Here is a 72,089-nt window from a genome sequence, read left to right as displayed (position 1 = left end):
GTATATTAAAAAAATGAAAATATTTATTTTAAGGGGCCATTTGAATCACTTTTCAATTTTTTAAATGCAAGTTTCTTTTATCACACTTCATGTGGACAAGAAACATTCCTAAGACATCGTCAATTTGTAATATATGGACAAAATGAAGAGTATACAAGCACAAAGTCAATAACACAGTACAAATCAGGATCGAGCAGAGCAAATAGGGACATCTAAAACATCAGAGGTGGGATAACGTATCAAAGTGGAGTGAACATCCCCTGCTGACCAGTCACAACAACCGTGTGCTCTAAGTCAGCTCTAAGTCATGACCGGAAAATAACTTTAAAATCCTTCTTAAATTCACTGTAAATAATTCTGTAACAATCAGTATCAAGAACGTCAATCAGCAATTGACTTCATGATGAATTATATTTCCTTACAAGGTCATTGTATCGATCATGGAACTTGCGAAACGGTTACTAAAGGGTGCTAAGGCACAGATTTGATGTTAAGAATTTCTCAAATTCCCTGTATAATTTCATATCTTATATGATGCTATAGAACTACTTATACGAAAGGATAATAAAACTCATTTTTTTCCCTAGAAGTTATCATAATATCAAAATTCTAGACGCCTTTGATTCACACATCCTTGCACCTTCATAATTTGTAACTATCCTTAATACTTAAAAATGTATCAATTTTGTTGTGTATTAATGAAAAAATATTAAAACTATTATCCAGAAAATTCAGAGCAGAGTGTGCAGGAAAAAAACACATCAGTTTTGTTAGTCTGTGCAGAGTGTAGAGTTAAGCAATTGAAAACACCAAGTAAAACGTAAACATTAACAACAACAGAGCTCGTGCCCTGTTTACCAAAACTGTGTACGTCTTAGGGGTGTACTCAATTTGTTAAACTCCATGAACAACATTGACCAAGCGCTGATACTGCTATTGAATGGGTTTGATTTCGCACATTTCAACTCTGAATTTAATTTATTACCTTATATTCTCGCCTATAAGTCAATAGTATGAAGTTTGTCCAAAAATCTGTGATTGATATATAAACGAGTAATAAGAAGTTATCAATATTCTAGACGGCAAGGTAGTTTTCCTAAACGTTTCCGATAAATACCGTTGGCAATGTTATGGACAGATTACATTATAGTTTATGCCTTCTAAGAATATACATAATACTTCAAACATCCTGTTATTGTAGTACACTTACTTTGCACTATGCTAACATATTTTGACATTTATTTTCATCTGTTAATCTTAACTGAGTGTAATTTGTGTAATTTTAACTATACTGTGATGTTGCAAATACATGGACTCGGCAATATGTCAATTTATTTTAATTTTTGGAATAAAAGAAAAATGTGGAGTATTTACGCATTTTATTCATATCCGACACTTCTGCTTCATACTTGGATATTTTACTTAAAAAAAAGACACTGATGGTAATCTAACAACCAAGCTATATGATAAACGCGATGACTTTAACTTTTCTATCGTTAACTTCCCTTACTTATGCAGCAATATACCGTCATCTCCTACATACGGAGTATATATATCTCAGTTGATTCGATACGCAAGAGCGTGCTCTACGTATGAACAATTTCTTAAACGAGGAAATTTTTGACAAGCTAGTTGACAAGAATATCAACAGTCGTTAAAAGTCATCATTTCGTAAATTCTATGCTCGATACAATGACCTTGTCAGCAAATACAATTTATCATTGAGTCAAATGCTGACTGACGTTTTTCATACCAATTGTTATTTATACACTGAATTGACGACTTTATTTCCTGATCATGACAACGAGCACACGGCGGTAGTGACCGGTCGGCAGGGGATGCTCACTCCTCCATGGCACCTGATCCCACCTCTGATGTTTGGAAGGTCCGTGTTTGCTCTGCTCTTATTTTGTATATTGTTTAATGGACGTTGAGATTGAATACTGTTCGTTATCTCCATATCCTTCTATAAAAACAGTACATGGATCGACAGAAAGAAAGTTATTTGGATAAACAGAAATCTTTACCAGGTATTGTCTGCAAGCCCAATCGCCATGCTTGATTGAATTGTTTACCTCGAAGCAATAGATGACTGACACGCCGAGAAGCTAAACTTTGAAGGTGTTAATGATAAGTTTAGAGCAACAAGTATCAAATTAAAAATCCAATGACCTTCGACATTACGTAATTGCGCGTTCCGCTTACATGTAGGAATGTGAAAGCATTGAGCACACACAAGAAATAATATTTTGAAATCCGTTAGCGCACAACAAACTTAAGCGTTCAGAAGCTCTTGCTCCAATGGCGCTTAAATTAGGCTCCATATATTCTCGTTTTACAGTATCTAAAAAAAAAAAAATAATTATAAAGTACCTCAAAACTGATACCGTAAAGCCGTTTTTTTGGCGGGACTCAAATTTGGCGATTTTAGGCTGTTAAGGTATATAATTAATTTTGGTGGATAATATTTTGGTGAATTCAAATTTGTTACCATTAAGTCGCAGGTTAAGAATGCGCTCTTGTTACGATTGCACGCGTCCTCCCAAACTTGCCAAAGTGTCGGGAAATCCTCGGAAATAATAATGTAAAGAACATTTTTAAAGAAATGAAATATTTGAATTAAATTGAAAACGAAAGTAGGACACGAACTTATTTTTTCCGTAGTTAAATCCGTTTATATATACATATTGCTGACAATGCTTCCAAGCGCTGTTTGTGTTTACGTAAACAAACCATCCCATGCGCAATTACTTTCACACATAGGTATTAATTGATACCAGTTATTTAATTATAACAAGTGCATGTAGTTTTAAACATTAATTGTTGAAAAAACTTCATTGGTCATAAGTGTGCCGTTTAAACGACAGATGATTTGAACCCATTGTTTAGCAAGCATGACACCTTTATAACTTGAGGGTCGATTGGAGTAAAAGTTTTGGCAGTGATGAAATCCAAATTAAAAAAAGATAAATTTATATAATATAATATAATCTTTATTGCATATTACACCCATATGGGTCAAGCAATACAAAAAAGAAACAAAATCAATGAGAACAATGAATTATATATACAATATCCATATAGAAATTTATTCCCTAAATGTTACACCGATGTGGACCTTTTAGTTCTCAATTCTAGTGATTTATAGAACTAAATATTTTTGTTTAATCAGAATAATGTCAGTATGGATAATTATATCTTTATTTATAACTATTCGTTGACTTTGGTGATAGCTCTACCGGTGATTTGCCGTGACCATTCAAAAATGGGGAATTTACAAACACAAGGTGTGTTGTTGTATTTCAACTGTAGTTTTCTTTACATGGGTAAGGATATCAACAGCAAAATAACAGGTAAGGATTTTATGTGGGATTGATTGATTGAATACTGTTTAACATCCCTCTCCAGAATATTTGACTGATATGGAGACGTCACCATTGCCGGGGAAGGGCTACAAAATTAGGCCTATGCTCGGCACTTACGGCCTTTGAGCAGGGAGGGATCTTTATCGTGCCACACCCGCTGTGACACGGGGCCTCGGTTTATTCGGTCTCATACGAAGGACCGCCCATTTAGTCGCCTTTTACGACATGCAAGGGGGTATTGAGGATTTATTCTAACCCGGATCCCAACGGGGTTTTTATGTAGAAAAAAAGATGAGTTATACAAAAAATTATATTGGATTGAAAAGAAGCATTGATTCAGTCAATTGATGGACAAAATAAAAGAAACTGTATGTTCGTTATTTAAAATATTGTCGGGCTATTAAATTTTAATATCCCCTTCATTTATTTTTATGGAACGCCATCGCTCCCTTGTAGCAGAACACTGTGCATCCAATAAGTCAATTTATCATTACGTGATATGAACATATTTTAACATTATGTCAACTTCTTATGACATAATGTACAAATATCTTAACATCATGTTAATTCTGTTAAATGAAGTTCAAACATTCTTTATAACTTGAAGTAAGAAGTTCATTATGTGAAGAAAAAATTACTCTAATATTGTGTTGACATTTTAATATTACATAAAATGAATGTTTCTTTACATCATTGCACTCTTTGAATATGTGAGGTCAAAACTGCATTACATCAAGTATTATTCTTACATTTGTTCAATAATTAAACTTATCATTACATGTACTTGTCAAAGTACATTCCTCTTTGTGAGTTTATTTATTTACTAGTATTATATCAAAGCATTATTACTTGATATTAATGTATATTTTACGCCGAGAGCATCTTTATGTGAAATAGAAAATAAAAATAGATGTAATTAAATATGGCGGAAGATGCCCAGTCTCTTTTCCTTGATGAGAAGATTCTTGGTGATCAAGAGCAGGATTCTTCATGTGCCGTTTAAATTCCTTTCCGCCAAAGTTAAAATACATGCGCCATAGTTCCACCCCAGTTAAAATATTAACACCGCAGTACGATCCTCGTTGTCTTTACGATAAATATATAAATTTTGTTAATCAAATAGACCCTCCAAGCCTCAAAATTATGAACTGTGTTCTATTTATAATGCTAAACTGTTATAATTTACTCTGATCAACTAATTACGGCCTATTGTTTGGCTTGCGCAATCAGTTATGTTCTAGACCTCGATGAACATTTGAAGCCTTTTTTCACATTTCACGATAATTACAAAGGAACTTTTAAATATCAATTACAATGTAGTTCATTCTTTAAAAGTTCTACAGTTAACCACGTCTTTAACATTTCACTTGCACAAGACATTGCACATATACAAGGGTTATCCGGTAAATGTCTCGCGTGAATAATCATTATCACTGCGTTCTGAAATTTTCACTACTTTTTTGTACATATTTTCTAAAAACACAGCAAATTTCAAATATATGCATAAATAAACGAATTATGAGATTTTATGTTATGTATCGCATCGCCTTACGGCGCACGGATGATAAAGTCAAAGTGTCTAAAACAGCGTCACGTTTCATCTTTGCTCTAAATTTAAGTTGGATACGTCCAACTTAAATTTCAGAATTTCATGGATGCACATACTTTAGTCTCCATAAACAATTGAGGAACCAATCTGGCACAAATGTGCGATCTTTTGAGGATTTATTAGTAAGTTACCGACAATATTCCCAACATTGTTCAACTTGTACACAATCTTATATTGACGTTCAACAGTGACAGCGTCTTTTGCTATTACACTTAAGCAGTGTTTCCGTATGTTTCGTACTACCTCGGGACTCGATCAAGAAAGACGTTACTAAGAAAACTCCTATTTCATTTCTATACTAAAGATCTGGTAATTTTGGGGGAATTTTATTCTTCTGTATTCATGTAAAGTTTCTTACGGCATTATAACATCATCTAAATCAAAACGAACTGCTCTCCGGTGCGCCGTAACGTCATCAAACGTCACCATTTGTCGTGTGTTGTGTTACCTGTTTCCTATTTCGAGTGCTCAGGAAACTGCCAAAAATTGACTAAATGCCTTGAAATTTTTAAAAAGACAACAAAATACATTAAGAAATCGAATAAGGATAATTTTTACCCTAATCTTATATATTTAAATCGTTTATTTTGAACAACACTCACGTATTTTCTAATAAAACCTTCGTTTTTTGACTGTGCGCCGTAGGAACTTACCCTGTGTACATTCAAGCATAAGAAAATCTTTATTTTTGTCTATATTTTATCCGAAAAAATTATAATGCACTTAAATATGATAAATAAATATTCACTGAAAATTTCAGTTTGCTGCGTCCATTAATTTTTGAGAAAAACGCTTTGTCCACGATTTTACCGGACAATCCTTGTACTAGTATGTCTTATGTGACCTACTAGAATTTCCTCTGACATCTAATGTTCAATGTAGGTGTATATCTACCTTTTGTGAACAGTTTCCTTTTTCAATTAAGATTCAGTTAGCATTTAAATATTAAGGACGCTCTAAACACTGCACAATAAAGAGCTTTATTTATTGGGTAGTTTTATGCAGTTAGAGTGATCTGCCCTTATGTAAGATTACAGAAATCGTTATTTACCGTTAATTATATAATGTATAATTGATTAAAATATTTTTAGCTTTATATAAGACCAAGAGTAAGACATTTAATTAATTATTTTCATCAATTTTCCCACTGTAAGTTAACAACACTGATTTCTGCTCACAAATAGTCCATTGTCTTTGAAGATTTTTCTTGTGCAAATAAGGCTCGTACCCTATGTTCTAAATGAATGAAAAAGCCTCAATATGCATATCTTTATACGATATATTTTTCTCAGAGTCCAAAAAACAGTTTCTGTTGGTGTTTAGAGCTTCCTTGATAAGTATTCGTATTTGGGAGGGGGCTTTTTTTACAGTATGCACTGTATTTTGTGAAAATATTTACTTTTTTAAACTATGTAAAAATCTATATTAAGTTATCATTAAATCATTTATCTAGCTTATCAATCATTTGCCAAATAATTTATGCTATGAAGTATTTGAACTCAACTTTGATTCATGGTTATTGTATTTTTTCTATTTATTTCGAGACTCTTTCGCGAATTTGGTCGCAAGATGACCAAAAAATTAAAAATTCACATATTTCTTGCGCCACAGTTTAATTTGCACTGATGGAGAACTCTGAAGAGCAACCAAATCTTCCTGAACTCAGAGCAGTAAGTGCGTTAATGCATTTTAACTCTAGTAACACCAGCTCAAGCCATTTGATAGACTTAGATTTAGTGCAAGGAAGCAACGACGGTGAATGTCAATTGCACAGACCTGAACTCAGTTCACCTGGCTCACAGTGTAACTATCAAAGTTTCGACGAATGTTTTGAGAATTTACCTAGGCACTTATACTTAGTAGATATTACTTGACATATCTCAACAATCGGAACAGGTTATCATGAACCATAGATCATATTTGGTAGACACAATGATAATGCAACAGAATGTGCAGTCATCTCAGCCCGGTGCTTACACGTTAGTAGCAAGACGCATAACCAGTAGTTCTAAAAGGATAACCATTTATGCATCTGATTGTTATGTTCTGTATATACACATGCAAGGTGAATTAGAAAAAACATTCAGTCAAAAAATGAAAAATCAATTCAATGCTTGAACAAATCAGTATCCGACTTGAATTTACAGAACTCCTTACTCAAGGCTTGTTTTGAAAAGCTTCGAGCCGAATGCAATTCTCATGTATTCTCCCTCATCTCTGCAGTCAATGATGAACATTGCGTATCGATATGCCTGTCTATGGCTTTTTAAATACAATGCTTCTAAGTCAAGCATCCTGCATCCGTGCTAAAGACTAAAGACATCCTGAAGAAAAAGACATTAACTTGGGGGACTATAAAATACAATACGGAATCGTCTACGAACATAAAGGAATACCATCCGTTCTTCATGGTTGTGAACTGTGAAACCGTACGGTAAACCAAGAAATAAGACGCCTCAATACACTGCAACACGGAATATGCAAACAAGTTTTGAACCTTCTTAAACTTACCAGATCAGATATTTGTGAACAACTCATGGGTCTTCTACCAATCACTGCAGAAATTGACACCAGAAAACTTCTTTTCTTTGGAAGACTATGTACACTAGATCTCAACTATCAATTTCAAAAAAAAGATCTTTAGATCACGCCTTTTCTCCTTCATCTATCAACTAACTAGAACTCGGGACCAAATGGGATTCATCCCGGATGTATTTTTCCTCACATGGCTCTCTTCTGGATTGTTCACATCAAAATTTTCATGGAAATCTATAATAGTTTGATCAGCTGTTTACAAAAACCACACCATCCAACGCACCGATCGAACTGAGTTGTACCAAGATTTTCTCAGATTCAATGCTTTATTTTGTATATCAAAACCTTTCAACATGTCGAAAATTGCAGATTCTGTCAACGAAGCTTTATCATATCTTATCTATGTTGGTATCTCTCTCAGAATTGTTTAACGTTCACCTTGAAGCTGAATTACGTGGTCTTCCTGAAGAAGAATTATTCAACATTCTCTTGGAAGACCACCGCTCACAATCAGCAGTAAAAACTAAATTGCGTACACATCGTCTTCTCCTATGCACTTTACAACAGGTAATGCAACCTCAGATTTGTAAATGAATACCCCCTGTCTTGGTTTCCTCTACACAAAATAGTGTATTATTTGTGTTATAGTTTCTTCTTTTTTCAGTTCTGTGTAATTTTGGTCCACGATGTATTTTTTGGTTTGATTTTTTTTCTTTCTTTTTTGTTACTAACAATATGTATTCCTTTTTTCTTCATCTCACGTTGTGATTGACTTGTAATTTATATGTAATTGTCATGTTAAAAATCTCTGTAATGGAGGAAATAAAAGATGAATGAATGATTGAGTTTCCATCAACCTTTGTATAATATCCTGTGTTTTGATTCCACATTGTAAAGAACATCTTCTAGATTTTGTTTTACATATCAAATATTTGCCTGAACAGGAATAAGGAACGGTTTGATACATTTAACTCACTTTAATTATATGAAAAAAATTGATGAGTATACTAAGTACACATTCAGCAATCTAAAGATTCCATAGAATAATTAGTTGAGGTAATACTTGTAAAAAATTTAATATACCTGTGGTGGCATTTTGAGACTAGGAAGATTCAGTACCAAATACATGCACTAAACATTTACTTCTCGAAATATCTATCAGGTCTTTTCAAGCCAACAAAATAGCCAAAATAGAAGACGATGCGTTCAGAAATTAAAAAAACTGGAGCAACTGTAAATTTTTTCTTTAAGGTTCATTGATACTATGATAAGAGAGATAACTTAATGACAAAAATGTAAGTTTTTTTGTTTTTAAGTATTTTGGGAATATCAGTCCTCCAGACTATAATATCCCGAGCATTGATTCATGCACTTGATTGAAAAAGGGAAACTGTAGGTTTACTATTCAAGTACTTTTGGGATATCAATAGTCAATGACTCTTCGAAGTTTGTAAAACGAGAATATACATTGAATAATCTAAGTATTAAAGGTGTTATTAGGTTAATGTATGATAAGTAGTTCAGATTGACAGATAATATGTGTACAGTCCACTAAACGTGTTTTCAATATCGGTCCTCAGTACCCCCTTGCTTGTCGTAAAAGGCGACTAAATGGGGCGGTCCTTCGGATGAGACTGAATAAACAGAGGCCCCGTGTCACAGCAGGTGAGGCACGATAAAGATCCCTTGTAGCAACGCACTTTGAAAATTCGCGTTTGAATAGTTAAAATGTCAAGTAATTAGGTCCATGTCGAAATATTTTTGACTTATACCAAATATCTTGTGTACTTTTAAAAGTCATGCTCTCAATTTAAAGAAAGCAGCTGTACTTTTCAAGTTAAGGAACATGAGTATTTTTCCTTTTTTTATTTTTGAAAAGATAGTTAAGATTTATTTTGTGTATGCCCTTGCAAAAGAACGATTTAATGAAACACCTCGATGTAATCAATATAACTAACCTGAACATAAAATAACGACAAAATTATTTAAATACATACTCTCGATAATTAATGATTAATCGCACTAATCAAAGGATATATTTGGTATTGAAGCCTATTTACAATCTGAAAATAACATTCTGTTTTATAATCAAACGAATTTTTCATTGTTAAAAAATTTCTCAATCTGCCTCTCACAGCACACGAAATACGTCATTTTTACCAAAATAGCGTCATGATTGACAAGTTCATTCAGATTAGTGATTTGTTTAAATCAGCTGTATTGGATTTAAATAGCAACTTTTTAAAATGAATTGATAAGTTTAATTGTTGTTTAATATGCTAATACGGTTTAAATCTGCGCATTATTTTTTTTAAGTTATATTTTTGTTTGACGTCATAGTAGACTTTTCCCGTATAAATTAGGTCCTGCCCCTTATTTCAGCCTTAACAATGCTGCACACTGAGTGACCCATCAAATCAAAACAAGTTGTCTTTCCTTGGTTAAAATCTCGAGATAGCTTGTCAGATTCGTTTTCCGGTGTAAAGACGAATAATGACCCTCATTGAATAATGACCGGGGGGTCATTTTTCAATGACAAAAAATAACTCCCCACCCGTAGAAAAATATCATTTTTTTGTAGAAAAAGAGTCCTAGGGGTCATTATTTTATATGTTTGTCCTATAAAAATGGACCCCCATTGAAAAATGACCCTCTTCAAAGTGATACAATATTTATAACAGGTGAAAGGGAAAATATGCTGCATATTATAATTGTTCTTCCTTCGAGTAATTCATGCATTTTTCGAATATATTTTATCTTTGTTCTTCTAAGCAAGTAGGGGGTAATAAAGTTTCTCATTTCTCTTTGCCGAAATATTGACAAATCAGTTTTAAGTAATTAACAATCAATCAATCAATCTTCATTTCTCTGATAAAGGAGTAAACCTAAAAAATCAAAGATAGTACATGTAAGTGGACCAAACGCACGCTGGAGATGTTTATGAATATAATTTTTTTCTTTACTGATTCCATTGATACGTTGTTTCAGAAAAAAAATATATGTTGGGAAAACGTGGAAATTTGTAGCAGATGAATTGATATCGGTTCCTACAAATAAGCAATTTGTTCGAATTAATAAGGTTTCATTCGGACGAGTGAGTAAAAATAGAAATAGATGACAAGACGCCTCGATGCTGTATATTTTTTATATGTTCCATCCTATACAGGCAGACTATCACTATATGATTAAAGATATTCTACATCTTTGCAAATACGTATTCTTTTTATCCCCCCCCCCAAAAGAAAATTACGTTAAATCAAAAAATAAATAAATAAATAAATGAAAAGTGAAAAACTCTATACCTTTCAATAATACTGAAAGAGGCTCTAGATAAAATATTGAAATGAAGTTAAGCCTTCACAAAGGTACTATCATATCATAATACACTTTGCCATGATTAAAGCATACTTTAAATGTTGGTCGGGGTAAACTTGAAATTATTGTGACAAAGTAACAGTTGAAAATTAGAAGAATAGTAGATTATTTTAAGCTTAGTTTTAGTCCCTCCGTATAGAAAAATAAAGGTAGGGTCCTATATCAACCCTTCGACCTTCCGGCTGATATGGGGCCATTCCGGCTGATATGACATATGGTATGGATTTTAGTATGTAATATTCTCTATTTATAATACTGCTGATTTTTTTTCTGTCAGTAAGATAATTTCCACCATCGAAAAACAATGTTAACCTAACCCTTTAGGCTCGATAAACCTTCTACTCCTTATGATTGACCTTAAAATAAAGCCATAATTGTATAATGTTATGAAATCAACATATCATCAATTTATTCCCAATTAGCTCAGATGAGCATTTTGGCCAATATGCTTCTTTACTTAATTTTTTTGCCCCCTGAAAAATAAAGCTTTAATCCACAGGGAGTCATTTTACTACGGGGGTCATTTTTCTTCACGTGGGTTCTGTACATTTTTAGGGTGATGACACTTTTTCTACGGGAAAAAGGGTCATTTTTCGACGTCGAATAATGACCGGGGGTCAATTTCCGCCGTAGAATATTGACCGGGGGTCATTTTTTGCTGTCGAAAAATGACCCCCGGTCATTATTCGATGGGGGTCATTATTCGTCTTTACACCGGCAATATGTATTATTCTGCGGATACTTCTGAAAATCTAAGTGAGATCAGGGGAATTTTAGACTTCCCATTGGCGTTATAATACACATAATAATTCGCCTGATCTTCTTTATAAATTTCAATTGTCAAGCTTTTTTGGAAGGAAAGATATTCCTTATCAACAAATGAGAGGCTCAGTTTAGTACATCTGCACATTTATTATATATTATTATATTAAGTCTGCAAATTATGGAATTTGTAATTTTTTCAGCAAACTACTTTCTCCGACCAGTTCTAAAAATAACAAGTGGGGTGTATACGTACCCAATTAAGCTGAGGTTTTAAATGATAACAAACCTGTGTTGGCATTGTGCGACTTGTAGGAGTTTATCACGTGATCGATTCTTTTCATAATTATAATTTTCTATTTAAAACTTATTTCTTTAATTTATAGGGTGAGAAATACTAACCCAGTGTATAATGTGTAAATTCCATGTATCATCATTTTAAAGCTAGTAAGAAATATCCACGTGAAAACTCCCACATATTTTTGGAGAATGTAGGAATATTTATTATGCAGGAAAGAAAATTGCTTTTTTACATTTACTCATCTCCTTTGTTTTTAAAAAGTTTTTGATTATAATTTTCATTTTAAAAAAAAGGAGAAAAATTCTTATGAATTTTTAGGATGACAAATACATGCACTGAACATTCACTCTACACAATATCTTTCAGGTATTTATACGACAACAGTAAAACCGTGATAGAGGACGGTGCTTTCAGAGATTTGACAAATTTGACGGATCTGTAAGTTTGTTCTTTAAAAAAAAATTTGAATGAAGGATATGGAGATAACAAATAGTATTCAATACCAAAGTCCATAAAACAATACAAAATAGGAGCAAATCAAACACGGACCTCCGAAACATCAGAGGTGGGATCAGGTGCCATGGAGGAGTGAGCATCCCTTGCTCTGCTTGTCATGATCAGGTAATAACGGAAAAATCCGTCGTTAATTCTTTGTAGGAATAATGGACTAACAATTAGTATGAAAACCGTCAGTCAGCATTTGACTCAATGGTAAATTGTATTTGCTGACAAGGTCATTGTATCGACCATAGAACTTACGAAAAGATATGACTTTAAACGAGTCTGCTGATATTTATCATATAGCTTGGTTGTTCGATTACCATTAGTGTCTTTTTTCAAATAAAATAACCAAGTATGAAACAGATATCAATGTTCCAAACTATAATATCTCGAATATTGATTCATTCAATTGATTGACAAAATAATAGATAGTGTGTGTTTCTTATTTAAAATATTTTTGACATATTAAATTTTAATATCCCCTTCATTCATTTTAATGGAACGCAATCACTGCCTTGTAGCAGAACACTATGCATCCAGTATGTCAATTTATCATCACGTGATATGAACAAATTTAAACATTATTTCAACTTGTTACATGTATGAGATGATGTACATATACCTTAACATCATGTCAATTCAGCATTACATGAAGTTAAATCATTCTTTATAATTTGAGGTCAAAAGTTCATCATGTGATGTAAAAATACAGTGGCATTATCTCAAATCTATAACATATCTCTATTTAATGTGAACAAATATTTATTTTATAAGTACTCATTATGTACAAACGCTTAGTATGTTTTCAGTTAATTATTCTCTTCAAGGTCGTTGTTTAAGGAGGAGTCAATCTAGTATATAATGAATGTTGTCGACCGTGTTTTCACGACTGGGAGGGTGGGGTCTGTTTAACGGGCATCAGGGGGAGTGGATCCAATTCCATGCCTCCCCAACTTGATGTTAAGGGGTAGTCCAATTTTGGTTACAAAAGATGGGAGGCTGGATTTTCTATAAACATTCCACGGGAACATAATCCAAAATTTATATGTTTTTATTCAAGGAATAATTAGGTCTTGTATATTACATGTATATGTATGGATTTTTATTCCATGTTTAAAATTCATGTAATATTGAAAAGCACAAAATGAGGATTAAGCATCAACTAATAAAGGAGTATAATATGTCCAATAATTGCTAAGCTTACACCAATATTATAGTAAACGTTCTTTAACATGCTTATTGTCAGTCCATTATTTATACACTGAATTGACGACCGATTTTTCTGTTATTTCCCGATCATGACAAGGAGCACAAGGCGGGTGTGACCGGTCGGCAGCTCAATTTTCCATGGCACCTGATGCCACCTCCGATAATTTAAAGCTCCTTGTTTGCTTTGCAAATATTTTGTATTGTTTTATGGACCTTATGTTTCATAATGATATATTTTATTTACTTCACCCAATAAAGAGTCGAAATCGTCTAAAATTTGCTGACAAGAGACTAAGCATTTAGGCACAATGTAAAGATACAATGACATAATGTAATAATGATTTTCCAAACAGTAAGGAAAATTCACATCGTGTAATAGATTCCCGCCGTAATGTAGGATATTGATGACATAATGTAGTTAAGATTTGACCATCTGTGACAATTTTTTGACGTCATGTAATGAAATTCTGACATCAAATCGTAGCTATTTTGATATTTAATTAAAGATAAATGTGAGGGGAATGTGTTTTTTCATGGGCGAAGAAAATCTTAACGTCTCCCGAACATTCATGTAATAAATTGTTTATTATACCGAATCAAACATAATGGAGGAAATATGAAGATAGATTCAATGACTTATATAGACATTTGATTAGAATCAGCTCTAAGTTATGCCACTAGCTGCGCTACATCGAAAACAAGATGTGTAATGTAATGCAAACATTATATATTGGTACCCAAAGTACCCTAACTGGAAATACAATTGTGACAAATACAAATATGAAGACCCTATCGACATCTGTCCCAAGTTATTTCCATGTAAAAGTTTTTTCATAAGCCCAAAAACTTTTAAGATAAAGGTCAGAAGGTCAAGGTTATTGGTATTTCATGAAAGGTCTTGTCACAAAGAATACGTATGTGAAGTATGGAAGTCCTAGCCTTAACCGTTAAAAATTATGTCCAAGGTTTAAAAGAATTTAAAAGTAGGTCAAACTCTAAGATCGAGGTCAGAGGGTCAAGGTTATTGGTATTTCATGAAAGGTCTTGTCACAAAGATTACATATGTGAAGTATGTAAGCTCTAGCCCTCAAATTAAAAAATTATTGCTAAGGTTAATGTTTTTTTCATAAGTCCGTAAATCCGTTAAACCAAGGTCAAAAGGTCAAGGTTATTGGTATCCCATAAAATGTCTTGCCACAAAGAATACATAAGTATAATTTGGAAGCTTTAGCTCTCAACATTCAAAAGTTGTGGTCCAGTGAAAGGTCATGCCACAGAGAATACATATATAAAGTATGAAATCCCTAATCCTAACCGCTCAGAAGTTATGGCCAAGGTTAATAAAATTTACAAGTAGGTCAAACTCTTAGGTTAAAGGGTCAGATGTCTTGCTATCAAATGAAACGTGTTGTCAAAAGGATTAAATAAGTAATGTTTAAAAGTCCTAACCCTTTAAAAGTTATGGTCAAGGTTTGCTTTGTAAAGGTAGGTCAAACTCCAAGATCAAGGTCAAAGGTCTTGGTATCAAGTGAAGGGTATTTATTTTAACAATGATTATAAATTTGAAGTATGAAAAACCTAACCATTTCCGTTCAAAAGTTATGGTCAAGGTTAGAGTTTTATTCACAAGTACGTAAATCTCCAAGTTTAAGGTCAAAAGGTCAAGGTTGTTGGTATCCAATGAAAATATTTTTTACAAAAAATACAAATATGAAGTATAAATGTCCTTGAATCTAATGTTCAAAAAATATAGCCAAAGTAAAAGTTTGGAATTTTTGTCTAAAAGTGGATCAAACTCTAAGGTCAAGGTCAAAAGGTCATATTTGGTGGTATCCAAAGAAAGGTCTCATCACAAGGAATACGCATGTGAAAAATGTCAGTCATAGCTCCCCTAAATCAAAAGTTATGGGTAAGGTTAAACAAACGGACACAACATAACTATATACCCCCCGAAACTTCGTTTACGGGGGCATAAAAATCCATGTAATTTACACACAAGCAACATTCAAATCCTACCCACTATTCTAAATATTTCTATTTTACAGGTTTGAATCGACACAATCAACCAATGATAAAAGCATAATGACTCAGTGGTAATCATATGAATCGTTGCATTGTGACGTCACGATGGTGGAACACGACGTTGTCTTGCAGTGCGAATACAATGTTCTCGTGACTGACTCCACCAATTAAATTTTTTTTTACAGATGATTATTTATATCAGGTATAATATTAACAAATTTAATGCATGAGTATTTGGGAGACATGACAAGTCCTGGCCCATGAAAAAAAAAATCATTTTTTCACACTGGGAATTTTTCATGGTAATAAAATTTCGATCAATGTATAAAGTTACATGCATTGGATCAAAATTTTCATGTATGATAGCATTGCTTTTTTCGCTATAAAATGGAAATATAAGAATTTACTGTCTTGTTAGTAGAGTATGCCAGGGCATCAATGAAGGTTGAAAACGTGGGGTAATGTGCATCTGCATAAAGGGAGAAGCCCTTTATGCATTAATTATCCAACGTTTCCAACTATCGTGGATGTGATATACTCTATTAACTAGAGGACAATGCGTTCAGTGATTTGACTAACATAAGTAGCCTGCAAGTTCATTATTAAATTTGTTTGTAATAATTGTGTAATAACATGTGTAATAACATGTGTAATAATATGTGTAATAACATGTGTGATGAAATGTGTAATTATATATGAAAATTTACAAAATATGTCATAAACAAGAAAACAAAATTGTTTACGTCATGGCGTCAATGTAGTGCAAATTTGGAATCAACATTCACCTTCCTCCATAAATCGTTTTTATAAGAAACTTTTTACAGTTTTTGTGGCACGCAGAGAAGTTTTATAGCCACAGAGTCTGACACATCTGTTTCATACTTGGATATTTTACTTGAAAAAGACATTAATAGTAATTAAACAAGCAAACAATATGATTAACGGACTGACTTTAACTTTTCTATCGTCAACTTCCCTTACTTATGCAGCAATATATCTTCATCACCTGCATACACCTGCATACAGAGTATAATATCTCAGTTGATTCGATACGCAAGAGCATGCTCTACGTATGAAAAAATTCTTAAACGAGCAAGCTGATGAATCAAGAATATCAGCAGACTCGTTAAAAGTAAGCATTTCCTAAGATCTTTTGTCTATACAATGACCTTGTCAGCAAATACAATTTATCATTGAGTCAAATGCTGACTGACGTTTTTCCTACTTATTGTTAGTCTATTATTTATAAACCAAATTGACAAAGGATTTTTCCGTTATTACCTGATCATGACAATGAGCACACGGCGAGTGTGACCGGTCAGCAGGGGATGCTTACTCCTCCATGGCACCTGATCCCATCTCTGATTTTTCGGAGGTACGTGTTTTTTCTCTGCTCCTATTTTGTATTGTTTTATGGACTTTGATATTGAATACTGTTCGTTAATTACATGTTTTTCCATATCCTTCTTTCAACAATGCATTCTTAACTTAAACTTAATACAACATTCTCACCATTGAACTACAAGTAGCATAAATTTTGTGATTAATTTTGTCGTTTAATATTTGCTTTGTCAAACGTGTTGAAATAGTGTATATTTGCTCCGCAAGACTCTCGTATATATTAAATTTTAACTATGTGAAGCTAACATCAAATAACACTATCTAGCTACAAGTATCCTTTGCGTAGTTCCGGTTAGAATCCTTGTTAGAGCCTTGTTGCATTCATTTTTGTTTTGACGTAGATTGCAGCATCAACATGGCAATCAAATCAAAAATATGGGTTTAATAGGAGTGTTTATTGTTTCTCTAAAATAAAAAAAATCATTGAAAATAGACACCCGATTTACAAGAAATCCTGCAAAGAACTATTTTCATTAACATTATTAATCAAGGGAAATAATTAAACAATTGGGGTTTAAAAGCCTATGTTGTACTTTAAATAGGTCACGGGTATTTAATGGTAAAAAAGATAGTTCTTCCATATACTTTTTTCAAAATTTCTTTGATGAGTTAAAACTATGCGTTTCTTTATTTGTTGAGTACTAGTATATAAAGTATTGTTCACCATTTATTTTCTTTTAAAGGTTGAATAGTATTCATGAATTCTAATGCATGTTTGTTTTTATCCAGGAGAATATATGATAATCCTTTTCACTGCGATTGCGAGTTAAAAGGCTTGGTCGATTTCCTAAAATCTCCACTTTTCACTTAATCAACCATCTATATTTTTTAGCATTGACATGATAATAAAAGCAAGTTTTAAAAATTCTGAAAACAAAATAAAAACAAAAGGAAATCCTACAATTTTTATTAAAACAGATTTCCAAAGTAAATGAAGTGTATATTAGAACTTGATTGCTGCAATCAATCACATTTTCCCCTTTTTTAAAAAATGCACTTGACAGTTATCAGCATTGCTTTGGAAATTATGCCAAAGATTATTCAAAGATAGATGGTATAGCGTTAAAAAGAAAATATCTTAAAATATTCTTGCCTGCGAGCAATGATGATAAGATTTTATTCCGTGTAGTGATTTATTCATTCTTTTGGTCTGATTGATGAAAATTATTTGAGAATCCCTTATCTCTCGATTTATTAACGTATGAAAATTTCAGCAAAAAAACTTCTAGAAATCAGTTAAGTAATACTTCAACCCCAGGTTCACACTGACGTGTGAGATTTGTAAGAAATAAAACAAACAATTGATTAGATACAAGCCAGTCTGTGTTTTTTTCAGGATATTGTATAATATGTGAATTTAAATGTTAATGTTGGCAAATTCTTCTATAAGTCATTGGATGCATTGAAGACGGTTTTAGATTTTTTCCTCACCTATCGATATTCTGCGTCTCTTGGAGAGTCAGTAAAAGCTGAAATGATTAAAGGCTGGGATCGAGTCTACATGATAAGTATATATTTTTTGTCTTAAGCTTTTTTCATCTTTAAAATAGATTTATTGCTTTAAAGGTCCGTGTAACTCTTAACAATTCAAATTTCTAAAATAATTTTGAGTCTTAGAATGTTAACATATTAGTTCAAATATCTAAATTTCAAAAACCTCAAACTGATTTGGTGTATTAAAATTTGATATTTTAAATTCAAAAACCTAACTTTTCAAGTTTCTATAAAGGTTTTAGAATTTTTATATTTTAGATTTTTACCTTAACTTTTCAATATTCAAATTTCCAAATACGATTTTTGTATTTTAAACTTTTGACTTTTTATCAGTTTGCTCAGAAAGTTTGAGCTTAGCAATCTAAAACTCAGTAACATTTTTCGTATTTTAATTATTTAAAATTCACTACAGTCTTTTAAAATTTCAACTTTCAAAACGTTTTGGGTTGTTTTTTTTTTTTCAAAAATAGCAAATTTCCTATCCCGATTTGAATTTTGAATATAAGTTTATTATTCTAACTATCTAAAAGCTCTTTTGCTTCAACAAAAGACTTTTTGAAATAGTTTCAAAATTCAAAACATTTTTGGAATTTGATATTTTGGATATTTGAAGTAAACATCTAAAAACTCAAAATATAAAAAGTGTCTTGTTTATTTAAAAGTTGAGTGTTTGAATCAAAATTTCTTAATTTCTAAAAACTCTAAAACGTTTGAAAGTTGGAAGTAAATTTTAAGTAATCAAAAGACGAAAAATGTTATTAAGTTATAGATTGTTAAGTGTAAACTTCCTGAAGAAACGGCAGATTAAAAACTCAAAAGTTTAAAATACAACATTTGTTTTTGGAAATTTGAATTTTGAATATTTACTTATTTAGGGTAAAAATCTAAGATATCAAAATTCTAAAGCCTGTTTGGAAATTTGAAAATTTAGATTTTTTAACATTAATAAAATTTCAATATACCAAATCAGTTTGAGTTTTTGAAAGTTAATTAGAAATTTGAATTAATACATTAAATATTCTTAAACTCAAATTCATTTTAGAAATTTGAATTGTTAAGAGACTGTGTTATACCGACCCTTTGACTTTTTTATTTTTCATTGTTTGACTATCTATTTTTGTCCGTGAAATTATTTTAAATAATCCATGCTAAACAGTTACAACATGATGAGAGTTTTATGTATATCTGAACTTATTATTACTCTAATTATATCGGACTGACAGTGTTCGTTTCATTTCATTATCATAAGTATTTTGAATTATTAACGATAAAATTATGATATCTTTCTTAATATACATGTAATATGTTATCTTGAACTAGTGCATGATCGGTTTGGAATGAATGAAAGGAAAACAAGCCTCTCCCGTTTCGTATATCACTAAGACACTCACATACATACCGTCATAACACCGTATACTTTTGATTAACTAACTGATGCCATGCTGTTATAAAAAAAGAAAAGATTGACATGTTACCCAATTCATGTGATTAAAAAAATTTTGAAAAGGAAGAAAGAAAATTAGAGAGTAAATCGAAGGTCTTTACAATGTTTGGATCTGTATTTCTCTGTTTTTCTATCCGAATAGAGAGCTTTACAGTTCACTTTTCGTTTTTAATGTGTAATAAAATAATTCATTAAAAAAAACCCCTTGTCATTAATATTAAGAAGGATATGGAGATAACGAACAGTATTCAATCTCAAAGTCCATAAAACAATACAAAATAAGAGCAGCGCAAACACGGACCCCGAAAATCAGAGGTGGGATCAGGTGCCATGGAGAAGTGAGCATCCCCTGCCGACCAGTCACACCCTCCGTGTGCTCCAATACAAAATACAACATCGAGTAGTATTTTTTCTATAACTAATTAACATATGTTATTTCTTTTTTTCAGGGAGAACATAATCACAAAATGTTCCTTTTCTCGTGGGCGTTTGTATTTGTCGTTTTTATCGAAAACGCCCCTATTTATTCTTCTCTTACTAACGCAAAATTATCAACAACTTTGTACTCGTCGAGTAAATATGCAAATACTGTTACCGACATGCTTCAAATGATGGACCTTTTGCAGAACCAAATGGAGAAACAAAACGAAACGTTTGAAAATCAAGATAATATGATTAAAAATTTAATAAAAATCACGAATCGGTCCCCTTTGTCAAGTACTCTTAGAAAGGAAATTCCTCTTATCGTTGCTCTTGCAATTCAACTCAGTAACAAGTTAGGCGCCGTTCAAACCCTTTCATCGTCAATGACTAAACAGGAAAATAAGATAAATTATCTGGATACAAAATTCAATGAAAAAATTGAAACAATAGATCAGAAATGCTCAAATTCTCTTCAGAAAACAGTCGATCAGGTAGCATCGAATATCAAGTCTATTTCTGCAATTGAGATATCTTGAAAAACACTCTCTGTACAAGATCAGAACAATGAAAAAAAGATTGAGATTGTGTCAAGCGACTTAAACATAACAAAGAGCGAAATAACTTCTCTACAGAGCGACTTAAATATGACAAAGAGCGAAGTAACTTCTCTACAAAGTGACTTAAACATGACAAAGAGCGAAGTAACATCTCTAAAAAGTGACTTAAACATGACAAAGAGTGAAGTAACATTTCTAAAAAGTGAATTAAACACAACAAATAGCGAAGTAACATTTCTAAAAAGTGAATTAAACACAGCAAATACCGAAATAACATTTCTAAAAAATGACTTAAACATGAAAAAGAGCGAATTAATATCTCTACAAAGTGACTTAAACATGACAAAGAGCAAAGTAACATCTCTACAAAGTGACTTAAAAATGACAAAGAGCGAAGTTATATCTCTACGAAGTGACTTAAACATGATAAAGAGCGAAGTAACATCTCTACAAAGTGACTTAAGTATAACAAAGAGCGAACTCACTTCTTTACAAAGCAAAGTTTCTCAGGAACAGCTGCGTACATCAGATGCATTGGCTTCACTTTTAAATAAGAATTTTTCGATGTCAAGAAACTTGACCGAAATGTTATCTAAACTGAGTAGTAAAATGACAACTCTGGATTCACGCGTTCATGATCTAGAAGAAATGAATTCTACAATTAAACAGTCTTTGAACACACTTGCAACTAAAGAACGTTACATCCAGAGACAACTCGTAACTTTGTCAAATTACTTAAACATAACACAGACCGAACTATCATCTCTGCAAAACACAGTTTCTCAAGATCAACTTCGTATATCAGATGAATTGGTTTCACTATTAAGCAACTATTCTTCAAATGTAAGGAATGTTTCTGAGATGTTATTACTATTAAAAAGTCATGTAACAATTCTGAATTCATATGTGTATGATTTGCAAGAAGACGTGAACTCTACAATTAACCTTCTTTGGAAACACTAGCAACAATAGAAAAAAACAACGAAAAAAAAGTTCGAGACTTTGTCGAATGAATTAAAGACAACACAAAGCAAACTAATTTTTCTACAAACCACAATTTCCAAGGATCAACTGCATACATCAAATCAATTTGCTTCACCAACGAAGTCGGAATCTACAGTTCTAAGGAACCTTTAGGAAATATTATCACAACTGAACAGCAATACAACAAGTTTGGATTTACGCATTCACAATTTGGAAGTGGAAGTTATTTCCAGTAAGTCAATCATTTATTTTTCTAATGATTTATACTTTGAATCAAATGACAATTTTGATATAATTAGTATTGTCACATCTAATTTTGACTGGATAAATAAATATTCTGCTAAACAAAATAAAACATATCAATTTGCATTCTATTTTAAATATTACAATATTATGCGAATGATAACATTGAATTTTCCTTGTTTTCAATTTAATGAAAAGTTTTGGTCTGCGCTGTCTCATAAGTTTAATTCACTTTTTCATTTAAAAAAGGATGAAACAACACGCTTCCAACGATCACATACTTGAGTTTGAAGTAGTAAAATTTTGTGTACATTTAATAAACCTGATTTTCCTGATTTTAAAACGATCACCTATCATCGTGCATTTCAAAAAAGATTCATAAACTTTTTAGGTGTAAGACTTGTTGATGGGAGTTACACTGGTGAAGGGCGTGTAGAGGTCAAGTATTATGACGTCTGGGGAACTGTCTGTGATGATGGTTTTACTGACACTCAAGTTGTTTGTCGCCAGCTGGGATACACATTATTCTTTCGGGCTAATTATTAATTATTAGGAAAGTTTTAACACATCTACCAGTCTAAAGTCTGAAATTATGATAATCTCTTAATACTTCAGGAAATAATATTTAAAAATACTTGCATCGAATATTATTTAGAAGTAAACTGTACATGTAATAGTGCAATAAATTTAAAACATTTCATTAAACATAATGATATGTGTACAAAAATTTAAGATATTTTACTAAGATTTTTATCATCATTCAATAACAGTTCTACGTTTGGTAAATTTATCAATTATTAAATTATTCTATAGGAATGGTGCGATTCAAAAGCAGAGCGCTCCATATGGACAAGGGTCGAGTTCAATAGTTTTAGATGATGTCTCTTGTAGAGGAATAGAAAAGTCCATAGCAACTTGTCAGCATAAAGGATTTACAAAGAACAACTGTAGCCATGGTGAAGATGTCGGCGTTATGTGCTGTATGTGTTCTATTTACTCGTATATTTTCAAGTTGATAATAATAATATTAATTTCCAAGTAAGGTGGAGAACTCACGAATGAGAAATATATCAAGCGGTATATTGTTTTAATTATCCTTTTAAATGTCGCCCAACTTGGCTACTCTGATCGTCATGAAGTTACTTTGGTTGAAAAGTGAAGGCTTAAAGAGGTGAAAGAATTTTGAGAAAAATCTTGAGGGGGCTTGTTGATACACCTGTCGTAATGGGTACATGTAATTATAATCTAATCAAAGAGAATATATTTTTCAAATCTGTCGTTTTTTGATGGCCCAGCCCACGAGCAAATCTTTTGTGATTTACCAAACTTACTTAAAATAAAATCTGCTTTCTGTTTGGTAGTCCTATACCAGGAGCAAATAAAAAAAAAACGTGCTCCAAATTTTGAGTGCACTAATTAATGTACATTTAACAGTAATGACTTGACAGCTACCTTTATGAATTCCATTTATTTAAATTATAAGAAAAATTAAGCAGATTAGATGGGAGATTTAAAGCTCGAGTACTCTGCTTTTTTTGTATTTCCTTCCTTGACTGTTTAACGATGGATGAAGTGACCATTCATTTTGACATGTTGTTTCACGGTATCTCATATATACCTATATTCATGCATTTATTTTGATTCACACTTTAAAATGTCTATTCCCATGTCAAAATTTTGCCCACCACTACGCTATTGTAATTTTTTCTTGACATTTATGTGCTGTTTTTTGATATTGACAACTTATAAATAAATTAGAGTTTCATGTCGTTTGATCCATTTTTACTCAAGTTATCGTCCCTAATCTTTAAAGATTTTAAATGACAGTAAAATCTCATATTTTTACCGGTATTTGTTTACTTTTTGTTGTTTTGAACATTGCATGAAGACACCTACAAATTCATGTCTATAACGATTTTCGAAATATAAAACTTCAAATATTATAGTATATAACTTCTGAACAATTCTACATTTAATTAAATTCTCTGGAATCCATGTTAATTTGTCACCACGAAAATATTTGATTTTAGTTTTTCTAACTTTTCTTTAAGTTTGCTACATGTATGTATACTTTCTGAAGAAACAGTTGTCCTTTTGTATATTTTTTTTTCTAATAATGAAAAAAATATGAAAAAGTGACAATGCTAGTTTACCTTTTTGTTCGGAGAATGTATGATATAATTGATGTTGATATGAAATAATTTTTTAAAAAATGTTTTTGACAGTCTCAGTTCGCTTGATTGGAGGATCGGCATCTAATGGAACAGTGATTGTAACACTGGGAAATACAGAGGGGAGTGTCTGCGATGACAACTGGGATAACGATGACGCTCGTGTGGTTTGTGGGATGCTGGGATACAATGGGTAATACCAGAAAAATAATTATATTCAAAGTAGAAATGTTAGAATTAGCAAAATCCCTCCACAAGTATTGTCATTCCGCGCCAAGTGTTGTGTTCAGAGTTTGGTAAATTGATCATATCCTTGAAACGTACAGAGGGTTTATAAACAGGATTCGAGCTCTGTTATTGTTGATGTTTACGATTCACTGGGAGCGTTCAATTGTTAAAGTCTGCTCACCACACCTGCACGGACTGACAATATGCTATGTGAATGTTTTTCTTTGGAACATTTCTACTCTGAATTTTCTGGATTATAGTTTAATATTTTTCAACTATATACAACAAGGTTGCCATTTTTCCGAAGGATTGAGAATAAAATTAAAATTTGTGAAAGCGCAAGGATGTGTCAATCAAACCAGTATAAAATTTTGAATTTTTATTAACTTTGAAATGAAATAAGTTTTTTAATATATTTTTGAGTGAAATGCTATGAAAATATAAAAGTCGTGATATTTTACAGAAAACATTAATTTCAAATGTGTCTTTGCACATTTAAGGGTTTTACAATAATTAAATGTATTTGAAGCATTCGTACAGAACCATTAGCTCTAGTATTATGTATATTATGATACATGTATATGAAAAATCAACTACTGTTTAAGTATGTCAAACTTTTTTTAGCAACTTATAAACTCTTTTTCAGTTACCTTTCGATTTTCAGCACTACAGCTCAGGCAGTATCTAACGCTCGTTTTGGAGAATTTTCTGGGCAGATATGGATGGATGGAGTCAATTGTGGGGGTAGTGAATCAGCTCTTGATAAGTGTACCTTCAACAGATTTGGAAAAAAATGACTGTAGTCATAGCGAAGATGCTGGCGTAATATGTTACTGTAGTAATTTGCCTTACAGAGTTTAACGAACACAGGAAATTTAAAATTGATTAATTTGAGTAAGTTATATTAATTATGCATTCGCTGCTTGATTGTGCCAATATATACAATTTATAATATTAATTTTTAAAGATATATATATATATATATATATATATATATATATATATATATATTAAAATTCTATGAATTTGTAAGAAATAAAAAAAATAAATGACAGAACAATTTTATAAATCTTATAAGATGAGAGAGAACAGAAAACATGAAACGTCTTTTACAGTAAAAAAAAAAAAAACTCCAGTGTTTTAGTATATATCACGACAGGTTAACTTTGGTATCTCGACATCGGATATGTCGACGTCCGTCAACGGCCCCTGCATTAACTATATAAATGACTTTTTAAAACTCTTGATACATCGCCCTCGGTTGAATACCCCGCTTATCTCAAAGTATATTCACAGTCCCAAGGGCAAACTTTACTTGAGATATGTCTACAACCGCATGTTTCTGCTCTACTGGACATAACTGTTTGTCTGAGAGGGTCGCTTTCACATCCATATTTTCATTGCGCACTTTGTTTCATAGACTTTGTTCGTAGTCGGATCCAAAGCCCCCTAGGCATCTTTGAGACGTTTATTACTTAATGTTCAGCTTGGGTAATATAATTGACAACTCTACACGATTCTGTGTATATTTTTCTCAAAACCTAACATAACTTTTACATTTGACGCATTTATCATTTTTTTCTGACTTTCTCTGATGTGTTTATATAGTTTCAAGTTTATAGAACGCATTTTGTATCCTGGTTTGACAAAGAGCATGTTACATTCTAATCTTGGATGGAAATCTTTGTTAATTTCAAAAAGCTTTCGATTAAGAGAAATAACGCTTTTACAAATAAATTCGATTTTTTTAAAAAATAACTTCTTTGATTTTTTTTTATTATACATTTATAAAATAAACGGGATGATGAAATACATGTTATGCTGACCTAGCTTAGAGATCATTTTCCGATGGACCCGTTGGTGTGGAGATAACGAAGTTTACCTGTTTTTTTTTTAAATTTTTTCATGCAACAACGATGTGTATGATTTACATTACAGTGTTCATGTTTAAAAACAACAGCTATCAATACATTTTGATGACGTCATCATTTCATAATTATCTTGTTTAAGTTTTATATACTGGTGTCTCATTATATCGCAGTACTTAAAACTTTTGCATAAAAAAATGTAATTCCAATTCTTTACTTTAACTTTCATCAAATGATATTCATAAACCAAACTATGGTCTAACTTTTTGGTGTCAAATTATTTCCCAAGCCTTCTTCGTTTAATTTGTAATCTATTTTTAAAACAGGCAGTCTTATTTACCTCCTAAATTGGAGTGTCTCATAGTATCGCGGTATATGGGAAAACATTGAAACTTGTGGTTGACTTGGACTTCAATTCTTATTTTCAGTGAAAGGATGTAATTCTACATAAAAAATACATAATTATACAAACTAAAGACTTTCAAAACATGAACTTTATTATGGATTTTACTAGATCAATGGTCTAAATATAATAAAAACGGGAATGGAAATCTGTAAAATTACGTTTTCTTTGAATAAAAATTTTTCCGACGCATGTTCCATTCTCTTTAATCATCAAAAAAATTTACATTTAGACGACAAGCAGATAGTTTTATCCACAAAAGTGATATGAACTATGTAACTGATTTTTTGGAATATGTATACCCTGATACAATGGAACCTGCGATATAATGAGAATCAAGTATATTAAACATTTTTCATGGGATCATTGTGGAGAAATTCATCAGAAACCTAGTTTATGTACTTTTTTGTGGTCAGCTATCCTTGTCAGTGCCTGTCTACTCATCAAAATGAAAGACATGTTTTAACCTGTCCTACGGAGCCTACGACCTTTCTCTGTGCATTATGCCCACATGCATATCTTAAAGCAGTTTTGTCAATAGATTTCTTGACCTCTTTAAGGGATAAAATCATATACTTTCTCCGTAAATATATGTATAAAGTTTTGATTCTTTATGTTCACGGGTCCATTATTGATATCATTGGAATTTTCAGTCAGAAATGAAACATATACATGAAGACATGAGTCTTTATTTATGTATATTAGAACATAATTAGAAATTAAACATGTTAAAATTACTAAAGCATTATTAAAATGTCATAGTGTACATGGTTTGGATAAACAAGAGCCCCATGGGCCACATCGCTCACCTGAGCACTGTGGCTAATAAAAAGTAGCAATTGGTTTATTATTGAAGATTTTAAATCCAAAAATAGTCCAATGACCAATCACTGCTTTGCTATTCTTGAGATAATTTAAAGAATTTTCCTATACATTTCTGTGTAAAACTTTGGTCGGCCATTGTGGCCCCGTCCTACCCCCAGGGGTCATGATTTGAACAAACTTGAATCTACACTACCTGCGTATGCTTCCATATAAATATGAGCAATTATGGCTTTGCTATTCTTGAGAAGAAGATTTTTAAAGAATTTTCCTGTATATTTTATGTAAAACTGTGGACTGCCTTTGTGGCCCCGCCCTACCCCCGGGGGTCATGATTTGAACAAATTTGAATCTATACTAGCTGAGGATGCTTCCATATAAATAGGATAAATCATGGCTTTGCTATTCTTGAGAAGAGTTTTAAAGAATTTTCCTATATATCTCTATGTAAAACTTTGGTCGGCCATTTGTGCCTCGCCCTTCCCCCGGGAGTCATGATTTGAACAAAATTGAATCTACACTAACTGAGACTGCTTTCATATAAATATGACCATTCGATAGCAAACACAGTTAGTAAACACTATTGAAACACAACCACTATTGAAATAATTATATCAATAGAGGTTGAGAGTACATTTCAATAACAAACATAGGTAATAACCACTCTTGAAATACGACCATTATTGAAATAATTATTTCAATAGTGGTTGAGAGTGCATTTTATAATTATTTCAGTTTTATTGAAGTCGAGAGACATACATCTCATAGACATAACACATGTAATAATGAAATTAACATACATCTTAACACGTGTAATAATGGAATAAACATACAACGTACATGTACAAAGCATATAATATTTCTGATAATCTATAAAATTGATAAAGATGCAGTTCTTGGGGCATTCGCTAATTGCGAAAATTTTCCTAAATTACATAATTTTTTTTATATTCTGTGTACTGAGTAGCTGTACCCATTTGAAGACGCTTGGTCTTCGGGAGTAGTAGGATTTAATGATTTTTGTCTTAATGTGTTGTAATGTGGACATTTTAACACAAAATGGAATTCATTTTCTATGTTACCGAATTGACAGAGACTACATGTTCTGTTATTTCTCAAAGTTTTATTATATCTTCCTTGTTCAATCATTACGTTATGCGCAGATATGTCTTAATCTGGTAATTGTTACTCGATATTTTAGATTTATTGGTTTACATAAATTAGACTGAAGGGTAAAATTATCTACCAGGTGTTGATAAATGAGACATTTTGGTGATTTACCTAAATCTGACATAATGTTTTGGATAAATTTCAATAACAAACATATTTAAAAACCACAATTGAAATACAACCACTATTTAAATAATTACTTCAATAGTGGGTGAGAGTGCATTTCAATAACAAACATAGGTAAAAACCACTATTGAACTACAATTAATATTGAAATAATTATTTCAATAGTTGGTGAGATTCATTAAGATTGCAACCACTGTTAAACATTGTTTACTTTTGAAATAAAGATTTCAATATGGATTAACGAGGCCGGGTCTAATTCGAGTGCGCATGACTTTTGCGTAGCCGTTTAATTTCACAAAGTCATCAGTGCGACAGTACACCTTATCCAAATATTGTGATTTTAATAAAAAAATAACATTATTTGAAATACCTACGGTTTGAAAATGTAATTTTACGACAATAATTTCGAAAAAAAAACGCTGAAATGGCTCTGACAAAGTCAATGTTTTCCGATTTTGTAAGCAATGCATGACGCTGAAGAATGGCATATGGCTCGCTTATATATATGTTCGTAGACGTCCATGGATATTATACCAAAAAGTGATGACAAAACATCAGAAGAAACATAGCAGCAATCTAAATATTGCTATATATTACCGAAACATTTTATATGCACCTATAATTCATTTGCACCGATATGTATTTATAGCACAATATGGCAATTTTAAAACTATTGAGCATCAAAAAAAAAAAAACTTTGAAATTAAGACATAGATCAAACTAGATGGTTAACGTTTTTGAAATTTCGCAATTTGGTGACTTTTTAGAGTAACTTTCATCTACTTAACTGAAAAAGAAATCTCTAGGGCAGAAATACAAACAAGAGGCCCATAGGCCACATCGCTCACCTGAGCACAAAAGCTAGGAAAAAGTAGAAAATGTTTTTTATTGTAAAGTTTAAATCCAAAAGAAGTCCCGTGACCAATCATGGATTTGCTATTTTTTAGAAAATGATTTTTAAAGAATTTTTCGATAAATTTCTATGGTCGGTCATTTTGGCTCCGCCCTACTCCCCGGGGGTCATGCTTTGAACAAACTTGAATCTTCACTACCTCAGCATGCTTCCATTTAAATATGATGAATTATGGCTTTGCTATTCTTGAGAAGATTTTTGAAGAATTTTCCTATATATTTCTATGTAAAACTGTGGTCGGCCATTTTGGCCCCGCCCTACCCTTAGAGGTCATGATTTGAACAAATTTTAATCTACGCTGCCTGAGCATGCTTCCATATAAATATAATGAATTATGGCTTTGTCATTCCTGAGAAGATTTTTAAAGAATTTTCCTATAATTTTCTATGTAAAACTTTGGTCGGACATTTTGGCCCCTCTCTACCCCCGGGGGTCATGATTTGAACAAACTTGAATCTGCACTACCTAAGGATGTTTCCACATAAGTTTCATCTTTCCTGGCACAGTGGTTCTTGAGAAGATTATTAAAGCATACCACCAAATTTTCAGTAATTCCAAAATTATATCCCCTTGAATGAGGGCGTGGCCTTTCATTTGAACAAAATTGAATCCCCTTCACCCAAGGAAGCTTTGTGGCAAGTTTGGTTGAAATTGGCCCTGTGGTTCTTGAGGAGAAGTTTAAAATGTGAAAAGTTTACAGCAGGACAGACAGACGGACGCCGGACAAAATGTGATCAGAAAAGATCACTTGAGCTTTCAGCTCAGGTGAGCTAAAAACATGGAAAAAATGTGATAATTTGGCACTTTTCCAAGAATTTCCGGTAGGGTTCAATGGTGAAAGTTGACAACTTTTGAGATTACCCCCAAAGAAATCGGGGTGGTAAGCATTCGATTTTTTAATTTTAAAACAATCAATATGACAATAAAATAATCTAACAAAATGCTATCGAAATCCCTAGGGTAGAAATAATTAGACTCGGCCTCGTTAAATTATTGATTTCTATAGTACATTAAACAATGAATCCAATATATATTGATTAATTGTATATTGTTTTACGTCCCTCTTGAGAATTTTTCACTCATATGGAGACGTCACCAATGCCGGTGTAGGGTTTCAAATTTAGACCTATACTCGGCACTCAGGGCCATTGAGCAGTGAGGGTTCTTTATCGTGCCAGCGCCTACCGTGACACGGGACCTACGTTTTTAAGGTCATATTCGAAAGACCCGTGACTTTCACTTTTAGTGCCGAGCGCTTGGCGAAGGAACAGTCACTACCTATGTTTACGTCTTAGGTATGACGCGGCGCCGCGATCGAGAATCGAACCCGGGCCTCCCGATCACGAAGCGAACGCTCTACCACTAGGCTACCATGACCGGTCCAATATATATTGAAATAATTATTTATAAAGTTTCTGACGCGGTGAAACTTTTCTTTCAATACTGGTAGTATTTCAATAGTGGTTGAAACCTATGGTTACCATATTAAAATGCACTCTCGGCCACTATTAAATAATTTTTTCAGTAGATTCTACAAGGGACAATTTAAGCTCTCATCTTAGAAAAATAAAACCCATTCACTTCAGTACCTGTTTCTGAACTATAAAGAACACAAGTTTTGAGATTATCTCTTTTGGTGCGCTCTTTCGTTGAGGAAAGGAGTAAACAGACAGGTGAAACAGATATTTATATATTGGACACATTTTTTGCATCATCGACATACTGGTTTATAATATCTACATGATTGCCAGGATGTACTCTTCAACTCGAAAATAACCGAATTAATGTAAGGACATTTTTTAATCGAAGGAAAATATCAATCGAAGTAATACTTTTCAAACGATTCCAAACAATCCAAACGTTGAGAACACAATTCATGACCAAATAGTACACGTGTTTTCTTTAGCATATGTACATACATGAATATTTTTCATCTAAATTAATTTTAACCATTGTTTTCCATATTTCATATGCATGCACAATGTATAACTGTAGAAATGCACCTATGATGTATTTTTGAAAGAAAGTACTGTTCCCTATTTCCAACACAACATAAGGTCATTCGGGCTGATAGTATGCTTTTTATCTATAGGATGTTGGGGACAAGTCATTCGTCTTCCAGGCCGCAGCAATGTCTCTTCCAAAAAGTCATCTTTGACTTTATAACCCAGAATCTTTTTTTGGTCATTCTTACATGAATATCCTACTTTGTGTTTAAGTTGCTTGTAAAAGGTTCGTGTAAGTTGCATGATTTTGTGTTCTATTTCTTTTCTGATTAAGATTGTAACATCTTTCAAAACTTTAGAATCAGGTTTAAAGATCTGCAGTTGAATTGTTGGTGATTTCATGGCTACTGAGATATAATGCTCTTTGAATTTAAAAATGGCTGCATTATTGTATAAGCAACTTTTGCCTCCATCTGTAAGAACCGTCCAATTTTTAATCTGTGTCAATTTTACTATAAGTCGACAGAAAATAAAGAAGGGGAAGAATTCGAAATAGAAAACTAAAATTGATGTTTGGGAATCAATTGCCCCTAATTGCTTTCTCCGTTCTTTAAAACTCCTTTTATTCATGCATGGAACATACAGAGAACTCGATCCGATGAACAATAATCCAAGCTTTTGCATATAAGACAACAATTCCTCTGTGTGATACGAAAGAAAGCGTGAATCCTTATCAAATTGGATGTCGACTGAGCGTTCCTTTCTATCGAAGTTTTTAAACAAATTTTCATCTTCTTTTTTCCAAATTTCGCATAGAAGGGATTTCTTCAAGTATCCAGTATCGTTGTATTCATTCCAATCATTCATAGTGGCAATAATTCCTTTGATGTGGTTTCGGTCAGTAATGATGATTTTGAATGCATCTACAAACCACTGGACATCAATAATGACATTTTTACTGAGCCCCTCCTCGTTAAAATATAGTATTTTTCCGGCGTCATGGTAATACCGCAACATTCCTTCCACTTTTTCTTTTCTCTGTTCCTCCATAAACGACATTTTTTCAGTAATTTCTTCAAAAGGCAGAATATGCCTTTTCTTCTTATTTAACTGTAATTCATGATCAAAAAGCAACCATTCATGTGGGATATCTTCTTCCCATATATCCAGGTCTGCTATTTCTACAAGGATTTTTTCTATTTGTCTTATTGGATCAGACAAAAGTTGTGTGGGGAAACATCTGTCTTCTCTGATATATTGAGAAAGATTGGAAACATGTTGAAGTGCATCCAAGAGTGAATCAAGCAAGTCGGCCTTGTCCTATGTTTATAAGACAATATAACAACAATTAAAGCAAAATTCAAATTCTTTTCAAATACATCTTATATTTTATTTATTGCTTAAAACCAGGACAAATAAAGCTCAAAGCACAAGGGTTTTTTTTACAACCTCTGTATAAAAAAAACTTCAAGTTTAAAAATATAATATTATTATTGACTGCTCCTTAAAAGAGAGAATAAAGAAACACAATAATATTAAGAAAAATATTTAATAAAATTTCAAAAATTGGAATTATTTTCCTAGAATTACCCATACACTGCAAACATTAAAAGAAAAATAACTCTTTAAGGTTCATTGAATAATTTTTCAGTGGAATATTAAGAAAATTATTTTAAAATACTCGAAAAATAAATTGGAATACAAGCTTTACTAAAATAAAATACAACATGTACCTTGTAGATTTTTTCGTCCCAGTGTGACGCCACAATTACAACATCAACATGTCTCCCTTGTCCACCCTCTATAAAGCAGTATGTGTGGATAGAGTTCAACCAAAATAGGAAATAATCTTAAAAAGGAATGGAGAAAAGAGTTTGAATCAATATGAATAGGATATTAATGAAGCAAAAGTTGCATCTTATTTGGAATATACAAATCTCAAATCAGTCAAAGTAACCTGTATTTGTAAAATTAGAAATTTCTTTGGATATGCATTTAGAAAATTAGTCATTGCTTACTGGAGATCAAATTTACAATCTGTTGGAAGAAGGGGTACTCATTGGGCTTAATAATATATGTACATGTAGCATATTTATTTTACATTAATATAAAATAGAATTTATTAAAAAAATAACCCATGAAAAGGAGAAATCTCTTGCTGTGGACGTCAACTCGACAAAAATAAAAAAAGACGTTTTGTCAATTAACGATATTCATTTTCAAAACTACATTGATTCAATATCACGCAATGAAATCGAAATACATGTAGAAGAAAAATATGTTTCATATTTGGATACTTTACAAGAAAAACACGTTCTTGCAACCCAACAACAAAATAAATGATGAACGTGATAATGTCAAAGAATGCATCTGGTAAACGTTCACATTTGGCCCCCGATAATTTACAAAAAATAAGATGAAAGATTTTCTACATATTATTGCCTCCATCTGTCCATCAAACATTGTAGTTGATTAATTTCATTTTCCGTTTTTAATTTCTTGCTGTTTAATTAGGAAATATGGCTGGGGTACGTTTTTTTAACGATTTTTCATAGATATAAGGCCACACCCCCATTTTGCAAGCCCTTTTTTTATATGAGCGCATTGACTTTTCAAGTTGTGCAAAATACGGTCAATGTGAAAAGTAATACTAGTCATTTACATTCATGAAAGAAATTGAAACAGTCGTGCGCTCAATTGTTATTTTGCAAAAAGGTGAAAAACCACGGGTACTTGTCTCCATAGTAAAGGTACCTTGTTTACAAATTCCAACCCGTCTTTGACTTATGAATAACAAAGCACTGAACACGTGACTCAAATCTATTCACATTCATGCTTTGAGCAGACCAATTCGACGTCGTGCCAAGTATCTGCGAGCTATCGATGGTCAATTCATTTTCAAATTTATAATTAAAATTTAGGTACAAAACTTTTTTTATGTTTAAGATGTTTACAAGAATTTGATTTACGAGGGGTTATCAAAAAGTTCGTGGACTGAGGCTATAAAATTAGTACTATATTGTCTGAGCTCACAAAATTTATAAGGAACATAAAACAACAAAAAAATAAAGAAATGTTGAAAATTTTAGCTTGATAACGTTCATTAGTTGCCAAATTATTATAAAATAAAAACGGCATTATATGATCACCCGGCGCCGTCGCCGCTTAGTTTCATGACGCCCGACAACGTTATTAATTTTCAATGTCCGCTTCTTCTATCTCGTACACTTATTTCAATGAGATTCCCTAGAGATGAGTAAGGACTTTAATCCGTCTTGTTTTTATGACTTTAAAATGTCATGAACAGCAGCTTTCAATGCATATATTATTGCAAATATACACTGGGAGGCATCCTCGCTTGATTGTGCCAGCATATTTTTTTTGAGTTCTATATAGCTAAAACACATGATCAACGTCATTATTTGACGTGATAGTTTTTTCAAACCTTGACGACTACAAATCGACATTAATTAAACATTCCTTTTCTCTCTGAATCTATTTTGGCATTAAAAACAAGTAATCTGGATGCAAATAAATTATTTCTCCGTAGCCAGCTTAAACATTTACTATGTTATACCAGTTTTTCCAGGGGCAAATCTTTATAGAATGTTGGAAAAGGAAACCCCTCCCCCCTTTGACGTCATTTTCAAGGCAATATTTGTTTGGATACTCCATGTAAAATTTACAATAAAATTTCATAGAACTTCCAGAATGAGTTAAAAATTCAACATTTAATGGAATGATAGTGTCCCAACACATACCTGTATTTTTTGGATGTCAAATGTTTATATCAAAATAGTTTATCTTAGTTATACTTAAGTCGAAAAAACGTCCTTTTCGAGGTTGCGCCACCTTGACATACCATTGCTTACAAAAACTTTACTTATTTATTTAAAAATTAAATTTATGATTTGGAATTTATTCTATAGATAGAAAAGATGATGATAACTAAATATTTTAAAATTCATTGATGTACCTAAAGCGGTTTTATTTTTATGGCGCTAGTCCACGAACTTTTTGATAGCCCCTCGCACGTGTTATGAAAAGCTATTTCAGTCGATTTTGATTTATTGTTATTCGGTATTTATCATTTTATATTGGAGGTCTGTAGCATATTCTTACACTTACATGTATTGCTTGTTTCTCATTAATACAGAATTTTAAAATTTGAAATACTCTCGATATATATTATATATTTGTCTTTGTTCCTAAGTACATATGGACACCAGCGTTACGTTCATTGACTATTAAAAAATATCAAAATTGTCAGTAATTTTAAAGATAGTTGTTTGGAATATACCAATTTATCATAATCTTTCGAAAATAATTCAAAGTGCACGCATACTTAAGGGAAAGAAATTGAAGTATCGAGAGCGCTAAAAGAACCTGTACGTATTTCGGATGAAAAATCACTGGATGAATACATTACATTTATACAAAATACATCCCTGGGGGATTTTTTTAAAATTCAATGTTCGCAGGTATTTTTAAAACACAAAATTTTAAAGCAAGAATTTGCATTTGTATTTGTATTACCCTTTCTCATGAATGAAAAAAGGTGTTAAAATATTTTGAAGTCACTGGCGTCGGAAGCAAATTGAAAGTTAAATGGGGATCGGAGGAGGGGGGTTAAATAGGTATGGGTATCGCAAAAAATTTCGTATCGATTTTTTCCCAGAATATCACGATAATATCACGATATTTTTATAAGCAATTTTTACAATGATTTTAAATAAATTTCATTATTTTTCTTATAATATGATAGAAAAACAAAATTTTACTTATTTAAAATCATTATGTACATAAAATTAATTACGTTTTGGCGGTATAAAATGCCATTCTTTTCACCCTAATATATATTTCATGACCTCAAATGTTGCATTCAATTTAAAAATCTGAATTTATATGTTATCATTTTCAATACTGGCTATATTTCCAAGGAAACTAAAAAAACCCCTTAATTTCAGTATTTTTTTGTATATTTTTATAAGGTCATGTCCTTTTTGTAATTGCTGATTAATATTAATGTAGTACTTGAAGGAATGGAACAATAAATGTTAAAGTCATATACTTCCATATGTCCATCCAGAAAATACAGTCCCCTTTTGATCACACACTCTTTCATCGACAACCTGTGTAAGATTTTTTGAAGCATCCAAAACCAAAACATAAAAGGCTCTCCGTGTAAGATAAATCTGATGGCAGGCATAGTACGCACATTGTCCTCCAAAGTCAAAAAAAGTTACAGTCTTGATGGCACTTTCGTTTATCTCGTTTCCATTGAATTTTTCAAAGATCTTGAGATTGTCAGCACGAAGACTCTCTACAAGGTGAAAAAAACCGTATCTCAGGAAGCAGAATTGTGACTTGAAAGTTAGAATGATGAAATTGAAGAAAGAGACTAAACGAACATTTTACACTGTAAACAGTAAGTTAAGAAACCTTGATCAGCTTTATTTCAGTGTTATAAGAATATGATACTTAATTTACATGAAAAAATTGTCACACAATAAAAAAAAAACAACACATATACGCAATTTCAAATATATATATATATATATATATATATATATATATATATATATATATATATATATATATATATATATATATATATATATTGCAGAATGTGTGTGTGTGTGTGTGTGTGTTGAAAAAAATCGCCTTTGTCTTGCTCGGAAGACAAATTTATTTAAACATTAAATGTTTTCTAAATATATACACAAGTATAGACTACTAAAGAGCTATAATAAATGATAGATCATTAATGAAGAAATTGACAAATACAATTTTGAACATTTTTTTCTTAGGAATAACACAAGCAAAAGGAAAGCAAAGACAAATTTACCTTCTAATTTTCCATTACTAATTTCAAATATTTCCTCATGTACATCCAACCCCTTTGTTGGTTTCACGTTCAGGATCTCTTCAGTAGAACGCCCAAGTAGGCGTTTTAGAAGCGTAGTCTTCCCGGCTCCGGCACATCCTACAATCATACCCCGAACTTGGTGGACAGTCTGTGTTCCTCTTTTGGAGAGTTCCACGTAGTGTTGTTTGTCCACTTTGTTCCAGTCTGTGATTTCCTTTGGAAAGTTAACTAGCAAATATGAAAAAAATTATTTGACAAAATCGGCATCACCATGCTACATTTTAAATGCTGTTTGAAATATATTCAGATAAAGTTTAAAATACATAACTTTTTTTTATTTAAATAACTTTAAAAGTTTTGAAGCCAGTTTATTTATCTAGTATTTGCAAGCCGGCCAACCAAGACGGCATATACACTTTATTTTCTATGTTATCAAAAAACAAATTCTTTGAACTGATATCATAAGAGAAAACAAAATTTCAAAAGCATACAACGGGCTTGGATTGCGTCGCAAAACACTTTATCCGGTGCCTGACAGTGTATAATGGTGTCAATCTGTAGACGGTCTATGAAAAGGTCATAAAGCTTTTCAGGCCAGCTTGGAACATACAGACACCTTTCTCCTTCACTTCTCTCATATTTCCAGCTCCTACAATATTCTAATATCACCTGATGCGATGCTGTCGAGAGGAAAAACTCGAGATCACCGTCCTCAGTCAAACACTCTGTTACAAACGCGTACATGACGTCATGTCGTATGGTGTCTGATTGAAAAGTGAATTCATTTTCTTGTGTTTGTGATATTTCAGACAGAGATTCGGCGGGTATCCCTATGTCAGTACACTTTGGTAGATCTGTAAAATATCGTTCTCTGAGTTTGTTAAAAATTGCTGCATGGGACTCCTCATTGACTTTAAGCGCGTATTTTCCCAGCAGAAGAAGGCTGTAAAGAAGACTTCGAAGTTCATGAGAGAGGGCATGGTATTTGCCTGGAATTCAAAGTTTTAATATAATGTTTGTATACAAATGTATTATTAACATGTTCGATAAAATCTCTTATTTTACTGAATTTCTTAACATTAAGCAATACGCCAATCACAGATTCATGTTCTATTTACGAACAATTTCTTAAAACAACCAAGCCATTGGCAAATGTGTTGATGAAACAAGGAATATCAACATTCTCAATTTAATTCATCATTTTGAAAATTCATGACAGCAAATACAATCCATTATTATGTCGAAGGATGACAGATATTTGTATACAAATTTCTGGTTGCCCATTTTTTCATAGTAAAGTGTCTACGGATTTTTCCGTTTGTCTGATCGTGCCAAGGAGCACACCGATGAGGTTCCTCCTCCATGTCATTTAGTACATACCCAGACACATAATTCTGTATTGCCTTTATAGAACTAATGCTTTTTGATTTTTTTTAAACAAGCAAATTTGAGGTCTATTTTGATTGATTTTAAAGCCTATATCATCTTTTAAGATTTTACTTTTTAAAAATTTTTGCAAAGAATGATTGAAAAATTGATATTTCAAAAGGTTATTTTGTTAAATTTATCTGGTTGAACATAATAGACATCTGTTTTTGTTAACCTTAGGTGTAATTCTAAATATTTTTAAAGAAAAAATGGCTAATAAACACTTTCTATTTTGAAAAATATTAAAAATAAAGAAATTTTGAGATTTTTTTCTGAAAGACGTGGACAGATTCAACATCAATTTGTTAATATTTTCTAATAAAGATTTCAGATATTATCTTGGCAAATGAATATTTTTGATTTTCACAAGTTTTAGCATAAATTTAATGTGATTTGGTGCATAGCTAAATGAAATATGATATATCACTTCTTTAAGATCAGTTTTGGCTGTTGAAGTTTTAGAGGTATGTACTCTGAGACATGTTGTATGAAAATTAACCTGCAAAGATATGTCTTTTATTGGTGTTTTGGTGAGTATATGACTTATTTGAGGTATTCAAATTAAAGAATTATAAGTTTGACAGAAAATTTTAAAAGTACGGACGTACCTTAAGACCTTTTATTTAAAATTTTATATTTTATTTTATTCTATTATTTTTTTCTGTTTACGATTCTCGATCTTGGCGGAAAATGAAGCATAATTATATATATATTTTTTTAATTTTTTGATTATAATTGTAAATGCCATGCTAAGAGAATGGTTAAAAGAGAATTGCATGTTTTTCTTTTAAATTAAATATGCAACTCGGTACATTTTATAGTTATTTATTGTCTTTTTATCTGTTTTATCATAAATTCAATTGTGACGGAAATGCAGTCTATATACACTTGACAAATTGCTAACGCACCACCTAAGAAAATTCATATTCTACTTTGAAAAACCTGTTTATGATGCAATTGATATATGCATATGTTACTTTAACAAACATTAGGCATATTATTGTCAAAACTTATTAATAACTACTATGTTTATTGAAGTGTGACCAATTCATAGAAAAACAAAATCGTGTCTGTTCCATTTTCGAAGAAATTTTTTTTTTCCTTTTTATCTGTGTTCTTTACATTTTTACTAATTAAAAACACAGGAAAAAATTACATCGTATGTGGCGGTTGACACTAGAGGAGCGTGCTAAAGCAGACAGTATGGCGTCTGCAGGGGGGTCTTTTAGAGAAATCTGCAAAAATTAAAAACAATAAAAAGCTTATGAATTCCTCTCATGAAATATTGTTCCAAATAGATTAAACAATATAAAATGTTTACTACAATTAACCACGGCATTAAGTTAGTAGCATACAATAAGTTGAATATTGTTCCACAAGACTGAGACAACCGGAAGTGGAGTGGATTTGGCATGGACACTAAGGTTTCAGATGATTAATATGAGATATGAGAGTCAGTGAATGACAGTTTGTTTATTCGATTCTAAACTGGGGGACTACTCCTGTGACAATCTCACAGACCCCTTTAAAGTGTCATAACAGTATTACACTTTGGTTCACGTCAAATCATGGCTGCCGGAAAATAATCCCGGAATTTTCCCTTCCGATTGAGGCATTTTGATACGAGACTGGAGCTGAATTTTTTTATGAGATGAAAATCAACATTTAAACTTCCTGTATTGACCAGATTTATTAAAATTTAGGGCCTGCTGATTTTTCTATATTCTGTCAAGAGTGGGGAGTGATTAGGCCCTGGACTAGATTTTCAAACACCTGCTCGACTTCGACCGAAACAAACTTGCGTGCCTTGCTGGATGGCTATGTATTTTTTGGTACTAAAATCTTTATAAAGAATGGTTTTACAAGATCTGAAAAGGAAACTTCTGAGAAGTTTGTTTTGAATTTATTACACCAACTCAAACTTGCGCATTTTTGGTAAGAATATATAGCAGAAATTAATACTGTTGTGCAACCTGCAGTAAAACCGAATTTTATACTTAGAAATATTGTAGTCTAAGAATTAACTTTTTATTTTGTGAGTTTAGACGGAAAATGAGAAATAATGGCATTTTTCGGACCGTCATTGCTGTTCGTTCGTGTTTAATGGAGCAAAGAAAATTAGTCCAGATTTGCTCTAAAATAAATTATGTTGGCCACACCACGGCCTGATTTGGATGTATCGGTTTTAGAGAAATGCATGAAATTTGGAGGACAGCTTAAAAAATACCTTGCCATCACACTCGTTAACATTATATACTCATAAATAATTTTAAAATCTACAAATTTAAAAAATTTAGACCACACTCGGAGCAAAATAAAAATTCTGAATATGTGTAAACATCGGTTTATTTGGAACACATTGGTAACAGATAAAAAAAAATCCGGTCGGAAAAAATAATTATCGAGGCAAGTCAATCCTAATTAAGCAGAAACACCTTATTATTTCAATAATATTTATTTTTTCAATGCCCTTTTTAAACCCACCCCCAACCTTATGACAAAAACAATTTCTTTCGCCCTGTTATAAAAAGCAAACTTATTTTGAACAATTTATCATCCTCATGTTAATCAGTATGCACCCATTAAAAAATTAAAACGGAAAAACCGCACAAGTTTAACGCGCAAGATCATTACATACAGTTCAACTTTTGCCATATTTTTAGAAATCCGTGTTCACCGCGAAGCCCCCTGTCACGGAGTTTTGCCCGTAATTTTCCTGTCTTGGGACGCAGTCTTATGAAACTTGGTAAATACATTAAATAATCATCATAGATCGGGAAAATAGCAATATACCGGCTAGGAAAAAATTCAAGTTTAATTGCAGGTGTCATAACAGTATTACACTTTGGTTCACGTCAAATCATGGCTGACGGAAAATAATCCCGGAATTTTCCCTTCCGATTGAGGCATTTTGATACGAGACTGGAGCTAAATTTTTTTATGAGATGAAAATCAACATTTAAACTTCCTGTATTGACCAGATTTATTAAAATTTAGGGCCTGCTGATTTTTCTATATTCTGTCAAGAGTGGGGAGTGATTAGGCCCTGGACTAGATTTTCAAACACCTGCTCGACTTCGACCGAAACAAACTTGCGTGCCTTGCTGGATGGCTATGTATTTTTTGGTACTCAAATCTTTATAAAAAATGGTTTTACAAGATCTGAAAAGGAAACTTCTGAGAAGTTTGTTTTGAATTTATTACACCTACTCAAACTTGCGCATTTTTGGTAAGAATATATAGCAGAAATTAATACTGTTGTGCAACCTGCAGTGATTAAGAATTTCATATCTGTGCAAAAATGGTGCGCAGTGCATAGCTAGAAATTGGTTTTCGGACAAGAAGGTCATTCAAGGGTATTTTCAAGATACCAAGACATTTGTCAATCCCATTGATTTGGAAATAATGGCATATCATATATACTAAGTACTAGTACCGATACGGCAAATGTTCAATTCACAAATAAAAATTAACAAATGGTGCGTTAGCAATTTTGCCTACAGTACTTTGACCTGTCTTAAAAAACCGGCTGCATGCGTGAAAACGAATTTGTATGCCTAGTATAGGGCCTCGTTAAGTCAGCAGAGGAAACATAGCATCATGAATTTTAAATTTCTTTTTTTTTAAATTAATCTTATTATTTGGTTCTCTATATGCCTTGTTGCCGATTATATATATGTCACTATGTTCATGGAGGCCGATGCAGGATCTAACTATGTTAGGTCTTGCATCTTGTAGATATTCCCATTTCCAAAGTATGTGCTCGAAGCTGTCGTTTGAACCTCTACAATGTACAGATTCCCCTGTCTGCAATCTCTGTAAATATTCTATTTGTTCATTCTTGCTTTTTTGCAGAATAATTTCGGGAATATTCACTGGAAAAGAGAAAGAAAACGATTTTAGATAAATAGCTTTGATATAAATATCGTGTCTCGGCCTTTCATTTTTATTTTCGAATGGAAGGGCATCTTTGCCTTATCAAGATCGACTTGTAGAAAATGGCCATATCAATTTTTTTCCACTCCAGGACATTTTTTATTAATCCTCTTATCCCGTCAACAAATACATTAGAGAAATTTTCCTTAAGAAGTTTCCTACCTACATGTACCTACCGATCCAATTTCTTTACCTTGGGTCGGGAGAAGGCAAACAAAGATCTTTTTTTTTAAATGGCCTTAAAATTACAAAACAAATCCTATCCTAATTCAAAGTATCGGTTTGTGAACGTGAAAAATGCGAGGAAAAAAAAAATGTTAATGTTGGTAACAATTCGAAATACTTTTGGTCTACAGAATACAATTACTCTTTATGTTGCCATGTTGTCGTACTTACATATCTGAGAGACAAGGGGAAATATCGATGTATCTTCAATAGTAGGATGAGAAATGATGTCCATCTGCAGACGGCTTATTAGTACGGAATTCCCGACAGTATCGTTACTGTTAACACATTTCTCGTCAATCTTTCGATTGTATTCCATTGATCTCAGATACTTTTTAGCTGTCATGAAACTAGATATATGAAATAAAATGTCACGAGACTGCTTCCCAATACGGTAAATGGTTTCGTCTGAGACTTCCTTAGTAATTCGCAGCTCTCCCTCGTCATCATAAAGGAATTTGATAGATTTCAATTTTGTCACTGAATTTTGAACTTTGTCTGTAGTTAATCTATTTCTTTTGCCATACACTTGCAGCCGTATTACGTTAAGTTTTCTCAGCCACTCGCACGACTCGGTTTTCGTGAAATTAGGGCAATCCGAGTCAGTGGACAAAAAGCAAAGTAATATGCATACTTCGTCGGGTGTCAATTTGGAAAAGACGTCTGAAAAAATAAAGATAAAAATGAAAATTCCTATGTCGATTCGATATTTCCCAGTGAGACTGATATAAAAGACACCGCAGAGTCTGACACATCTATTTCATATTTGGATATTTTATTTGAAAAAGACGTTAATGTTAATCTAACAACTAAGCTCAATGATAAATGTGATGACTTTAAATTTTCAATCATCAACATCCCTTACAATTGCAGCAATATACCTTCATCACCTGCATATATGGAGTTCAGTTGATTCGATACACAAGTCATTATTTTCAAATGATTTTACTGTTAGTTTAATTTTTAATGCCAAAAAATGACATTTTGGAGTGCAAAAAGGTCATATACATGTAGTTGATTATGCAAAGTAAGTAGAAAATTTTTTTTCAAAAATTTTAAGTTACTATTGAAGACGAAAAGATTGTAATTGTTCCCATAATTTATTTGAATAAAAAAAGATTATAGAAGAAAAACTTTGAAAAATTGATGAAGATTAGAAAAAAAAATTGATGAAGATTACAAAACAAAAAGGTCATGTTAAATGCTTCGTAGCGCCTAAAGAAGTGCATAGACCCCGATTTTTGGTTTTTATTTTTAATTAATATATGCGTATAGTTTTCAAAACTTAATCCCTAAACTGTACTTTTTATTAGCTTGAAAGGATTACCATAAGAATTGTCTTACCTTTGAGATTGTAAGATGAAGAGTTTGAGATATACATAGCAAAGAGTAAGTACATATAATTTCAAATACGATATCTAAAGAACTAAAACCAAATACTCAACAAATCACAACGGGGGGAGAAAGGACGTTCTATGACGCATGGAAAAAAAATAATATCGGTTTTAATCATAAATAAACAATTGTTTACCTACCTGATACGTTGGTTCTCCATAAAACATATCCTCCAAATACTGAAATTCAATAATAGATCAAGGTTCATAAGTTTGATATTCCAAACAAGATATTTTATTTTTACTTTTAATCCTCTTACGAAAAGTTGAGAAGTAATAATAATAATAGTAATAACTTCAGTGGTTCAAAATTTAAGATAAGAATATGTTGCGGAAAAAATTGTATTGCATAGTAGAAACTTTTGTAAATCATATTTTAATTTACAAGTAACCCCTACTTATATTAATTAAGAACAACAGGGCTAAGGTGACTCAAGTAAACGATGAGACGTAATGCCAATATTTCACCAATGGTTATACGCCATCTTCAAACACTTCTGTTAAGCTGTCCTGTTTAAGGTCATTATTTCGTAAGTTCTATGGTCGATACAATGACTTTGTCAGCATCTAATCATGAATCCATCTATCTATCATGAATCTATCATGAAATGAAAAGCTGACTAACAATTTTCATTCTTACGAGGGGTTATCAAAAAGTTCGTGGACTAGCGCCATAAAATTAAAACCGCTTTAGGTACATCAATGAATTTTAAAATATCTAGTTATCATTATCTTTTCTATCTACAGAATAAACCATGAATCATAAATTTTATTTTTTAATATATCAATTATGTTTTTGTAAGCAATGGTGTGTCCAGGCGGCGCAACCTTGAACACGGCGTTTTTGTGACCTATGTGTAACTGAGAAAAAACTCTGTTGATATGAATATTTGACATCCAAAAATCACGTTAATTCAGGTATGTGTTGGGACACAATTATTCCATAAATTATGAAATTTTTTTTTCATTCTGGAATTTCAAGTAATTATATCGTAAATTTTACAATTTAAGAAAGTCCAAAAAAACAAGGCCCTAAAAATGACGTCAAAAGGGGGAGGGGTTTCTTTTTTCCAACATAATAAAAAGTTTTGTTCCTGAAAAAACTGGTATAAACCTAAGAAATGTCTAAACTGGCTACAGAGAAACAATCTGCTTCCAGAGTACTTGTCTTTTAATGTCATAATAGATTCAGAGAGAAAAAGCATTCTCAGTTAATGTCCATGTGTAGTCAAGGTGTGAAAAATCAATCACATCAAAAAATGAAGTTGATCATGTGTCGTAGATACTGAAATCCCAAAAGCGATATATGCTGGTACAATCAAGCGAGGATCTCTCTCCCAATGTATAAATCCAACTGGAATATTATATTCATTGAAAGCCCGTTGTTCGTGAATGGTAAAGTCATATAAACAAGGCGGTTTGAAGTCCTTACTCAGCTCCAGGGAATCTCATCAAAATAAGAGTATAGGGTAGAATAAGTGGCCATTGAAAAATAATGACGTTGTCGGACGTCACGAAACTTAACGGCGACGGCGCCAGGTGATCATGTTATGTCGTTTTAATTTTATAATAATTTGGCAAATAATTAACGTTTCAATCTAAAATTTTCAGCATTTCAACATTTCTTTATTTTTTGTTGTTTTATGTTCCATATAAATTTTCAAAGCACAGACTCCCTAGTACTAATTTTATAGCCTCAGTCCACGAACTTTTTGATAACCCCTCGTATTGTTAATCCATTATTTACACACTGAATTGTCGACGGATTTTTCTAATCATGACAAGGGGCACACTGCGGGCGTGACCAGGCGGAAGGGCGCCTCCATGGCATCTGATCCCAACTGTGATGTTTTAGGGGTCGGTGTTTGCTCAAAACTTGTATTGTTTAATAGATTTTTGAGCTTCAATACTGTTTGTTATCTCGATATATCTCATCTTTACAAAATTTCATAACATTTTCTACGAAATTTTAACATTACTTTATTAAATATACATTCTTCACTTCTGTGCCTATTGACAATATATATCTGTTCGTTGACCTTTAATTGAGTTAATTTTTCATGCCACACTAACTTTTTATTTTTTATAGATTTAAATGAGGTCATCAAGGTATTCAGATTTGTCTTGTAAAATATGGAAGATAAATATTGTTCTAAATTAATCACAGTTAATTGTTATACATGTATAATGTATGTGCATGAATTAAATTTTACTCTTTAAAAATAAGTATTTTCCTATTAAAATATTCTCTCTCTCTCTCTCTCTCTTACCTTCAGTGTTGTCTGTCTTTGTATCTAACCAAGAAAAGAAATTGTGATATATAGTGCATGAAATATCTGAGTAACATTATAAAGCGAAGGAAATGTAATAAATTACTTATACCGAATCTTATACGAATTCTCTGGTATATACGATGTCTTAATCTTCTTTTTCTTAGGATTACTATTGCTAGTATAACGAAGAGAAAGAAAATGACAGACACAATTCCACCGACGATAGCTCCTGTGTTTAAGAATACTTGTTCTTCTGTTCGTTTGAAAGTTATGTTTGTAGTGGTAAATTGTGATCTGCAATGAAAATGGCATGCTCAGTTGAATCAATCTAAAGAATATAAGTTTAAGTTTATATAAGTATAAATGATTTCTTTTAGTTTAGTTGGACCTTACGTATTTGGACAAGAGGGGTCTGCAAAATAGCATTGCTGATGTGTGTTGATATTGAGGCATTCAGGATCTAAAATTGGGGAAAATAAAACATTGCAATCCAGTTTTCTTGTTATCTTAAAACAAATCGGATTTCATGATACAAGTTCGAAATATTTAAAATAAAACACGTTCCTCACATTTGTACAAATCAGTCCCTTTGAAATGATTTGCTGGACAACCTTCTTGGAAATGATGACAACTAACTTGATCCAAGAATCCGTAGCCAAGTGTCTCTAAACAATTACCTATAAAAAGTGAACTAATTTTTTTTTAAAAAGCAGAATAGAACTGGATAATTTTAAAAACCCTTGAAATTATATCTTGTAATTTTCTTACGCATTCTCTATAAACAAGATGTGTTTGTGAAACACTGATGCCCCCGTACGGTAATATAGCAAAGATCAAACTTTTCTTTTATGCAAATTTAATTAATTGGTATCAAAAGTAGGGTATTCCCACTGGAAAACAATCGTTAAATTTGAAAGTAGGCCAATGTTTAAGTTTTTTCAATAAGTACAAAAAATCTCCAAGTGAAGGTCAAAAGGTCAAGGTAATTGGTATCCAATGAAAGGTCTTGCCACATAAAATATTTATGTAGTGTATGGAATCCCTAGCCCTAACCATTCAGAAGTTATGGCCAGGTTGATTTTTTTTAAAGAAGGTCAAATTCCAAGGTCAAGGTCAAAGGTCAAATGTTCTTGCTATCAAATAAAAGGTCTTGTCAAAAGGATTAAATATGTGAAGTATGAAAGCACTAGCCCTAACCCCTTAAAAATAATGGTCAAAGTTTGCTTTTTTTAAGTAGGTCAAACTCAAAGGTCCAGGTCAAAGGGTCAAAGTACTTGGTATCCAATGAAGTGTATTTTTATTAGGATTATAAGTATATGAAGTATGAATGCCCTTTCCCTTACCGTTCAAAAGTTATGGTCAAGGTTAAAGTTTTTCACAAAAATCTACAAAGTCAAGGTCAAAAGATCAAGGTTGTTGGCATGAAAGGTCTTGCAACAAATAATACATATGTGACATATAAATGTCCTGGTATCTACTGCTCAAAAGATATGGCAGAAGTAAAAGTTTAAAATGTTCATGTAAAAGTGGGCCAAACTCCAAAGTTAAGGTCAAAAGGTCAAATTTAGTGGTACCCAAAGAAAGGTCTCGTCACAAGGAATACACATGTGAAATACGAAAGTCATGGCTACACTAAATCAAAAGTTATGGGCAAGGTTTAAGTTTTGCGGACAAACAGACAGACTGACGGACGGACACGACAAAAAAATATATACCCCCGAAACTTCGTTAACGGGGGTATAAAAATAATGATAATAAATTAAAGATTGTTATGCATTTAAACTGTTTCGTGTTAATTTGAAATTTAGTTTTGTTATTGAGTCACTTCTTTTTACTGGCTAGGTTAACATAAATTTAGTTTCATGCATTATATTAACAAATATAGTATTCGGCATTATACGTTGCAAATATACATATTTATTGATATTCAATTGCATATAAATCTAATAAATTTGAAATATATTCTTAATACACTTTGTACTCTGAAATGGGAATATAAAGCAAATATACATGTAAACTGTACTAGTATATAAACATTTTCGTTTACCATGATGAAAAAATTAGAAATAGTGCCTTTATTTATATTAAAGAATGCCAAAGCCTTTCTAATGCGAGACACATTAGCTGCATATATATAAATTAACATGCGTATTTAATTTAATATATAAAAAAACACCGACAGTAGAACATGCATCAACTATATAGGATCTCTTAAATCTGACTTTGAATCTGAAATTTTGGGATTTTTTAAATATATTTTTATCACCTCAAATTCTTTGTATGTTGAATTAAGGCAGTATTAAGGTCTTGGGCAACTAGGCAATATTGAGAAATATTTCAACAATATTACTGTAGTTCTGGAGAACATTGATTGAATTACCTGGAGTCATTCTCATCAGCGACTACAAGATTTGTCTTTACCAAAATTCCATGGACAGTTTTATTTTTAACCTAAAAGCGCCCTATAAGGATTTTGATTTCGGCATATTTACAATTTTGTCACAGAATATTACCTTTTTCATACAACCCCACAGTAAACTTGTAACAAAACTCCACGAGAGCTGTTTTGTTTGTATTTGGAACACATGTGTACTGACTCCGCCCATTCTCATCCACACTGCAGTTGAGTCTTTTTGCACTTTCATTGAATTCTGTCTCATTTAGAGGACAAGAATTGACGGTATAACCAAAACCGTTGTAGGTCATTCCTGCAAATGTATAATAACGATCTTATAAAACACTGTTCTAATTTTTTTTTGTTTCTGGACTGTACGAAGTTCTTTTTGCCTGCAGCTGAATATAACAAGAATTTTACAAAATGAGTGAGGTCGTAACCCATAATGATCAAGATTATTTATATCTAAAATGAGCTTATATTTAAGTTTTTTTTCAAAATTGGTCATCGGAGAATTTTTTTTCACAAATAAGCATGTACATGTAGCAAGGAAACGTTTAATCCTTAGCATTTGATGTAACATGTACCAAAATTGTAATATTCGTGATCTTTGGTTCCATGATAAACGTTCTAAAGGGCGAAGATGATTACATTCTGAACATACATGTACGTTACATTTTTTACGATTTTTTCTGTACTCCTGGACACTTTTTGTAACATCATTTAGTGGGCAAATTGTTTAGTCCTAAATATAACGAAAAGCCAAGCCTCAACAAAGCTATTAAACCTATACATTGTATTTATTGTCTTCCTTCCTTTTTATTCTTACTAAAATAGAAAAATTGTTTTATGTTTAAAAAAATTGCATGTATAATAAGAAAAATTCATAAAAAGGAATTAAAATTTGCAAAAGTTTATTTGAAAAAATCCGAAAGTACATTTCTGAACTAACTTTATCCTATGAATTTCAGATTTCAGTCAGAATTTAATGAAAGGAAACAATTAAAGATTCCCTTTTCAATTTTTCAAAGATAAAATACTAGTAACTGATATTGATGACACATTTACATGCAAACTATTTAAAAACATTTCAAATGTTAATTATAAGTAAATGTTTGGTGGAATACGAATTCGTGTATAGGTCAATTTAAACGGAATTAAAAGTTTCGTGTAATTAACTCTGAAATCCAGTTTTTTTAAAAGGGCCACGATGTTAATACAAATTCTTCATTCGATGCAATAAAGTTTAATAGTTTTGTATTTTTTTTTTCAAAGGAGAATGTGTTTTTAAGGGGAATATGACTAAGGTCGAAAATAGGTACAGTTATTATTCTACTGTTATAGTTGAAATCACATTGCTCTTCGTTTCTCCCCCTCTCCTCGATCCTTAAAAAAATCTTGATTTGCGTCTATCTGCGTATATGCGGAGTACAAAATATGATATGGTGTTATCTAATTTAAGACATGGAAGGCATGTTTTTGCTTGTCCAAAGTTATTTATTTTCCAAGAAGGTACTTAAAAAAAGAAAAAAAAAAGAATAATGTTGTTTTCTATTTTAAAAGGGTGACACTGGAATCGAACAATTCAACAATCTCTCTGCACTACCAAGTGCATGTACATACATTTGTACGGTATAGTGTAAATTGTACAAATATGATATTTTATCTGAATTATATATGTTATGTAATAGTCACATATTGGGAGACTAACTGTTATTGCAAAATTTTTTATAATTTTTCTCCGGAAATGTGTTTTAAGGTTACATTGTCTCCGAGTCTTTTTAATTCAGTTTTATGTATTATATTATATGCTGTCGTTTCATAATAAATGACATATTTTTGGAACAAACATGTCTTGCGTTATTTGGCAAAAACAAGCTCAATGTTGTCAGACTGGTGTTTAATTCAAGGAATGAAAGCTGAACTTAAATGATATTTTATGCTAATAAAATTATTTTTAGTTAAGTTTCATGTATTGTATGTTAATTTGTATTTCCCCACTTTGTGCCTCTTTATCTGTAAACCCGTGGGGACCCCCGGTAAATTTATCCTTTTGAGATAAGAGAACTAACATCATTATTTGTACTGCTATTGTAAAGACAAGACGGCCAAACATTTGCTGAAATTTTTTTTGGATTACCCACCTCCATCCCCAAACATTAGGCCACCTCAAGCTCATATACGTCTATGTTTTCATTGTAAATAATTCCTTTAGATGTATATTATATTGTTAGTCATATTCGCCATATTTTGGAGGCCACCTATTTTGCCAAGTTATATATGTTATGTAATAATCACATACTGGGATACTTATTGTTATTGCATAATTGTTCTATAATTTTTCTCCGGAAATGTGTTTTAAGGTTACATTGTCTTCCAGTCTTTTTTATTCAGTTTTATGTATTATTATATTATATGTTGTCATTTCATAATAAATGACATATTTTTGGAACAAACATGTCTTGCGTTATTTGGCAAAAAACATGTACAAGCTCAATGTTGTCAGACTGGTGTTTAATTCAAGGAATGAAAGCTGAACTTAAAAAGAATAATTGTGATTATCGGGTACAATAAATCAGCAGTACAGAATATAATTTTGTTATTTAGTTTTTGTCATGTTCACTTACTTGAAAAGTCTGTTGTCCGAAGCCAGCTGTCCCGTGTCTGAGATTCTCAAGAAAGTTAATATTAACTAAATTGAGTTTTTATTTTAATGTTTTGATTAATAACGATCTTTTTTCAAACTTAATTACCTTGACCCTTAAGGATAAACGAGACGTTCTTTAATGATAGATAAAATTTTCCAGGATTTTGTCATAGAAGTATTGCTACTTAAACATGTTTACTCACAAAAATTTGAGGTACCTTACCAGGCATTTCTGCAAGATACCAGGGGTAGTTTTTCTTATAATCCATTTGGGAGGAAAAATGATTTTCCAATTTCAAATGTTTAAGTGCCTGGATTTTTTGAAAACGTTTAGAAACTGGTTTAGAAATCAAAATGTAATTCAAATTTTGAATATTTTCCATGCATTACAAAGATATACAAAACAGATTTTTAGAAACGTCTCCTCTGACCTTGACTTCAGAGCAAAACGAAAGAAGGAATAAATGTATACGTATACTTACTTTCTTTAGCAAAAAATGCAGCTTTTCTTTGAATAAGTATATTTATAAAGAACGAGAAATATTATCTGTAAAATTTTTAGATAGCAAACACTTTTTTTTTACCTTATGACAAAATCTTATGCAATTATCCCCATGTACTTGGTACACGCAAGCATTATTCAGGTTACCAATGAAAATGCAAATCTATGAGAAATATATCTGATTTCTGACAAAAAGAAGTTTGTTTGTGTTATTTATGCTCATGATTTTCCAAAAGAAATGTGTTGTATGAGTAAAATACAAATAATTATAGCATGACTTGCCGGGGCAAATTTGGATAATAAGACATGAATTTCATCTTGATATTATCGAGTACAAAAAATCAACACTACAGAATATTTTTTTGTTATTTTAGTTTTTGCCATGTGCAATTACTTGAAAATTACGCTGTCCAAAGTCAAATGTCCCGTGTCTGAGATTCAAAAATGTGAAGATCGACCAATTGATTCTTTTAGACTTGTTTTGATTTCTAATAATCTTTTTTTAACATTAATTACCTTAACCCTTAAAATCAGCAAAACGAAAAAAAGCAATAACCTAATACTCACTTTTTTCATGCTTAAATGCATCTTTTTCTTTGGATAAGTATTCATGTAGAACGAAACATCTTTTCTGTAAACATTCCTACTACAAATAACAGCAGGATTATATCTTGACGTCTGTTGTTTGCTTGACAGGCTGTTTAGTTACAACCCCTGCATGTTCCTGCATGATTACGTAATATTCGTTTTGGATAAAAATAGAATGGAGAGTATTTATATGACACTATCAATACATGTATACCGTACTTCAACAAATGTTTTTTTTTCTTTTCTACAGTTTCTTAGATGTGAAACTAAATCATACAGACCATTTTAATTTTAAAAATGTGTCCATTGTGCCTATAATAAATAACAACCTTTGTATACGATCAATTGATAAGGTAAGACATTGTTTAAAGATGTTAACACCTAAGGTAAAACATTACAAAAGTTAGATATAAATTCATATGCATCTAATTTAGCCAATCAAAACATACAATGTATATATAATTATCTTTATGCACTGGCATAAAAATACATTGATACATTTTTCTATATAGTATTTCAAGTTCTATTCTATGATATGGTGTAAATTGATCACATTTATTAAACTCTCATATGCTAACAAAGGAATTGACGCGGTCAAGTCTTGCATTCCACCATAAATCAGATTGAAGACTACACCATGAATTTCCTACAAATACACATGGACTATTTCTTTCGAAAAAGCTTTCAGAGCCTAGATTTAGAATATCTGAAATACTCTAGACAAATATGCTAACGCACCACTTATTGATTCTTATTTTGGAATTAACATTTGCCGGATCGGTACAAGTGTATATAATAGACCATTATTTCCCAAACAAATATTTTGGCAGCATGAAAAGACCCTTGAACTAGAGCCGAGCTCGTTGCAAAGCAACGAGTAGGTCTTCCGTTGGAGCTGTGGACAGGAAGTACAGACCTTGGGTCAAGGTCACTGCACTTTCTTATGTCAACAACCTTTCTTCACAGCATGAGCCTCCAGTAAATTTTAATTATAAAGTTATGCTTAAACACTTTTTTCTGTGTCAGTGACCTTGATTTGCCAGAAAGACATTTGATCAGGGTCATGACAAAACCCCCACTCATAAGTAATCTATGTTTCAAGTATGAGCCTCCAATGATTTTCATTTACTAATTCATAGCGTAGTAAAGACAATATTTCTTCTGTCAGTGACCTTGATCTTAACAGAATAATCTAGGCTCTGTGTCAACACAAACAACTTTTAGTGATTAGAAGTTCATAACCCTGACAGGAATTTTGAAATTTGCATTATCTCGCACCATTGTCACAGGTCAGAAAAACAACATTGAAGTATTTTAAAACATCACCGTATATTAATATTCAAACAACATGGATTTTCTATTTATGAAAGATATACGGGGTTGAAAGTCCTTTCCATAATACGTATTTAAGGGTAATAGCTTTACTTTCAATAAAATTAAACTCAAAAGTCCACAAATAAAATATCTTTCCTCATTTATTTCAAAGTTTGGGTAAAGGGGGTGAGGAGCATGGGGATGTCATGATGTATACGTAATATACTGAAAGGAAAAAGAAACGCATACGAACATAATATGGGAACAAGTTTGGCTTTCCAGAAAGCCTGAAATGTCATCTCTTTGGGCTTCATTTATGTCACAGAATAAACAGTAAATTGAATGTAACTTTTTTTCAGCACTGTCAAGTTTAAATAAATGGAGAGGTACCCTCTCTGACGACACGTGTCTAAATTTATGTAAAAATATGTTATAATTTATAATTACAAATATTTTTTTGTTTAATGTATTTAGAAAATGTTATTGTACAACTAAGCAGTATTCGAAAAATTTGTACGCATTTTTTTTACAAGAAGTTGGACAAAAACCTTGCGTTCCTTTTGACCTTACATATACGTATTTCACAGCTTCTTACTCTGACAGTAGACAAAAGTGCTAACTTTATAATTCAGACCCTTTCCTTTCCAAAGATTTTCCTTAATCTTCTCATTCCTTTAAGTGACATGCCCATCGAACACCCATGGGATATAAAGGGGGAAAATGAACTAAACTTACATAAAAAAGTTTACTATTCAGAAATTTAACTTTTAACAGCACTGGCTAATTTGAGGGGGGGGGCAGGTTCGCCCTTTTTGTGTCCAAAATATACATAAGATTTCATAATTCATTTTTTGTGTGAGGCTGTAGGCTCCTGCCCTGAACCCCTCTTTTCAAGATTCCTGTATCCGCCACTGTTAACGCTTTATAAAATATAAGCACATGCACAAGGCCCTGTCGAAATATAGCATAGGATAGAGAAAACTGCCATCAACGTAATTAACTTGAAAGCAAATACAATATCAAATCTACTTTTACACACTTTTATATAGCTTATCCAAAGAAATAACGCCCACATGTTTTTAAATACAGGTAAGTAATACATTTAACATAAAATTAAGCATTTATTAATTATCTGAAAAAAGAGTCCTAATTTGCCAACTCTGAACTTCGGCTGATTTAGGAATACAGTATATTGTGCCATTATAGTGATCGTCAAAATTCACGTGCAATGCGTTTATTCCTATGTTTTGTTTTAGAGAAAACTTTATCTGCATACTAAAAATAAACAATTCTGTATTATAATTTTGGCTTCAATTCAGTACTATAGGAGAAGTGATTTGATGACTTTTTTGCCATTAATGCAATTTACAGCTGCATAAAGAATTTGATTGCAAGTTCTTTAATTATAAACATGATAAATCCTTCAAAAGAATAGATTAGACTTGCAAAAAAAGATACTCATTAAGATTTTTTGGAGTTTTGAATTGTGATCAATCTTCCAATATCTGTAGTATGTTAAAGATATTTATGTTAGTGCGCCTATAACTTGTGCTTTTAATGTATGATTTTTTTTTACTCATAATACATTCGCTGAATTAAACAGCCTTGTATTATTTAAGAAAAATGACGGCAATTTATAGAATCACTACAGTATCCTGTTGAGGACCAGTTTTCATGTTGTAAATTTTGCATTTACCTGCTCTTAGTAAACGACCTGGTAAAAGTACCAAAAAATTAAAGTTTTCACCACTAAACGCGATTACTTTTGTAAATGTTAAAATAAATTTGATTTTTTTTTTTGTGAATTCTTGGATCCACGCGCCTCGGCTACAGAGGATATTTACACACGCGCTGACCTAGTTAGAAGATTCTATCTTCTTCTGATCATCATTTACGTACTAGCCAAGACTACCGAGGTATATATAAGAACATACAGTGTACTGTATATTTTGAAGACTCCGCCACCCAGGCGTTTGTGTGTGTCTAACTCTCTCTGACTTCTGTGCAGCTTGTTTTCTTTATCGATAGAAATAAAGTAGATCGCTCATTGTTTACATCTCTATATTTAGAAAATAGCATCAACTCGGTGCTCCTCGGGTGACCTCGCACTTTTTGTATGGAGAGGATTGGATTCAGCCGAGGATTGCCGACTGTTAAATGGCAAATCAAACTTAATGTGTCATCTCGAGAGAGAGATGACAATAAGCATCGTACTTCTTTTCTAAACTTTTCTTCGCTTTCAAATAGGCCAAAACCGAAAGTAGATCACACACTTCTAAGCTAGTTCTTCTAAAAGAAAACCAGTTTACAGGCTACTTGGAACTCCTTGTGTAGATTCTCACTTGAGATATTGTAAAACATCGAGGATTCCCGAAAAATTAATGGAGGCTTACACTAGGACTTCACTTCCGGCATACAATCTTAATGTGTCATCTCCCGAGGGAGATGACAATAATTTTTGTCTATGTGGCCGAAAAATATGAAAATTGGTCAGATGAGTATTTTGGTTACTATGCACTAAAATTACTAGTCAAAACTACTCAACCTTGAAATGTATGGCGTCACGTAGGGGAAATGATAAAAAGTCAAAAACACTTGCATGTAGATGATGATAATTTTGTGATAAACTTTTGTAGTGCCATACGATGCATTTGAGTTGTAGAAATCGTTTTTGCATATTTGCTGTCAGTATAAATTTCTTGCAATCGTGGTATGGCTGACGGAATTTATTGTGTGTTTAGTAATTGAATTCAATATTGCATTAGTGAATAAAAAAACAAAAACATGCTGCTGTACAGATTGTTTTCAACTTTTCAACCAAATAAAAGTTGTCAGAGAGTTAATTTAAAATGTTTCCAGCCAACCATGACGGCGATGTTGGCGCGTAAAAACGTCACAACAAGATAGGGCTTTTCATTATGCCACCTCGGTTATTGTCAAGGCATTATCACCGAAACTGATATTTATGCAGCAGACAATCATACTCATTTTTTGATCCTTAATTGACAGAAACTCTCTGCTCTAATTTGGGCCGCGAGCTTGGCCATTTTACGTTGATTTTACTTTCAACCGTCGGAAGGGTTGAATAATAATGTTCTGAAGAAGATAAATGCTCTGGTGAACTCAATGCACATGAAAATCAAAGTGTGTTACTGATGCGATAGGGAGATTGTGAGAATTTTTAGTTTTATTTTTGGGGGGTGTCGACATAATGATATCAATATCTCAGGAATTATCACTTACAATCACACAAAATTTTGGTAACTTGTTGATTAAAGATGGATTAAAATGTATGATAACAATTGTTGAAAACATATTTGAAATAATTGTTTTAATTAAACTCTAAAGTTTAATATGCGTTTCTTAATCCTTTCTGTATATATTTGAGGTTATTATTCTGTTAGACAGGAAGACCCGAGGAGTTGTGATTTGCTGATCATGATCTAAAACACGTTGACAAACCGAAACCACATGGTTTTGTACACGTTATTCCATCAATTCATTCATAATTATTTTCCTTGAAGGAGGAATGCATGGATAAAGGATTAAAGAAAATTCCCGATGTACAATAGCATCCGTGCATGGACTTCATTTTAGTACTACATAATAATATTGTGCTTGAAGTTGAATAAAATCATCAAATAAATTAAATTTAAATAGGAAAGGGAGATTATGTTTAATAGAATAAAAATTAGACAATACTTGATACAGGGACTCGCTGTTAAAAACTTGAATGTACTTGAATAAAATGCCTCTCACTCGTTTTCTCTCGTTCGCGTATTTTTTAAACCAAGGAAATAAATTTGCGCTAGATATAAGTTCATCATTTTAAAGAAAATAATGAGTTATATATATTGGTAAACGATACAAATGGTTTGACTTTGGTGCCGGTTATGATTTTAACAGTTTAATTTAGGTTGTAAAAGCGTTTAATTACATGATAAGTCTGTAATATTCAGATTACATTGTTACCCCGGTATATAAGTTCTGAAATTTTCGATTCTTGACATATGCGGGTTTATTACTACTTGAATGTACATTGTATAACCTGCTACTGATATTTAATCACGGAACAAAATTACAATGTTAGCACACTCTACTTATCATTTATACGGGTTTTGAATAAATTATAAAACAAATTAAGTTCATTGCTTTAAAATCATTATTTCTTGAACTTTACTATAAAACCTGTAAAATAAATTAATAGACAGTGTGCATCACAGAAGTCACTTATGAAGTTTACACGTGCCGGTGTTACGTATCGATGTTTAGTCCATTTCATTGAGTATGATTCTATCTTTACGATTCGGAAGATTCTCTTTAAAAAGTTTAAAATTGGTATAGCCATGGTTAATATCTGTGATAAAAAAAATGTGTTTCGGAAAACTTGTGTTGAAAACGGATTTATTTTGTGTGAAAAGAGCAAAGCTTGTGCATTTTAATAAATATTGGTTGAAGTAAAGTAACTGCAGATCGCCAGTCCTTGCGCTATGAATCGTCAAATTACACATGGATCTAACGAATATTTAAGAATTGAAGACTGATTAATGTACATGTAAAATAAATGCCCCAGCGTTTTGTACTAAAGTCAAACCTAAAAAATTTTAAGATATTTTTGAAAGATTTAATTTTCTCAGAGAAAATGATATTTTCTTACTGTTGTAGAATGGTTTGTATATACCAATTATTTGCTTATGACTGCGGGGTCAATGGTTCACCGCGGTGTGTCGCTTTAGAATTTCTCGGCAGCGTGTAATCGAAAGATAGTTTAATTTACGTAATGGTAAAAGAATCTTGGTTCCAGGTGAATATGAGAATCGCGCAGTAAATACTTGTGTATTATTTGACACTTAAAAATTTTTTGTATGAAATCCGGGCGTATATTGTTTCCGTTCATATTGTTTATGTTCATATTTAAACGAATAAAAGATACTCGTACTTTTTTTTCTATAACTCTTTCTCTTTGAAATATCTTAAGTAATAAAAGGAAAAAGATACCATCGAATACTCTAAACGGGAAACAAAGAACACGTTTAAAACCTAATTTAAAAAAAGAGATATGATACAGCGTGGTAAAATATTTATTTCTTATGGCAAGTTTATTTCAATTATGCGCATAAAAAGTTCTTCAATATCAAAATGAGAACGGAGCCTTGTTTACGGTGAATACGGATCTAGCTTTCTTTCCTACCATACGTAAGACTCGACCCAAATAATATTTTCATGTGACAGAGATAGTATAAGAATTTACGGAACAATTTTATCAAGAATTAATTTAACCATCCTGATGTGGGTTTTTTTGTGTATGACTGTAGGTCGCTGGATCACACGCCGATTGATTCCCGGTGACCGACTTTGCCCCGCCGCTATCGAGGGAGGCGCGTTATATAATTGTAAACAAACAAGGTGAATGTTAAAGCCTTGCACTTAATGGCAGTGAATAGTATATGTGCTTTTTAGTTATGTTTTATTTTCTCACTATATTGTTTGCTTTTATGTGATAAGAAGAAAAGATTATATTTTCTTCCCTTCTTAGTAGACTTGGTTTATACGATTTAAAGAAAAATGAAATAAAAGGGAAAGTTGTCAGTGAATAAACATGATAATTTATAAGAAAAAAGCACAAACACTTCGAGAACTTTATTCTGAAGAATATTAGCATCCAATGTAGCCATGTTTATTATTTATAGTAAGCTTGCTTTGGTTGCACGCATGAGAAGATCTCATTTACGTGCTGAGTGAAAAGAATTACCTGTGCATATATAGGTCATGCACCAGCTCATTTAAACCAAGACTCGAACACAATAACAATTTCATGAGATCAGTAAGATGTTAAAGCACAACTTTATAATCGATAGTCATTTCGAAATATTTACCGTTTTTGAGTTATAAAGCAAAAACTCTCAAGGTCCCTTGATCCCTAATTATAGGGGCCAGCCCCTTTTGAATATTGTTATATGAAGTTCCTTGCAATTATGCACAACTTTTTTTTTAAAAAATATTTTTAGTTTTCAAGATAAAAATGAAAATATGTGTAAATTTTCGCTCTTTCAGGCGTTCTAATTTTTGACCCTTTTATAGCGCCATTGTGAATACAGAAATCGAAAAACAAAAACTGATGTGCACAACTTCAATCCTTCTGTTACCTAAAATCAGTAAAAATTCTGCTCCAGCTTTTGTGGTCTCTGAGCCTTTATCCGGAAACGAAAGCATATAAATTTTCGTTTAAAGGGGAATAACTCAAAAGCAGAAGTGAATTTTTGAAATGTTAGATACCACTCTGATAGAGTTTAATAATTTCTATAATGTCTGAAAATTATAGAGTGAGATATGAGGCCTCAAAGTTTGCGTCTAGGAAGTAGAAGAAAAAATATGAGGCTTCAAAGTTTGCGTCTAGGAAGTAGAACAAAAAAAAAGAATAATAATCTTTACCAACAGAATCAGCAGAAGTCTTCCGTTGGAAACGGAAGACCTTAATGAACTTTTTATCCGAAAACCAATTTCCAGCCATTTTTATGAAATTAGATATGAAATTCTTGATCACTAAAAGTGGTCTGTGAGGTTGCCACAGGAGTAGTCCCCCAGTTATAAATCAAATAACACATAGGTATTGACTCTCATATTGATAAATAATCATCCGGTGCCTTCGTGTCCAGACCAAATCCATTCAAGCTTCGGTTGACGCAGTTTTGTGGAACAATTTTCACTTATTGTATGCTGCTAACTTTATGTCGTGGCCATCTATAGAACACATTTTTATGTAATGTTAATCTATTTGCAACAATTGTTCATGAGTGGAATTCATAAGCTTTCTATTGTTTTCATTTTTTACAGATTTCTCTAAAGGTGTAACTTTTTTCCTGAGTTTTTAATTAGTACAAATGGAAAGAACACAAAACCAAAGACAAATTGAATTTTTTCATCAAAAGTGAAATACATATGATTTTATGCTTTCTATGTTTGTGTCACACTTCAGTAAACATTGTACTTATTTATAAGGTCTGACATTAATATGCTTATTTTTTAAATTAAAGTAACATATTTATATCTCAAATTCATCATAAACAGGTTTTTAGAAGTAAAATATTAATTCTCGTAGGTGGTACGTTAACAATTTTGTCTAGTGTATAATCCCTCTTTCTGTACATGTTCTTCATCACCCTACAACTTTAGTCATGCTGGACGACACGTTTTACTGGTGACGTAAATATAGTTGATAATGAAGACCCTAGAGCACTTATTTTAAAATCTTTAATCAATACTTATTAATGGTCGTATATTTAAGGAACCTCGATTTTTAACGAGTGTCATAATTTAATATGAATACATGTAAAATGGATTTTGTGGAAGATTACGCTAGGCGAAGGGCAAAACATGAAATAGAAGACCTTGACACGTTGTCAGAATGGATATATGTTAAAATCACGATTTAAGCGATTGAGGGGCCAACTATCCTTCTGTGTTAAGTATTTCAGAAGTGGAAAAGAATTTGATACATGTAGATCGTGTGATCAGTATCCACTGGTCCCTGTTGACAAAGCAAGTAACACCATTCTTTTCGTTTGTATTGCTCATTGTTAAAATTGAATTTTATGGAAACTTGGATTTAATTCTACTTTTTCATAGTTCCGTTGCTACATGTAAGGAGATAAATCATATCTTTTTTTGAATATTTTTTATATTTCGAACGACCAAAAAAAAAAAAAAAAGGGGGAATTTGAATTTCTAAACTCGTTTAGTACGAACACGGATATAGCGAATTCACGGATATAGCGATTTTTTCCTGGGTCCCCGGCAAAATTGGTTACAAATCTTTGTAAAAATTTACGGTTATAACGAACTCTAATGCAACGAATTTACGGATATAGCGAACTGATTTTGAGTCCCGTTGAGGTTAAATATAATGAAATTTACATCTTTTATAACGAACATTCCATGATTATAAAAAATTTGATAAATTGAACTGACTTTATTTCCTTTTAGAATTTGTATATAAAATTCAATTTATAACAAAACCTTAGTTATCGAAGATATGTTTTGTAATATTTGCTTCCCTAACATACTTGGTCGTAATACCTGAAGGAAAACATGCATATTGCGAATTCGCTATAATGGTTGTACTAATTCGTTATTCGGATATAGCGAATTATGGATATAGCGAATTAAATTCACAGGTCCCAAGGACTTCACTATAACCGTTTTTTTTACTGTATCTGTATTATATTCCTAAAATTCATAAAAATCCTTATAGAGATACAAAGCGGTTTTCATTAAATGTTCTATTAGGCTTCTTCCCTTGCTTCTCACAAAAATTTTAATGGTAGTGAAGGAAAAACTTCAAGAATACTCATTGTGGCGGTGCAACAATATATTCGAATCAAATGTGGATACTAAACATTTCCAATAAACTTTTAGAAAATTTGAGATCAGAAAATTTTGCCAAAATCAACACAATGAAACTGACAGACTTTCAACTTTATATGCAACATTTCCCAGTAAGTAGAAAAAGACATTAATGGTAATTTAACAACCACGCTTTATGATAAACTTGATGACTTTAAATTTTATTCTTCAATCGTCAACTTCCTTCCTAATGCAGCAATATACCTTCAGCACCTGCATACGGGGTTTATATCTCTAAGTTGCTTCGACAGCATGTTCTACATATGAACATTTCTAGACAAACAAATTGTGTACAATGTCATTATTTTAAAGTTGTATGGTCGAAACAATGAACTTGTCAGCAAATACAATTTATCATTTAGTCAAATGCTGACTGATGTTTTTCATACCAATTGTTTCAATACATGTACACGGATTTTCCTTTATCTCTCTATCATGATCGGGTGAGAACAGTTGGCAGGTAATCCACAGGCCATCCTTAAAAATGTTTGTTTGTAATTGCCGCCTAAAGAGTTTCAGCCATAAGAGAGAGGGAGGGGATTTTTTTTTCAGACTTCAAGATAAGTTTTCAATTTTTAATACAATTCTAAATAAACCGTAAAACACTTTTTTCTGATTGTTTGATAAATAAAGTATCCATAGCTACCATCAACAAAAAGTCCTGAATCTGCACTCCCAATTGTCTACCCGTACTTTATCGTCATTTGATAAGTATCAGTTCTTAAAAAGATCATATAAAAACCAATTTTCTTTTAATTATAAAACCACAACGTTTATTCTTCACGGCGCAGGAAGTTCAAATGGATATCTGTTGAATAAAAAATGTCCATAAGTTTCAATGATTTCATCTTTTACATCGCTATCAAGTTAGAAATCCCGAAATCAGTTTTGTTGTAAAAGTAATATGTACGCAAGATAACATCCCGTCATGTGATTTGATTACTTAATCACTCTGACTCCGTCTACTTTTAATAAGTTCATACATAACTGAACTTATTATACTTCTGTTAAAATGTTTCCTATATAATGTTCAGAAGGTAGAATAGCTATCCTTTATAGTTCACGCATAGCAAAGCTATACCCCGGGGTATAGTTTTTGCTATCCACACTCAGAAAATTTTCATGCAATTTTTGCCTCCAAATTTGATTTCCAGCGATAAATCTATTGACTGATGAGGTTATAATGACTTCAGTAGCATTGTGACGTCATCAGGATTTTTTTTATTATTAAGGTCTTCCGTTTCCAACGGAAGACCTTCTACTGATTCTGTTGGTAAAGATTATTATTCTTTTTTTTCTTCTACTTCCTAGACGCAAACTTTGAATCTCACTCATTTCTCAATTGATTTCGCTCAATTTTTCAGAGGTACTAGAAGTTACTAAACTCTATCAGAATGTTGTCGAAAATTTCAAAAAGTCACTTCCGGTTTTGAGTTATTTCCCTTTAATTGAAAATTTATAGGCTTTCGTTTCCAGTCAAAGGCTCACAGACGGCTAAAGCTGAAGCAGAAATTGTACTGATTTTAGATAATAGAAGGATTGAAGTTGTGTACATTGGTTTTTGTTTTTCGATTTTTCTATTCAAAATGGCGCCAACAGGGGTCAAAAATTAGAACGCCTAAAAGAGCGAAAATTTACTCATATTTTGCTTTTGATCAATAAACTATTTTATTAAAATATATAGAATAAAATTTGTGCAGAAGTAAAAGATCTTTCAAATGATATCTCGAAACAAGGGCTGATCCCTAAATTAAGGGAACTAGAGGGGCCAAAATTTTTTTCCAAATATCTCAAAAAGTATTGAGAATTGTAATACATATTAGAAGCAAAGTTGTTCAAAATGTCAAGCTAAATCTATTGAAGTCGTCAAAATGCGTCCGGCGACGTCACTTCCGGTGAAACAGGTCAAACCAGAAGTCGTAATAAAATGCATATATTTGCCATTCTTGACAAGTTTTTGGGTAATATATGTCACTGGAAGCATAAAAGTTAATTTTCCGTCCGTCAACATCACTTCCAGTCAAACCGGAAGTAGCCAAAAAAAGCTTATTTTTTAAAGGTTTTGATGCAAAATTGAAATTATAGTGACTGGAGATGACTTAGCTCATTGCTTTCTTTTGTTGACATCACTTCCGGTCAAAACAGGACGGAAGACCTCCTCGTTGCTTTGCAACGAGCTTTGCTCTAGTTTTTGCAGTATTATCTTACTCCAAAAAAATTCAAACCTCAGAAATCATAATATACATCAGTATAATAAAACACTTATCCACTGTTTGTGAGTGGGATAGCTTTTTTATCAAACCCTTGACAGGAACTTTTCCCTCGGGCAAGCCCTCGGGGAATAGTTCCCTGTCGCGGGTTTGATAAAAGAGCTATCCCACTCACAACCATTGGATAAGTGTATAATATTTCCTCTTCAATAGTTCATAAAATATTTTGCAGATGTTAGTATTTCTTAGAGCTATTGAATGACCCTCGTATATTCCGCATTTGAAACTTACAACACAATAGGGTACATGTATCAAAAATGTTTGATTCATGAAAAAACGCAGTTTATTACTTTTACATGTAAAGAAGCATATGGAATACAAAAAGAAGTAAAAGTATTTAATCAACATTAAGAGAGACAATAAGAGTATTTTTGAAAATCAAGTCAAACTTCAATGTCAAGGTCCAGTGGGAAATAAATCATTGTTCATTTAAAAAGGCCTTGTCACAGTAAAATACATGTGTAAAATGAAAGCCCTACCTTTTCTCTATCAAAAGTTATTGTTAGTTTAAATGTTTAAAGGACAAGATAGGGTAACAGCCGAATCTTGCCCCTTATTTCATGTAAAAATCAAAACATTGGTAGAATTGTGATAGTTTGTGGTTGAGAAGTTAAAATGATCCTCACTTTAATACAAGCACTAATTTTGATTCAAAGCTTACATGGAAGCCAATAGAGGGCGCAGAAAAAGGGCATTTTCCAGAATTTCCTCAATTCTGGTGGAATTTCATCATATTTGGGATACATTTCTCTTCGGAAAACATAGAGCACAAGCTTGCCTATCTGAGATTTTTACACATAAACTGCATCTGATATTAGTGATTTTTACACATAAACTGCATCTGATATTAGTGTATAAAATATATAAATTTGGTAGATAGGCAAGCGTGTGCTCTATGTTTTCCGAAAGAAAATGTGCTGTAAAATTGATGAAAATTTGCATAAAAATGAGAAATAACGGAAATTGACCTATTTCCTGACCTCACTATGGCCCTTGTATATTCTAAATCTTAAAACCAATACTCATTTTGTGACAGGGGTGACAACGGGTTTTTATTGATAAACTGTTGGATCATTCTGAAACACACCCATAATTGGGGGCCAAATACTGCTCTTACCCTATCTTGTCCTTTTTAAAAACTAGGCCGAACTTCAACGTCACGGTATCAAATTTATAAATATTTCGAAAAGTTCTGTGACAGGTAATACACATGTGAAATATGAAAGTCTCACCTTTTTTTCAGTCAGAAGTTATGGCTAGGATAAAATTTTTTGTGAAAGACTGACACACTGACGGATGGACAGACGGATGGGATATAATGTCCCCTCGCTTTCGCGAAATCAGGGGACAAATATTTGAATTAGAACTCGATTATCGATTGACTTAAACATCCAATTTTTGGAGATGTATTGAAAAACAATTGTTTGCTATGTAATACATAGTATGTCAATTTGCATGTACATATGATAAGCTATTAGTATTTTTCTTTTACTATATTTAATGAAAATTAATAGATTCAGGAAAATATTCAGTAATCATACTTAAAGATGTGCTTTTCAATTTATGCAATTGTACATGTAATTCAAACAATTTTTTTTTTCAATTCACTAGAGCTGAAACCTTAAGTGAGCTTTTCTGATCGAATTTTGTCTAGCGTCCATTTAGCTGTCTGTCTTTTTTGTTTAGTCGACCCCCTGTCCATTTGAGGAATCAACTTTCTTCAAATGAAGGGCAACATCTTCTATAAAGAGGGGGGGGGGAGGTTGGGGGTAGCGAAAATTGGGCGTTGTCGTTCAAAAAATCTCCTTTTTAAGAAACATTGCGACAGAAATGTTGAAAGTTAATTGAAACATATTATATAGTGAAGATTCAAATTTGTTCAAATCATGACCCCTGGCGGTAAGGTGAGGCCACAAATGAAGATGAAAGTTTAAATATATGAAATATTAAAAAATCTTCTTCATAAGGTATTCAATGTATAACGACCATATTTTGTACCTAATAAATTAATGATAATATAGTTTTAATCATGGTACATGTAGCATTTTGAAATTGTTATCCAAAAAAAATTGCTCCATTAAAGGAATTTACAAAATTTTGATTATTGTCCAATTAATTGCACCTTGAATTTTACATTGAAATTTATTGGCAGCGCATGTTTTTATCAGATATTGTTGATAGTTATTTGATTTTCAAACAAATCTCTTGGAAAATATGTTCAAACTCCCCCTTTATTAAGCTATGACATAAAAGAAATTATTTATACCGAAGAAATTTCGAGAAATCAAAAATTTTCTTCTTTTCACCAAGGGCAAATAACTCTTCAAAAGCTTCTAACGTGCAATATGACTGTCTCCTTACATGCTATCATTCTTGTGAATTTGGTTCATTTAACTTTTATCGTTATCTAGCAATGCACTTTTAACTACTTTTAAATTATTCATCATCGGTCAAAATCCCTTCATTATACGTTGAATACCTTAAGAACAAAAAGTTGTGATCAGTCAAATTTAAATGAAAGCATCCCCAGGGAGCGTACAAAATTGTTCAAATAATGATTCCCAGGGGTATAGCGGGCAACAACTGTGATCAAAGTTTACAAAATGAAATGGAATATTGGAATTTTTAAAAATCCTCTTCTCAAAAATGAGAAGTTTGTGACTGTCACTTTGAATAGTGTAAGATTCAATCTGGTTCAAATCATGACCCTCCAGTGAAGGGTGACAAACATTTAAGAACTATTTTCTCAAGAGCAAGAAAGTCATGATTAATTATATGAATATGGAAGCACCCTCAGATAGTGTAGACTCAGGTTTGTTCACAAAATGACACCTGGTAGTTTATATATAAATATAGAGTAGAAGAAATATACAGGGTCATATTGAGCCAATGGGCCTCTTATTGTGCATGCGCTACATACATACAATTAATTCATGGAGGACGGGGAGTTGTGCAGTGCACAAGCACATGTGCACGGCGCAGAGACTGACAATACTGTGAGTGGGTTTTTGCTTTCGAACATTTCTACTCTGAATTTTCAGCTGGCTTATATAGTTTTGATATTTTTCATTAATACACAACAAAATTGTCATTTTTTATGTATTTAGATGTCCAGCAATTCGAAGTTTCAATTACTTCGAGAAGAAATAAGATTTTTATCACATTTTAGTATAAAATGCTAAAACAACATATAAGTAAGGAAAATACACAGAAAATTTAAGAAAATAACTTCTACCACCTATAAGGTACAGGTTTAAGTGAAACATATGGTGATAACGAACAGTTTATTAATATGTTTTCCAATACTGCAATGTCTTATCTTACTTGACATTCCGTAATATCCAGGGATTTGCACAGCTTTAAAATAATTCATAGATAACATTTGGCCCATAGTACATCTTAACAATTTGCAAGTTTTTTAAAAATCTCTCGGTAAACTACGGATATTTATAAATTTGTTAGTATGAATAATTCAACTTTTGAAATTATTACTTTACAGCAAAAAGTTTACTTGATATACGGTTTTGTAGTTTTTTCCTAAACATGCATTGCTTGTTACTATCATACGAAAGCAACTGCATATTACGTTTACCAAACAGGCAAAGCCTGTCTCATTTCGGCAAGTTAGGTTTAAATATACACCAACGGGTAACCCAACAGTTCTGCTAGCTGACATTACCGATATTATGAATCCAGGTAGGCATTTTCCTATTTTACAGAGAACTGCAAAGAGACGTAAGAATGAAAATACGTATGCGCGATGAGAACACAAAGTCGTGTGACGTGGGCAAGAGTATATCTTGAGGAGAGTTGAAGGAGAATGGGATAGCATTGTCAGATAGATTTGGGTGGGCAGGGTTTTAGGTGGTTTGAATTCCTCCTTTTCTGAGAGGAGAGTGGGAAAAATATATAATGGATTCAAAACTTAAGCTCGCTAGAGCTTGACATTTTCTAACAAATAAAAAAAAATGACAGTGCACCTGTTTACCGTACCTCGATTGTAAATGAATTTAAGCAGAGAATATGATATGCCAAGTACTATAACCCGATTGTAATAGAAAATTGTTTGTTGCTGTCATAATATAAATTGACGCACAAAGGATCATTCTCTATAAGGCCGTTTTGCGGCCTACAATGACACCAAATTTTCAGATAGTATATTTTCCCTAAAAAATGCATAAATCATTAGGTTTATGTTCCAATTTAATGAAAAATATTGATTGGTTATTGATACAGTAATATTTGTTATGATATAGGGTCACAAAGTAAGTAATGGAAAAAACTCAAGAAGATTGCTTTGTTTAGTTAACTCTAACACATGTCATAACCACCTTTAACTAACACCAAAATTTTGAAGTATACTTCTAATAAACATGAATAGTGACCACGGAATTATTAAATTGGTTAAAGGTTGTTATTACATGTAAATACAAACTTTTCGATCGCTTCATTTTTTACAAAATTTGCAGGAAAAGCTACTCACAATGAAGGATATCAGCTTATGCTGATGCTGATTATTTCTTTTCATTAACTTTTTGATTATAGTACAAATTTCTGTTGATCGACCAAGAATTAAAAAAACTCATGGACGTTTACTAAAAAAATGTCAAATTCTTACTTTAAAAAATCTTAAATCAAAGGACTGAGAAGACTGGAGGTCACGAAATGGCACGTGGAAGAGTCTCATTGAAACGTCTGCGAAGTATTACGGAAAAAAAGTTTTTCTAGAGTAAAATGCATGAAGTTATTTATTATGATTATTAATGTTTATAATGATAGTTTGGTTTATGTATAAATGTCACTTCTTTTTTGTTTATTAAGAGTAGTTGTATGTATATTTTCTTTCCATTTTCTTATCGGTACTATTTTCTGTAATATTTTCACTAATATGTTATGTAAATGTTCTAGAATTGATGAAGCTATATTTGCTGCAGCAGAAAAATGCATTTTCTAATTTCTACGGGTACACACGTAACTTTTATTGATAGGGATTAACTTAAAGGATGGTTTTATATATCAGAAATATTCGGCTTGAACTTTAAGAAGGAATTCTTTCTGTACGAGTGACATAGGATCCATATAAATGTATTTTGTTAACTTGGTCTTAATTGAGAGGACTTGATCTATTACACTTCTTTGATAGCATCGATATAAGTTTCGAGAATAGCAGTCCTGTCATAGAAAATAAACCGGTAAGGAGGAGAGGGGTCATATGTGATTGATAAGTGAATGTTGCTTAACCCCATTGTAGGATTTTTCATACAGATTAAGAGATGATCCACTTAAGGCCATATGTCACAATATTGATTTATGCATAGTTGCATTATTGACCAACGCCTACCGCGAGACGGGACCTCTTTTCTTAAAGATAATATCCAAATGACCCATGTCATTTACCGGTACTTTTTATGCATTAGACTTAGGATAAGAATTGTCACTACCCGTGTTAAACATCATAGTTTTTCATGCTGGAGTGGGAAAGAGAATGAATTTAACCTTCAAGTGTGGATTCATCAAAATTCATGTCCTAAAAATATCTTAAGTCTTAAATTAAAAAAAATCTTTCAATTTATTACTTAGGTCTGATGTCTTTACGACATAAATAAACAATTTTTTATCATTTTCATTCAGAAACATGCATAAAAACGTGATGTAAATAGACCTACCCTCATTTTTTCTTAAACTGAAGGCCATTTGTGATCTCTGAATCACGTGACTTAGGTGAACGATCTTAAAAAACAAACATTAAAATCATTAAATAGAATGATTTTAAAATCACATTTTAAAGTGATTTTATCGTAGGCATGAAAATGGCCTTATAGAGAATAAACCTTTGGTTACTAGTACTTTATATTATTTTAAGGTGTTTCCACCCTCACAATTTTATAGGTTCAAAGTACAAAAACTGCATTTATTTTCATTAAATATACCTTTAAATTTTCCAATTATTGCAAAAATTATATAGGTTACGATATTATTTAAGATGCGAAACATAATTAAACAGAAGTGTATTTGAACATAAAAAATCGCAATTTTTTGTAAACAGTATTATGAAAAATATGTAAAACTGGTTAAAATGCAATATTCTGATGCTGAATGTTCCTAAATACTTCCTACTGAAAAGATACTTTTGAATGGTAAATATTCGGGAAACTATTTTACAATAAAGCAAATTCCTGAATGGAGAGACCTTAGACGGAGTTATTGCCCTTGTCAACATTTTTTAAAGATTTAATAATTTATTAAATATAGAAAATATGCATTTTATAAATTCTTTAATTTAACAATATTTATCATTACACCTATTATAAAGCATTCTTCCAAGAGATATTGTTCTATTAGGTATGAATTTAAACTAATAAAAGCTTTTGCAAAAACATGACATCATAGGAGAGTGGACTTACCTTAAAACATTCAAAACCTAAGAATTATTTAGGAAATTACAAACACAACTAAAAAGGGCTAAGAATCATCATGAGATGTACGAGGGATGATCAAAATGTTTGCAAACTATCTCTCTATCTACAAAGTCGCAATTCAGATTAGAAAAAGAATTGGTAAACACATAGTCGTACACAAGTTCTATAAATAGCTTATTCTGAGTAAAGCTTTGCTCCTTGTTTATGACGTTACAATGTAAAAATGACGTCACTATGTAGGTCACTTGTGACGAGAAATGGTTATCTCAGTCGTACTCGTTCAACAAACGACTGTACAATATATGGTATATATTAGACATCCCTTTGAAGTAGGTATAATAATTTGTACACAGTTTATTAAGACAAATAACTTCCTATAACTCCTGAGCATTGATCGTTTTAGTGATGGAAGGCAGATAGTTAAAAAAACGATACTTGTTGTGTTGCCCAGTGAAAGCAAGTTTGAAAAGAACCACTGGACCAGGAAAAATGAAACTTTTACTGACAAATCCTCAGACAGTATTGATTCAAGTTTGCTCAAATCATGACCCCCA

At 32.0% G+C, this 72,089-nt stretch overlaps 1 protein-coding gene across 2 annotated transcripts; it reads right to left on the bottom strand.

Annotated features, from left to right (window-relative positions):
• Positions 1 to 31,857: 31,857 nt before the first annotated feature.
• Positions 31,858 to 53,246, bottom strand: LOC134271712 (uncharacterized). 2 transcript variants are annotated; one of them, XM_062753921.1, is made up of 13 exons: positions 53,109 to 53,246; positions 49,511 to 49,705; positions 47,567 to 47,674; positions 47,391 to 47,457; positions 47,107 to 47,291; positions 46,995 to 47,018; positions 44,866 to 44,904; positions 43,502 to 43,993; positions 38,233 to 38,730; positions 37,721 to 37,969; positions 36,944 to 37,195; positions 33,606 to 33,721; positions 31,858 to 33,192 (listed from the first exon to the last, which is right to left on the bottom strand). In XM_062753921.1, exons 2-13 carry the CDS (start codon positions 49,701 to 49,703, stop codon positions 31,963 to 31,965), a joined length of 3,453 nt encoding a protein of 1,150 aa, XP_062609905.1. In that variant the 5' UTR covers positions 49,704 to 49,705; positions 53,109 to 53,246; the 3' UTR covers positions 31,858 to 31,962. The 2 variants fall into 2 exon arrangements, with proteins under 2 accessions (XP_062609905.1, XP_062609906.1); XM_062753922.1 differs by lacking the exon at positions 46,995 to 47,018.
• Between the last annotated feature and the right edge of the window lie 18,843 nt (positions 53,247 to 72,089).

Source organism: Saccostrea cucullata, unplaced genomic scaffold (genome assembly GCF_032062105.1).
Source record: "Saccostrea cucullata isolate Sc308-1 unplaced genomic scaffold, CSIRO_AGI_Scuc_v1 ctg1163, whole genome shotgun sequence".
Lineage (NCBI taxonomy): Eukaryota > Metazoa > Mollusca > Bivalvia > Ostreida > Ostreidae > Saccostrea > Saccostrea cuccullata.
Note: the sequence above shows the minus strand (reverse complement) of the source record. Positions and strands in the feature narration are given on the sequence as shown.

What these genes read in the sequence shown, in the direction of transcription:
- LOC134271712 (XM_062753921.1), bottom strand. Translation starts at nt 49,703, where the DNA reads ATGACCTACAACGGTTTTGGTTATACCGTCAATTCTTGTCCTCTAAAT. An exon ending in TCCCCTTGTCTCTCAGATAT is followed by an intron (nt 38,731 to 43,501) that starts GTAAGTACGACA and finishes TTTGAATTCCAG; the next exon opens with GCAAATACCATGCCCTCTCT. An exon ending in GGGACGAAAAAATCTACAAG is followed by an intron (nt 33,193 to 33,605) that starts GTACATGTTGTA and finishes TTATAAACATAG; the next exon opens with GACAAGGCCGACTTGCTTGA.